Below are 72,089 nucleotides of genomic sequence, written 5' to 3' on the forward strand. Positions count from 1 at the left end.
TGGCTTAGCCCACCATTGTCTGTAGTCTCCAGGTAGCCTCCAGCTACTTCCCACCCTCAATCACTCATTGACCTCATTAACTCCTCCTGAAGACCCTCCCCAAACTCCTCCTCTAGACCACCCCTAGATTCCTCCCACAACCTTCTGTATATAAGACCCCATCTTGTCTCCATATGTGTGTGAGAGCACCATAGAATTTTCTAGTACAGGCTTACTTTGTGTCTAATACAAGCAAACTTTTTGGCTGAAAGTAGACTTTGAGTCTAATTCATTTGGCAGGACCTGGCGTGTTGGTATTTTGGGGTCTCCAGAGCAACCCTAACCCTCTTTATGGGTAACTTCTTCAATTTAGACTTAAAGTGTGATACTATAAGCAAATTGGGAGAGCAAGGAATAGTTTGCCTATCAGATTTATGAAGATGAGAAGGATTTATGACCAGAGAAAGAGAATATTGTGATATGCAAAATAGATCATTTTGATTATATTCAATTAAAAAGTTTTTCCATAAACAAAGCCAATCTAACCAAGATTAGAAGGGAAACAAAAAATGGGAAGCAATTTTTGCAGCCAGTATCACTGATAAAGGCCTCATTTCTAAAATATATAGAGAGCCGAGTCAAATTTATAGGAATATAAGTCATTGAGGGGCGGCCAGGTAGCACAGCGAGTAGGAGCACTGGCTCCAGTGTTGAGAAGACCTGGAGATCGAATCCTGGGCTCAGACACTTAGCACCCACCCAGAAACACCTGGCCGTGTAACCTTGAGCAAGTTACTTAACCCTGATTGCTTAAAAAAAAAAAAAAAGAATATAAGTCATTTCCCAATTGATAAATGGTAAAAGGATATGAACAGTTTTCAGATAGAGAAATTAAAGCTATTTCTAGTCATATAAAAAAATTCTCTAAATCACTATTGATTAGAGAAATGCCAATTAAAACAAGGTATCTTGTTTTCTCAGATCTTGTGATCTGAGGTATCACATCACACCTATCAGACTGGCTAACATAGCAAAACAGTAAAATGATAAATGTTGGAAAAGATGTGGAAAATTAGAACACTAATACATTGTTGGTGGAGTTGCAAACTAATCCAAACATTCTACTTTTTTGGAGTGCAATTGGGGTTAAGCGACTTGCCCAAGGTCACACTGCTTAGTTTTTTTGAGTGTGTTAAGTGTTTGAGGCCGGACTTGAACCCAGGTCCTTCTGACTCCAGGGCTGTGCTCTATGCACTGCGCCACTTAGCTGCCCCCTAATCCAACCATTCTAGGGAGCAATTTGGAACTATGCCTAAAGGGCTATAAAACTGCAATATAAAACTGTATCCTTTGATCCAGCAATAGCTAGAAAAGGACCCACATGTACAAAAATATTTATGGTAACTCTTTTTGTGGTTGCAAAGAATTAGAAATTGAAGGGATGCCCATCAACTGGGGAATGGATGAACAAGTTGTTGTATATGAATGTAATGGAATACTATAAATTTATAAATATAAATTCCCATAAGAAATGATGAGCAGGCAGATTTCAGAAAAACCTGGGAAGACTTACATGAATTGATGCTGAGTGAAATGAGCAGAATCAGGAGAACATTGTACACAGTAACAGCAAACAGCAACATTGTGAGATGAATAACTTTAATAGACTTAGCTCTTCTCAGCAATGCAATGATCTAAGACAATTCCAAAAGACTCATGATGGAAAATGCTATTCACAGCCAGAGAAAGAACTATGGAGGCTGGATCCAGATCAAAGCTCTATTTGCTCTCTCTTTTTTAATCTTTCTCATGGTTTTTCATTTTTCTTTTGACTCTTCTTTCACAACATGACTAATGTGGAAATATATTTAATATGATTGTACATGTATAGCCTGTATCAAATTCCATCCTGTCTTGGGGAGGGGGAAGAAATTTAGAACTCAAAATCTTTTAAAAGTGAATGTTGAAAACTAAATCTTAAAAAAGAAAAGAAAGAACAGTCCTCCAGGGAAAAGTTTCAGCTTCTGAACTGGCCCTTCAGAAGAACCCATAGTACATCTTTCATAATTCAGTTTTAAAGGCATGGTGAAACTATAGTAAACAATAGCTAAATTATTAAATAGGAAGAATTCCTCCATTGACTTGATGAGTAATTTTAAGTAAAATACTTCCTTTCTCTGTGCTCCAGTTTCTCACTGCATCCAGGGCTTTCTCCAGTTGTGCTGATTGGAGGTTTTAGGAAGGGATATTAGACAATTGGGGCAGAATTTGAATACCTTTTGGTGAACAAAATTAGCTCATTTCAGTGCCTGACTGTAGTTTAGTGTGGCCTCACAGATAACTGGAGATCTGTTCGGTATTGGGATAAGTAGAGGTTTAGCCAGCATTTGCAAAGGAAATGGCATGATAATTTTCCTGTGTATCAGACCATGTTTTTTTTTTAACACAGTGTTTCCATAAGAGAAATGGGAGGACTATCACTTAAGCCCAGTCTCAGAGCAAATATTAGTTATCTTATTCTGAACAAAATTGTTCCATCTTTTTACTGTGCATGCATTTCAAGGGTGATATGGATGGTGACAATGCTGTTGTATCTGTGAATGTCCCTTATAATTTGTTTCACAAAAGAGGTATCTCTGTCAATACTGAAGACAAAAGGATGCCAAATTTGGTAACAAATACCTCTAAAAATATTTGTGTAGCTGACTTCATTAAAAAGGAAATTCTGAACACAGGCAAATAAATCAGGAAGTATCATGTGACAGCTGAAAGAGCCGTGATTCTAGAGTTGAAAGACCTTAGTTCAAATCCCTCCTTTGATTCTTTCTATCTAAGTGACTTTGGAAAAATTGCTTAGTGTTCCTGGGTCTCAGTTTCCTTATTTCAAAAATGAGGGAGTTGGACGAGATGGCCTCATAGGCCCCTTCCTAAGCTAGATCTTTGAGCCTAAACTTAAATGCATGTTCAAAAGAACAACATTTGCAGTAGGGGGAAAAAAATCAGTTTCCATGTTTAAAAAGGCCCACCTATTTGGGATTGTTATCTTTCAGACTTGGTGGATGACCCAACACCACATAAATCACCACACTCTGCTCTGCTGACCAGATGTGTTTCCTTATGGAGCTGAGGAAGAATTAAAGACTATTGTATACTGTATACTGTTGAATACCTATGCTATGTTAGCGGTAATCAAAAACCTCCTTTGTTAATTGTTAAATAATAATTAGCATTTATATAGCACTTTAAGGTTGGAAAAATCAATCTTTACAAGTATTACCTCATTTGATTCTCACAACTGTGGGTAGATGCTATTATTATCCACATTTTATAGATGAGGAAACCGAGGCATACAGAGGTTAAATGCAGGTTTTCCTCATATAGGCCTAGCTGTCTATCTATTGTACCAACTATCAGCATAATACCCTTGCATTATTTACTTAGTTGAATTCTAAGTAAAAACACGAGTTTTCTCTTTTAAATAAGATTTATGCCTGTGATTGCTTCATTTCATGCCAATATCAAACCTGAACTAACAGGGAGCCTGTGTCCTAACAACTGCACAACATTAAATTTTTCTGTCATCAATCATTTCTGGATCTGAAAATTACAGACTGACCACTCATAGGAATGTAGGGGTAAGCCTTACCTTAGTTATCTTTGACTCTGGGTAAAAATCAGAGATATTTTTCAATTTTGGAGGAATTTACACCTTACAATTCCATTTTATTGAGGCTTTATAGTCATCAGGCCAATAATTTAATAGATGGGAGGCTTTCCTGTTCAAGGGGAGCAGCAAAACAATGGGGAAAAGGGCTAGGGAAATCCGGTCACTGCTTCCACAGAACCATTTTCCCAATCTCCTCAGGTACAATCTCCATCCACTTGAAATTGATTTAACACATGTAGTTGCGAGGCAGCAGATTCTGTAAGCACTGTTGGCATTTTTCCCTACATGGTTGATTGTTGATGTGTCACCATAAACTTATTAGGATCAAAGTGAAATCATAGGCAATAAATAAATCTATAGCCCCAAGAGATTCCACCTCTTAGAATAAATTTCAAAGTTGGCAATTTAGGATGGGATGTTGTTACTGTAAAGATTAGAGTGAGGAGAACCAAAAGATCAATTTACGAAGTAGCAACATCACAAAGACAAGAGACTATGAAAGTCTCTCACTGTGATGACCAATTGTGATAACCAGAGCCGTGGTGTTCATATCCTGAAAGAGAGATGGTGAACTCAATACAGAACGAGACACATTGTGGGGCATGGTTAATGTGGGAATTCATTTTGTGTGACAATGTTTGTTAGTTATAAAGGTTTTGTTTGTTTCTCCAGTGGAAAGGGATGAAGAGAGTTGAGAGTGAGAAAAAATAGCTGCTTGTTAATTGAAAAAGAAATTTTAAATTAAGAGCAGAAAGACATTGGAATTGTTTTGTGACTGTGATATAGACATGGTTGTACAATGAAAACATCTTTTTAAAAAATTCACTGAACTCATAAGGTGATTTAAACAATTTTAACCCCCTTTCCTTTAATGTTAAAACACTACTTAATACTCACCTAGTACATACAACATTCCATTCAAAATATACTTCTGAAGAGGTTACCATAAAAATTATGAGGTATAGGGTTAGGGGTGCTCAAGACCCCAAAATACCAACATGCTGGGTCCTGCCAAATGAATTTGACTCAAGTCTTCTCTTGGCCAAGGAAAAGCAAAGTTAATTAAAAGTTCACCATATTGGGTAGACTCTTAAAGAGCCTCAATATCTGTAAGGCCTGTATTGGACACAGAGCAAGTCTGTGCTAGAAAATTCTATGGCTCTCTCACACACAGAGGCAAGATGCGATCTTCTATACAGAAAGGTTGTGGGCAGAATCTAGGGGTGGTCTAGAGGAGGAGTTTGGGGAGGGTCTGAAGGAGTAAGATGAGGTCAGACTCCAGTAATGAGTTTGGGGAGGGTCTTCAGGAGGAATCAATGAGGTCAGACTCCAGTAAATGAGTGATTAAGGGTGGGAAGTTGCTGGAGGCTACCTGGAGCTGACAGACAATGGGGGTTAGGCCAGTTCAAGGGTGGAACAGATTTGGGTATTGGGAGGATCAAGGGTGAGAGCTAGCTGGATAATGGAGAACTAGGCTAGTAAGACTAAGAGATTTGGGCCTAACTATAATGAAAGGCTTATGGCCTCAGGCAAATCAAGTGGGAAGATTCAATCAGAGTTCAAGGGGGTTCCCAGAGCCAGTACCTCATCACTTCAAAGCATTAGTGTTTTTAAAAAAGGAACTACCATAAAAATGACACAATGATTCTGTGAGATTTTATAAAGAAATATTAGAGGCTCACTCAAAACTAGAAAGTCACTTATCAAAAGTGATTTAGTGTCTCTGAGTTTTTAGGGACTTCATTATTCTTTTTTTTTTTTAAGCAATTGCGGTTAAGTAACTTGCTCAAGGTTACATGGCCAGTTATTTCTGGGTGTGGTGGTGTAATGGGAATGCAAATTTGGAAGATCTTCCCTGCCCCTAGGCTAAAGTGCACCTGAAGCCTGGGGTGGGAGGCTTGTTTTTCAGTAGATGCTTCTTGATTGGCCAGTGAGTCAATAAGGTTGTTACATTCTCTGAGCCAGGAGAAGGCTATATAAGCCCTGATGTGTAGCTTTGTTTTGGGGGCTCACTTTGAGAAGTGTTCTGTGATTTGATCTGTATTCTGGGAAGCTGTTGTCCAGGACCCCCCGGCTTTGAAAAACCCAGATGTGGAAACCCAGATGTTGACTGGGTATGGATGTAATGGTTGGACAATTTGGAAATCTATCTACTTGATCTGTTTCTGTCTTGATAATTCTGCCTGTATACTTTGAAGTTCGGGGTGCTGACCTTTTTCCCCTGAACAAGGTAAACGATAAATGGTTTGACTGATTAAAGTAAGCTTGTTAACCCATTTTGAGTTGCTTTCCTTTATCAAAGCAGATCCAAGAACCTGTATGGGCAGCAAACCCTGAGGACGTGCTTGGGGTGCTTGCTGCTACAGGTGGTAAGCATCTGAGCCTGGATTTGATCCCAGGTCATCTGATTCTGGGGCCTGGGTCCAGTGCTCTTAGGACCCAGAAGCTTAAGACATGGCAACCTTAAAGCCAAGATTCCAGGCTAAATGTTGTTACTAGCTCAGCATGGAAGCCCCAAGAAGCCAGAGTGCAGACAGAAGCTCAAAGTCTTATAAAAAATAAATGCTAAAAAAATTTTCTTGATATGTAATTGGGGAAAAATAAAATACTATTTAATTTTTCTTCAAAAAGGACTTTTCCTTCTAGAGCTTAATAGTGATTTTCCTCATAATTTCTCCTATGCCCAAAAATGGGATTAAGAATAATGAAGTCCAGGGGCATCCAGGTGGCTCAGTGAATAAGAGCACCGGCTCAAGTGTTGGGATGACCTGGGGATCAAATCTGGTCATAGATACTTAGCACCACACCCAGAAATAACTGTCTGTGTAACCTTGAGCAAGTTACTTAACCCCGACTGCTTAAAAAAAAAAAAGAAGAAGAATGAAGTCCTGAGGTGCCAGGTAGCACAGCAAATAAGAGCACAGTGAGTAAGAGCACCGGTCCCAGGACCCAGAGTTGGGATGACCTGGGATCGAATCCGGGCTCAGATACTTTATAATATATAAATGGGTAAGCGTCAAATATGATTTGGTGAGCCATACATCCATAATAGCCTTAAGATGTGCCCTTTTCATATTTTCAGACAAACTCTGGTCCATAGACCTATAAGAGAACATCCACATTAAAAAAAAATCAAGTTTACTATAATTTCTTTCTTTTTTTTATTAATTGATTGATGGATTTTTTTTTTTAAGCAATTGGGGTTAAGTAACTTGATCAAGGTTACACGCCCAGTTATTTCTGATTGATGGATTTTTTTGCTTTTTGGAGGGGGGAAGGCAGTGCAATTGGGATTAAGTGGCTTACCCAAGGTCAAACAGCTAGTAAGTGTTAAGTGTCTGAGGCCGGATTTGAACTCAGGTCCTCCTGACTCCAGGGCCCATGCTCTATTCACTGTGCCACCTAGCCACCCCAAGTTTACTATCATTTCAATTTCATTCTAAATAATAATAGTTAACATTGATATAGTGTTTACTATGTGCCAGTCTCTGTGCTTTACAATTATCATCTCATTTGATTCTCAAAACAGTGCTGGGAGGTAGGTGCTATTATTGTCTCCATTTTATAAATGAGGAAATTGAAACAAATAGAGATTAAGTGACTTGCCTGGGCTGAGAATAATGAGAGAATAGTGAATCATATAGACACTGGAGTTTTGAAATTTACTTAAACAGACCCATCCCTTTCATAGATACATGAAGAAAGAAAGGTGGTTTCTACTCAGGCTTTCCAAGCCTGCAATCACAAAGCTGAAGTGTGAGCAGTAATAAAAGAGACTGTGAAAATCAGGGCTCCTTCTTGTAGGAGGAGGAAAACCTAGTTTTAGTTGTTGCCCAGCATTGCCACGGAGACACCACTTAGTGCCTGTCAGTCAGCAGCATGTTTAAACAAGGATTCCTGGGAAAAATTTTCCCAGAGAATCCTGGAAAAAAGGTGTTGAAAAGAGGAGGAGTAAGGAAGCATAATTCAAATCCATGTGATAGCCTTCATTTGGCAGGTTAGGTAGATAGATGGACAGACAGAAAGATGAATGGATAGAGAAACAGATAGATTGAATAGATAGATAGACAGATAAAAGTATTAGTTGTTTTCTTTGTGTCAAGTTCTGTGTAAGCACTGAAAATACAAATATAAACAACCAAGACAGACCTTGCTTTAAAGGATCTTACATTCTAATGGTAGACAACACATAAACGGGAGCTGAAAATAGGGACAGGGAGGTGGGAGGTAACATGTACAGAAGTGTAATGGCAAGCAAAGTAGTACTTTGCCATTTGTTTCAGCTATTCAAGTGCCTTTGAGCAATCAAAGGCGGCAAAATTTTGTTGGAAACAGTGTACATTGTGCTGCCCTTACTAGACCTAAGGGAATTTGGAGACCTTCTCTGCCCTTAATAGGCTTAATATCATCACATAGAGCCCATGGTGGGAAGAGCTGACTGAAAAAGCAGAACAGGAAGCATGGAATAAGAAGGAGCAAAGCAGAGAAAAGAGCCCAAACTGGGACCAAACAAAACTGAGAGGGAGAATGTTTGTGATTTTAGTACTCTGTCTTTCTGTTCTGTCTGTGTTGAGGTTACTTTGTCAGAATGAAGCATTCTGTCTGTTGAAAGAGGACTTTAGGGATAGCTAGGTGGTACAGTGAATAGAGCACCAGCCCTGGAGTCAGGAAGACTTGAGTTCAAATCCGACCTCAGATACTTGACACACTTAGCAGTGTGACCTTGGGCAAGTCACTTAACCCCAAGGGCCTTGCCTTCCCCCCTCCAAAAAGAAAAAGGGAAAAAAAAAGAAAGAGAATTTTACTGCTAATAAGAAGCCTTGAAAGAGGACTTTACTGCTGTTTACAGAAGACCTGGGCCTTTACTGTTGATTTGTGTCAGACAGAAAGTGAATTGAGATGATAGTGCCAGCAATGCATGTACATATTGTTGTAGCTCTGTTAAACTTTGTCTTCCTAGAAACAGAAACTTTGAAGAGCTTGGAGTGGAGCAGTAAACTGAGATATAGAACTGGAGCAGAGAGCTATCTATGTGTGATTGAGTCCAGGCAAGAGCTGTGGAAGAGGAGACATGGGGTTTGGAAGTCAGTCTTGAGTTAAGATGAAAGAGGACTTTACTTGGGCACTCTGCACTGATTGATGAGATTGTGACCTAGGGGTGGATGGTGTTTGCACTTTCTGCTACCCCTTAAGCATGACTGACTTGAGGATGATTGGAAGCCAGCCTCTAGTTAAGATCAAAGGAGACTTTATTTGGGTACTCAGTATTGACAGATGATATTGTAACTTACTGCATAATATGTTTTGTTTAAGACTATGTGGCTACCTTAGTAATAAGTTATTATGTTATATTGTTGTGAACGTTGTGCTTTAGTTTCTTGAATGTTTTGCTTTAGTTTATTGCTTAATAAATAGAGAGCTCATTGTACTATGTGACTAGATCCTTAAATTATTCACAGCGGCAGTCCTTAGGAGAGCTGCTCATGATTGATTTTACAAGTAGCATGGCTGAAAATTGCCTAGAAGTGCTGTGGAAGTCTGGGACCAAGCAAGGCAAGGCTAAAGCTGACACACTGAAACCCCCAGTAGAAGGATAAGAATCCATTTACCCCAGTGGAGAAAAGGAGATCCAAATAGATATGGCATAGCTGTAGAGAGCCATGTGGGGAGATGCTGGGTTTCTGGGCATTTTATTCCTCTAGCTTTTGCAATCCAAGAGACTATGATGAATCTTTAAATGAAATTGGAGCCATGAGACTGGAGAATGAGAGTGGAAATGAAGAAGAGATGTGGGAACTCTGACCATTGATTAGAAAGATCAGGGATTATCCTATTACAGTTTCTGGAAAGAGGGTAATTTCCTTATCCTAGGGAATAGGGAGTGGGCGGTCTTTCACCACCAAGGAACTTGGAAAGGTTGCAAAAGAAGTTCAAACAGCATCCTAATGAGTCACTAGGGCAATGGTTCCTGGGGGTGTGATCTAATGGAGCCATTTTGTATTCTATCTCCATTATCTAAACCTAACTCTCACCCAGAGGGAGCTTTGGGTGTGGCTCCTCAAAACCTAGAGTAGATAAGAAAGTAATCAATTCCCAGCCTATGTGGGTGCTAATAAAAAACTATATAGAGAAATCTAACACCAGGTCAGTAGGGGTCCTTTAGCTTCACCATAGCCTAAGGCATCCTCTGAAGTTCTTGTCCCATTTGTACCATACAGGAGAGACTATAGAGAGCAGACAATGGACATAAAGGATATTATGAGCTCTTGGGAGTCAATATCTGTGCAAGCTCTTTCAGCAACCTCTATTGTAGGTTGTGGTGAGTATGGTCAAATGGAAATCCTTATAGTTGCCTATTTCATCCTGTATAGTTAATACCAAAAATATCAGGTTGCTATGGAGATGAAGGATGCTATAGTGCTTTGTTATATAAGATCCCTTTAAAATAACCCTCTGTTGCTCATGAAGAAGGCAGATAGTACCTGGCAGCTTATGGTCATCTATAAGGAGTTAGACAAAATTGTCAGGTCCATCACTACAATTGTTCCTGACCTTGTCAATGTCATTGACTGGGTAGCCTGGGTCCGGGGCAAATGAATGGTATGGGGCTGCTAACTTTTTTGTTGTTTCTTTTCTTTCTCCTTATGGTTGAGACTGGTTAAGAATAGTTTGCTTTTATCTGGGAAGGAGGCCAGTGTACTTTTCACTATCTCTCTTCAGGGTTTTCTGAACTTTCCTTCTTAACTGACATATAGTAGGCAGAGACATGAATTAGGTTTCTCTCCTGGTCTATATTGCTGACATAATGCTGACAAGGCTAAATGAGGTCACTGGAATAGAGGCCCTATATTTCTATGGTGGACCATATGAGGGTGAGAAATCAATCTTAAAGAAAATTCAGTCAAGTTTTGGAGAATATGATGGGTGGAAAAAACCCAGAGGATTCTAGGTACAGTACAGATTTCTCAGAACAAATCCTTTTATTAAGCATTCTGTGTTGTTTGGATTGTTCTTTGAAGTTTGGATTCAGTCACAGGACTGCACTTGAGGATCTAGAAGGCCTCATGTGACCTTGAGGCTTCAGGTTCACTAACCCTGTTCCAGAATAAGGTACTGACCTTGACTTCTACACAATCTAAGTATGAAGACTAGAGACTAATTGGAATTTTCAAATTTTGGAGAACCCATATTCCCCACCTGGGTATTATGATGAACCCAATTTACTAAGTCATCTAGAAGCTGGCCTCTTTCAGCTGGGGTCCAGAATATGCTGTAGTCCTGGAAGCAGGATGTTCAGCAGTCTTCCCTTGGACCTTTATGACTGTGGAAGGCTCATTTCTGAAAGGGAGACATCTGTCCATGAAGACTAAGCTGAGTGGAGCCTTTGAAGGCACCAAGAGGTGGCCAAATAAGTGACTGTTGCTCTCTTTTAAGTTCTCCAAAGTGGCCAACCCACCATATCTGTTTTGAAAAGCAGTTGCTTACTTGTTCCTGGGCTCTATTTACTACTAAACAGACGATACAAGGCACACAATAACCCTTAGTTTAGAGTGATCTATTATGGGTTGTGAGGCAAAACTGCTTCTCTTATGACAAAACAGGAAAATGATAAATGTTGGAGAGGATGTGGAAAAATTGGAACATGCATTGTTGGTGGAGTTGTGAACTGATCCAGTCATTCTGGAGAGCAATCTGGAACTGATGAGGTATAGGCTCTGGGAGCCCCCTTTAGCTCTCCTTGAGGTACAGGCTCTGGGAACCCCCCTTGATCTCTGATTAAATCGTCTCATTTGATGAGACATTTGCAGAAGCAATAAGCCTTACATTGTGGGCTCAAACCTCTGTTTGGCATTCCTCTGTTACTTCCCACCCTTGAGCCTATCAAGATATCAATCCATCCTTGAACTGGCCTAGCCCACCATTGTCTGTAGTCTCCAGGTGGCCTCCAGCAACTTCCCACCCTTATTCACTCATTGACCTCATTAACTCCTCCTGAAGACCCTCCCCAAGCTCCTCCTCTAGATCACTCCTAGATTCCTCCCACAACCTTCTGTATATAAGACCCCATCTTGTCTCGATGTCTTTGAGAGTGCCATAGAATAGTGAGATCGTCATAGAATGACCTAGCACAGACTTACTCTGTGTGTAATACAAGTGAACTTTTAATACTTTGGCTGAGAAGACTTGAGTCGAATTCACTTGGCATTTTTATGGTTCCCAGTGAGGGAACCATAAAAATGAAGAGGTTACCCATAAAGAGGGTTAGGGTTGCTCTGAGGCCCCAAAATACCAACATGCCTCCTGCTGAATATGACTCAAGTCTTCTCTCAGCCAAAGAAAAGTAAAGTTTATTAAAAGTTCACTTGCATTAGACACAGAGTAAGTCTGTGCTAGGTCATTCTATGGCACTCTCACAAACATGAAGACAGGATGGGGTCTTATATACAGAAGGTTGTTGGAGGAATCTAGGGGAGGAGTTTGGGGAGGGTCTTCAGGAGGAGTTAATGAGGTCAATGAGTGATTCCCTTGTGGGAAGTCAGCTGGAGGCCACCTGGAGACCACAAACAATGGTGGGCTAGGCCAGTTTGGGTGGGAAGTAGATGAAGAATGGAGGGCTAGGCTAGTAACTAGGCTAGAACCTAGTTACTAATGTAAGGCTTATTGCCTCATGCAAATGCCTTATCAAATGAGATGATTTAATCAAAGTCCAAGGGAGTTTCCCAGAGCCTGTACCTCAAGCACTCAAGGAGAGCTTGAGGGGGCTCCCAGAATCCCTATCTCATCAAATGGAATGGAATGCTATTGTGCTATAAGATATGGGGAGAAAATTACTTCATAAACTGGAGAGATTTATATAAACTGATGCTGAATGAGAACAGAACTAGGAGAACTTTGTACACAACTACAGACACATTATATCTGTGATGACTAACTTCCTCTCAGCAATACAAAGTTAGAAGACAACTACAAAAGACTCACCATGGAAAGAGATATCCACATCCACAGAAAGAACTACAGAGTCTGAATGCAGATGGAAGCTAACTATTTGTTCTCTCTCTCTTTTTTTTTTTTTTAAAGCAATCAGGGTTAAGCAGCTTGCTCAAGGTTACATGGCCAGTTATTTTGTGTGGGTGTTAAGTATCTGAGCCCAGAAGCTATCCCAGGTGTCCTGACTCTGGGGCCTCTCACTACTCTGGAGCCTGTGCTCTTAACTCGATGCACCACTTGGCCGCCCCTGTTCTCTCTCTTTTGTGTTTTGTTTTGTCCCTTCTTTCTCATTGCTCACTCCATTTGTTATAATCCTTCTTTACAACTTGACTACTGTTTAATGTGAAGGTATTGGGAGAACCTATATTTGATTGCATGCCATTATGGGGGTAAGGGGGCAGGAGAGGGAGGAGGGGAAAACTGGAAACTCAAGAAATTGTGGAACTGAATGTTGTAAACTAAAAGTAAATAAATACATTTTTAAAAATTATAAGTACAAATTTAAAAACTGCTTCTCTTAGAAGATGGATACGACATAGGATGTTTCTTTTGTTAAATGGAAATATATTAAAAATCATACCTTCCAGTGTTGTTCCAGTGTTTGTGCTCTTCACAAACAGGTTGCAGTTTTTCTAGAGATGGAGGTCTCCAGTTAAGACCTCGGAAGCCTACCCTCTCTACTAACACAATGGGCCCCCACCTATAAGGACTTGGCTTCTGAGGAAAGTGTTTTGCCTGGTTTATTAATTGTTCGATCTGCTCTGAAACAGCAATACACAACTGGACTTTAGCTTTCACTAATTGGCTAGCAAGGAATACTCTAGGGAATAGGGGTTCTAGCAAGTTCTCCCAGTGTGCTAAGCTCCGGGCTAGAATGTGAAAGAATATAGATTTGGCATCTGCTGTAGCTCTCAAAGAGGGAGACATTCTGCTGAGTGAACCAGGGAATCCTGAGAAGGTAGCAGTATTGAGAAAGCCTAGGTATCAGCTTAGATCTTACAACAGTTTGAATGTAAAGAGGTCTATGACCCCTTAACTACTTTACTATATGTTAACTGCTTAACTACTCAATATATATCATCTGATGTATGATGAAGAATTGTTGACTAAACTGGAGGTATCATCATACATGCTGTTATTAATAATCCTTTTGCTGTTCTTGCTCATAATTACCATCAGGAGACCCACTGTGGACTAAAAAGATGACTTGGCTTTGCCTCCTCCCTACCCCCAAGGACTAGATTATTTAGAATTTGAAACTCCATCCTCCTAAAGCAGGGGTGGGGAACCTGCAGCCTTCAGGCTACATGTGGCCCTTTAGGTCCTCAAGTGCAGCCCTTTGACTGAATCCAAATTTCATAGAAGAAATCCCCTTAATAAAAGAATTTCTTCTGTAAATCTTGGATTCAGTCAAAAGGCTGCATGGAAGGACCTAAAGCCTAGCCTTTTTGGTATTTGTTCTCTTCTACCTTTTTAAAAATCTTGTGTGTGTGTGTGTATGTGTGTGTGACTATTTTAGAGTACCTGTTAAATTTTTTTATGTTGTTCTTTGTTTTCTTTTTAGCTAATTTTTCCTTAATACTGACTATACCAGGAAAATTATCCAGTAAAGGCCCTAAAGGCATTTAAATGGTGGAAAGTCCTTTTGGAAATCCTTAAGATGTTATTAAGATGGTGTCATAGGTGATAGGACCAACATTTATCAGAGTTAGACATGGGTTGGGCTATTTTTTTTACCTTGAAAGGCAACAAGCTAGTTTTAGGATTTGACTGGATTAGGGACCCAAGGCTCAAACTATGTCTCCCTTGACACAACTTTCTGGTAACCTCTGGCCATGTTGGTTTCTTGGTCACCTAAGAGCACAAAAGTCCCACTCATGGAGACAGAGCCCTGTTCTAATTGTCACACCATGCTTTGCTGACCAGAAACCTTTACATATAGAGATACGGGTCCATCTCCAGTCATCCTGATCTATATTTTGTCACTGGATCCAGATAGCTCCAGAGGAGAAAGTGAGGTTGGTGACTTTGCACAGCCTTCCTTCACTTAAATCCAATTTACTTCTGAGTCATAGCATCACCTTCCTAATGTAATGATCCTTTTCAAGAAGAAAAGATAGACAACAACCATAGAGAGATGGGGAAGGGGAAGGGTCATGTCTATCTACCCCAAGTGCTAGAGTGTCCATGTAGAATATTCTTTCAATGCTATGGCTAACTTGACCACCTTTCATTAACTGTTGAATGACCTACAAATGACTCCATTTCATTCCAACATTTAATCTGAACTGGTTTGAAGAGAGTACTGACTTGAATCAAGCTTGCTTCTAATGCCAAGGTTCTGTTCTAGACTTTCCTTCTCTTTCTAAACTGTTTTAATGACATCAGTTTTCATAGGTTCAATTATCATCTCTATACAGATCCATATTTATATATCCTTCCTTTGTCTTTCTCCTTTGCTCCAGTCCTGCATTAACAACTGCCTATTGGAACATTATTATTATTATTATCATTATTATTATTGCTTTTTGGAGGGCAACTGGGGTTAAGTAACTTGCCCAAAGTCACGGTGCTAGTTTTTGTGTTAAGTGTCTGAGGCTGGATTTGAACTCAGGTCCTCCTGACTCCAGGGATAGTGCTCTCCTCAGTATTGGAACATTTTTACCTGACTCTTCTGTAGTAATCTGAAAGTCACTATGTCCAAAACTGAGTTAATTTCATTTTTCTCCCAAATCCACCCCTCTTCCTAACTTCCTTTATCCTGTCCTGTGAACCATCACTCTTTAAGTCATGTAGGTTTGCAACCTTGGAGATATCCTTGATTCCTCCTCCCCAATCCTCCATATCCATTGCCAAGTCCTGTTGGTTCTACCTATATAACCTTTCTTTCTTTGCTCCTCTTCTCTCCACTCATTCAATCACCACCATAATTTAAGCCATCATTACCTCTTATGAACTACTATAATAGTATTCTAATTGATTTTCCTACCTAAAGTGTCCCCTCATCAAACCATCTTCCACACAGCTATCAAAGTGATGTTTGTAAAATACTCCAGTGGCTCCCTATCAGCTGTAGGATCATATATAAATGTCTCTGGCATTTATGCTGCTTTACAATCTGCCCCTAACCTGCTTTTCCATACATTATTTTCTTCTTGTACTTTATGGTCCAGCCAAATTGGCCTTCTGTGTATTCTTCATACAGACATTCCATCTCTCATTTCCATGCCTTTGCATAGATGATCTACCATTTCTAGAATGCACTCCCCTTCACCTCCCCCTTTTAGAACCCCTAATTTACTTCATTGTTCAGATCTAATATTACCTCCAACACAAAGCCTTTCCTGATCCTCCCATCTACTAATGCCCCCTTACCCCAATTACCATTATATTTTGTATATTTTTTGTATGTTGTCTCCCCCAGTAGAATGTAAGCTCTTTAAGGGCAGGGACTGTCTTTTGTCATTATGTTCTCAATGGCTTTTGATTGACTGATTAAAGTAAAAAAATCTTGGATTTGAATCATTATTCCCTTATTATCTGTGTGACCACAGACAAGTCAGTATCTGTCTTCTTCTTCTTTTTTTTTTAAAGCAATTAGGGTTAAATTAGGTTAACTTGCTCAAGGTTACACGGCCAGTTATTTCTGGGTGTGGTGCCCAGGATTTGATCCCCAGGTCATCCCAACACTGGAGCTGGTGCTCTTACTCCCTGTGCTACCTGGCTGCCCCATCTGTCTTCTTTGCAATAAAATGAGGATAATAATGCTTATATACCTAAAGGTTGTTATAAGTATCAAATGAGAAAATTTATATAATAATAATACTAATAAGTAACATATATGGCATGTTAAGGTTGACAAATCAATTTGCACATATTTTTGAAGTATTTTGTAAATCTTAAAGCAATATTTAAAATAACCTGGGCCTTCACTCCTATGGATAATGGGCTGTTGGGGAGCCTGGTAACAGGTGGGAAGGCTGGTATTGTTCTAAAAACCCACAGGCAAAAGCTGAGGGAGTAAAATGCCTGGGCTCTAACAGCAGCACCCAGCCACTTTCCACCCAGACACTGGGAGTGCATGGGAAGAAGACTGCTTGCAACTCAGTGGGAATAAAGACTGACTCTCTATCATACTGCTCAGACCACCACCCTGACCCTTCCTGCTGATTACTACTAGTGTGTGTGTGTGTGTGTGTGTGTGTGTGTGTGTGTGAAACTGTTATAGTGATCAGCATCCCAGGTATCTCTCCTTCCTTGGGGAATCAGAACCCACTGATTAGTTCAGTCAGCCCAAATAACTCTTTTTTAAGCAATTGGGGTTAAGTAACTTGCTCAAGGTTACATGGCCAGTTATTTCTGGGTGTGGTGCTGAGTATCTGAGCCCGGATTTGATCCAGGTCATCCCGACACCAGAGCCGGTGCTCTTACTCACTATGCTACCTGGCCACTCCCCAAATAACTCTTATTATAATTGGTATCAGGGGTGATCTGGGTTCAAATTTTGTCTAATGCTATCACAAGTTGTGTGTGAGCAGGTCAAGTAATTTAACCACTCTGACCTTCTCCTTTCTCACATGTAAAATGAAGGCAATACTTACTTTACAGGGTTGTTACAGGAAAAGCCCTTCACATGTTTTAAAGCAGCTATATTGTAAATCACTCTCATCAAGGGAAGCAACCAGCCCTAAATCAAATTTAACTTTGTGCTGTACTAGTTCCCAACAATGAGGGGAAGCCAAACCTGCTAGTAAAGATAGCCAAGTAGTCACCCTCTGCTAGAGAAGGGAGAAGCCCTTGTAAATCTAAGGCTGTTTAGATTTACAGAAAAGCTTCTTAGTCCAGCTTCCTTAGAATTGTAGATTTAGAGCTGGAAGAGATCTCAGAGTTTACGTAGTCCAGTCTGTCATTTTATAAGTGAGGAAACTATCCTTAGCTTGCTTAAAAAAAAAAAAAGGTTTGACTCTATGAAGAAAGTAATACTAATTAGTTAATTATGCATACCCCTTATCACTTATGCCTAATGTCATATCACTAAATATTTATCAGATTACTTTGTGTTGTAAATTTTATGTGATTGGAATACCACAATACCAAATTTTATTCTTATATGTAGTACTTGTTAGACTCTGAGGACCCTAGTGGAACAGCACAAGAGTTTCTGGAAGAGGGCACAGAATTGCTTTGTAGTCTATTGTTAGTTTTGCCTGGGGCGTGGTGGGGTGGGAGTGGAGGTTGGGATCGTAGGCTGTCTTGGTGTGGTGCTGAACTCAGGGCTCTGCACATGTTTGTGATGGAATATGAAGCAGTTACTTGAATGTGTTCTTTTGCCTGAGGTATGGAAAGAAAGTAATCAGTTACTCATTAAGCCTAAAGGAGAGTGAGTCAGTACAGGTGTGTGTGAGCAAGAGTATCTGGATGTGACTGGGGTGTGGCCACTTAGAGTAGAGAGATTGCATGATTCTGTGTTTGCACTTGGGTTTGTGACCTTGGGAAGTGTGACTGTCTTCTTGGACTCTAACCAGGAACATGTACTCCCTGGGTATAAACCCTAGATCCTAGTGAGCTGTAATTAATGATGATTAGTCAGAGTTCATATTGCACCACTTAACTGAATTAGTATTTCTGCAGAGAAAACTGAGCCAGCAACGTCAGGGGAGAAACCAAGTAGAAGCTGGTGAGTGAACTAATGAGTGTTTGTGAGGATTCATAGTAATACCTAGTTTTTTCAATGTTGTTACATCTTCATTTCCAACTCAAACAAGTCAAGGAAATACTTCACCTAAATTGAGTCAGAGTTTGTAAGATCTGCCTTAAAAAGGCAAGTCCACAATGGTCACACTTATTAAGTATAAGGCATTGATGTTATGATGAAAGAGGTCCTGCCCTTAAGGAACTTTGGAGATAAATACACTGAGAAGTAATTTGAAGAAGAAAGCATTAACAATTGGAGAGATAGGATCAACTTCTGGGAGAAGGTGGCAGCTAAACTGAATCTTCAAGGAAGATTAAGATTTTGAGACCCCGGTTGAGAGGAAATACTGCATTTCAGGTGCCAGGGAAAGATTGAGAAGACAGAGAGAAGGGAATTCAGGGAATAGCTATGCGTGTGTGTCCAATTGAGTGGAAATATCTGAAGTACATTGGGGCCAGATTGTGGAGGGTTTTGAGTCCCAAGCTGAAGAGATTATATTTTATCTTTTTTTTTTTTTTTTGCTTTTTGAGGGCAATTGGGGTTAAGTAACTTGCACAAGGTTACAAGGCTAGGTTTTTTTGTGTGGGTGTTAAGTGTCTGAGGCCATAACAAACTCTGGTCCTCCTGACTCCAAGGCCAGCGCTGTACTCACTGGGCCACCTAGCCACCCCGAGATTATACTTTATCCTAGAGGCAATAGGGAGCCACTGAAACTTTTCAAAAACTTTTTAATTTTTATTGATATTTTTTAATCTTTATATTACCTTTATTTCTGAATATATTCCTCCCCCAAATCCTATCCAGTGAGTTATTCTTTGTAACAAAGATAAAATGGAGGACCAGTGTATGACTGAAAATGGAAGATCTTAGGGCTAGAGTTAGGGTTAGATATCTGCTCAAATCCCACATTCTGCAAAGGGCATTTCCCAGTTTCCCCCTCCCCAACTCTACCCTTGAGAAGAGGGGCTTTGTGATTGACTAAGTGAATGTACTGCCTAGGGGTGGAGTAATACTTAGAAGAGGGACTTTGTGATTGACTAAATGAATGTAATGTCCATGGGTGGAGTAGTACTTGGAAATAACTAAATTATACTTGGTAAATGCAGTATTTTGAATTATGCTATATTTTTATTTTCTCTGTTCTTAATTTGTCACTGAATAAAATGGAGAGCAGCTATGCTGGTATTTTGAACCTTGGGAAGTTGCCTTTTGCTTGGCATTACAGGGAGGTGTTACCCAGTTCCATGATATTGGTCACATAGCCAAGTGACCTTTGTGCCCCTACCTGCAGATTGTCTCATTCCTGCTAGCTTGAGGAGATACTGAGATGCGAGGGCCCAGCCTCTTTGGCTGAGGTGGACCTATCTGCACTGTCTTAAAGTTACCTATTAAAGCTGGCCCCACCTTAAAGCTGTTACTGATCCCCACTGATCAGCCAGTTAATGTGTTGCTAATTTGATGTATTTGTAATAAACTAATAATCTTTGTCCTGAGTTTTGCCTCATTAATCTGGGTGAAATGAAGAATTTTCCTTTCAATAGCCATGCATAGTACAGTCTGGCATATGCAGACACTATGTATCTGTAAGAGGGAATCTTGGGTACATTACAGGATTACCATTTAACATTACTCAATTAGTTGGGCATAGAGTTGAAATATTAATTCATCTTTTTAGGGCAAACTATTTCATTCCTCTTTATCCGCATGGTTATTGTCATTGTCCATACCCAGGTTCAGTTACACTTGTGCTCTGATTTCCTTGAAGAAGGGTCTTCAGATTTAAATGAAACCTTACTGTTAGAAGCCTCCTGAGTCTGAATTCATTTGAAATCCCACAGAAATTCCTCAATTAATCTTTCCTCTGTTTGGGACACAGGATACTTGTATTGAACCTCCAATCTTGAATTGTGTTTTATTAGCTCTCTTCTAATCTCTCTTTTCCCTACTGAGGCTGCAGTTACTTAGGACTGAGGAAGATGACTCAGGTTCTGCTCAATGACACCTTCCTTTGGGAGACTAGTTACCACTACTAGCCCCACCCTCCCCTCAGGTCCTTTACCCTAGGCTCTAGTAAGGGGGACAGGGATGGGGTGGGAGGATGATAGAAGGGAGGGGGTAGTCAGAAGCAAACAATTTTTTTTTTTGCTTTTCGGAGGGCAGTTGGGGTTAAGTGACTTGCCCAAGGTCACATGGCTAGTTTTTGTGTTAAGTGTCTGAGACTGCATTTGAATTCAGGTCCTCCTGACTCTAGGTGCTCTATTCACTGTGCCACCTAGCCACCCCAGAAGCAAACACTTTTGAAAAGGGACAGGGTCAAAGGAGAAAATAGAACAAGTAAGGGGTGGGATAGGATGGAGGAAAATATAGTTAGTCTTTAACAACATGACTATTATGAAAATGTTTTGCATAACTACACAAGTATAACCTATATTTAATTGCTTGCCTTTTTAATGAGGGTGCGTGAGGGGGAAAAGAAAAGGGAGAGAATTTGTAACTCAAAGTTTTAAAAACAAATGTTAAAAATTGTTTTTACATGCAACTGGGAAATAAGATAAACAGGCAATGGGGTATAGAAATCTATCTTGCCCTACAAGAAAATAGGGGGGAAGGAAAAAAGAGAGGGGGCATGATAGAAGGGAGGGAAGACTGGAAATGCACACCATCGTGGGTTGGGGGGAGGGGAGAGATGGGGAGAAAATTTGGAACTCAAACTCTTGTGGAAATGAATGTTGAAAACTAAAAATAAATAAATAAAGTTAATAATAATAAAAGAAAATTAGAGGGCATAGAGCTTGGGTGTTGATATGCTAATTGGGGAACACTAAGATGACAGGGAAGGATCCTGATAGTGAAGAAGCTGGGCCAAATTTTTCCTATTTTTGTCAAAGGTACTACCATTGACCAGATTCTCAGGTTCATAATCTTGGCATTACCCTTGTTACCTTACTGTTCGAATAAAAACCCCTGTGAACTGCTAAAATGCAAGAAACCCCAGGTCCAAAAGGGAGGGGGAGGTGTGGAATGAGAGTCCAATCACAGTTTACAAAGATTATAATTTCCTGAGGAAAAAAAAAAACGTGTATGCTAGAGCAGTTAAACAATGTTCCCATCTGCTCAGAGGGAAGTGGGCAAAGATGAGGTATTTATACATAAATACAAGGTATTTAGGACTTTTTGAAGTATTTATGGCTGTCAGGATTAAGGAAGAAACACAACAAATTGGGAAGTCAGGCAGGAAGTAGAAGTCCAGGGAGAGGATATTTGTAAATACAATAAATCAGAAAGCAGGGTGTCCGCTGCTTTTTAGCTAAATCAGGAGCCAAAGATGTCTGCTTCCCCTTAGATAAGTTAGAAACCACGATGTTTGCTTTTCTCTCTGAGTTGGTCAAGGCTGGTTTCAGCCATTGCAGGCATCTCCGAGTTCAGCTACAATTTACTTTGCAAAGTACCACTGTAATGTCAAACAGTCCAGGACATCAGAAGTCCTCCTTACTGGCTACTTGTTGGGCTACTTCATTGTCTGGTTCCCCTGGGAAAAAGGGAAGCTCTAGGATATTTAATGGGTTAGTACAAGTATCAAACTGTCCACGTTCACAATTCTCACCTCACTCTACATATCCAATCATTTGTCAGATCTTGCCATTTTTACCTCCATAGCATCTCATTACTCAGACAGTTACCATCTCAGCTTGGACCCTTATCATCAGTCACCTAAACTTCAGCAATGACTTCTGTTGCCCTAAATCCAACTTAACACGTCTTCTTGAGTTGCCATATTTTCCAGAAATACTGGAAACGGGATATGCAGGCGGCCCTCAGGGTGTGAAGGATGAAGACCCGCCCACCCCAAGAGAAAAGAATGCTGCTTTTGCCATCGCTTTGCTCTTCCCCTTTGGGAGGGATTTTGTCTTTTTCCCACCTTCACTGTACCTGTCTGCTTCCCATGCCATGCCCCTTTAGGAGGAGGGTCCTGTTTTCTTCTCCTTCGTTCTACTGTCAGAAATATGCAAACTTCTGTATGGATTATGAACTCTGCTCTGGCTTGGGGTTCCACAGGCATATTCATTTCTCTTGTAATGAAGTTCGTTTTCACATAAGTTTTGTGATGTTGTGATTGCTTGTTGACACTTCCAAAGTGATTTCTCTGCTTCAAGTCTCTCTTCACTCCAATCCATTTCTTCACACAGATGCCAGTGATTTTTCCTTAAGTGCAAATGTGACCATGCCACTCTCTTACTCAAGTAATTCTAGTGGTTCCCTATTACCTCCATAATAAAATGGAAATTCTTCTGTTTTGTCTTTAAAGCCCTTTATAACTTTCCCCCAAACTATCTTTATAGCTTTATTGTACATCACTCCCTTTCCTACACTTTTTTCTCCCTTCCTCCCTCCTCATCCCCCTCCTCAAGACAGCAAACAATCTGATATAGGTTATACATAAACAATCACATTAAACATACATGCCTTAAGGTTTCCACAGTCAGCTGGAATCAGGAATGACAAGTTGGGTGTGTTCTATCTGATGGCCCCCTGCTACATCTGAATTGTCCTTACGCCTCACCTCCATCTCATAGAGTCTCTCTTTTCTTTCAAGATCCCATTCAAACTCTGCCTTCTTCATTAAGCCCTTCCTGATACCCCAAAACACTAGGGCCTTCTTCTGACTACCTTGTATTTAATCTTTGAATTTATTTGTTGTTTATTCTCTTTATATTTATTCTATATACATACTTAGTGTCTCTCCCATTAGAAAGTAAACTCCTTGAGAGTGGGTTATTTCCTTCTTTTTGTTTATATATCTAGCACTTAGAACAATGCCCGATACACAGCAGGTACATAATAAAAGCCTGTTGATTAATTGACTGGTTAAAAGTTTCAGTTTTTTTCACGATTCTGTAGCCCACCGAGTGGCTAGGTGCTCCTTTCTTCCTTTCTGCTAGGTACATTAATATGTATTGGAAACCTTCATTAATTTCACTTGTCCCACTTTAAGATTTCTCTCTCTCTTTCCTCTTCCTCCTTGTCATTTTTCTCCTTCTCCTCTTCTTTTCTCTGTATTGCTCTTTCTCCCCCCACCTCTTCCCTCACACTCTGAAATTTAGTAAGGTGTGGATGGGTTTAGTAAGGTACCCAGGATGGCTGCTAGCACAGGTTCCTAGATCTGCTTTTCTAAAGGAAAGCAACTCAAAAAGGATTAACAATCTTACTTTAATCAAACATATATCATTTACCTAGTTCAGGGGAAAGAGTCAGCACCCTGAACTTCAGAGAAAATACAAACAGAAGTTACAAGCAGACAAAAAGTACAGAGAGAAAAAATAACACAATCATCAGAAAGGGCTTCTAGCTGTCTGACCATCACACACATACATAGCTAGTTACCAGAAAGAGAAGCACCAACATCTGGAGTTTCAAAGCTGGGGGACTGAACAGAATCTCACCTGGCCAGATCACACAACTCTCCCCATAAGTGAGCCCCAAAGTAAAACCTCACCTCCGAGGTGAGCCTTCTCCAGGGTCACAGAACATCACAACCCTCCTGACTCACTGCCTAATTACAAAGTAACAAGCTTTGTGCATTCCTGAAAAATAAGCCTCCCCTAAGCAAGCTTCTCTTCTGGGCTCTGCTCTACCCTTCAGCAAACTCCTCCCACCACAGGCTCCAGGTGACCACATCAACCTATTAGGGGGCAGAGTATATTTTCAAATCAAGAAAGGTCTCAGTCAGGGCGGCCAGGTGGCTCAGCGAGTAAGAGCACCAGCTCCAGTGTTGGGATGACCTGGGGATCAAATCCAGGCTCAGATACTTAGCACCACACCCAGAAATAACTGGCCGGGTAATCTTGAGCAAGTTACTTAACCCTGATTGCTTTAAAAAAAAAAAAAAAAGAAAAGAAAAAAGAAAAAAAAAGAAAGGTCTCAGTCTATTAGGGGGGCAGAGTATATTTTCAAAACAGGGAAGTTCTTCAAATTCCCATTACCATTAGATAAGGATCTTATATAAAATCTTATATTTGGGTACAGAAATAAGCTTCACAAGATCCAGATGAGTAGAACATGTAGCTTAGGGAGCGCTGTAAAAAGGACCTGAAGATTTTAATAGATAATAAGTCCAATATGAATCAACTGTGCAGTACAGCAAAAAAGCTCATGTGATATTAGGTGGAATCAAGGGTAGCACTGAAAATGGAACAGGAACCCCACTGCTCTCTGCTCTAGACTATTGGTGGAGTGTTGCTCTGGAACCACGTTTCAGGAAGGACATTGATAAGACTGTTCAAAGGAGGATGTTCAGGAAGATGAAGAGCTTTTGACATTGTGCTGGTCAGCTGAAGGATAAGTTAGCATACAGAAGAGAAGTCTTAGAAGGGGACAGAATAGCCATCTTTATGTCTCTGAAGGGCTAGTATGGCAATGAGAGATTAGATTTGTTCTACTTGACTCCAAAGGACAGAACTAGGATCAATGGTTAGAAATTGAAAAGAAGAAGACTTAGAGTTGATATAAAGATAGAAATTCTAACAATTCATACTGTCTCAAAGTAGAATAGGTTGCTTTGGGAAATAATGTGTTCCCTTTCACTAGAGGTGAAGCAAAGACTGAATGACTGCTTGTCTGTGATATTATAGAGGGAATTCTAGTTTAGATACTATATGGATTTTGTTTGATGGTCTCCAAAATCCCACCTTTGAGTTTGGTGAATGTGAAACGTGTGTTATAATTGTAACAGAGTTGATCACAACAGGAATTATCCTAGCATATGCCTGTGATTTTTACGGTTTTGCAAAAAACAAAACAAAACCAAAAAAACCCATCCCACTTCTTGTTGATCATTGCAAATACTTTGTATTTCTATTTTTGTAACTGTATTTTATAGACTTAGCTTGGTTGGTTTTAATGTACATCCTTTACTACAAGGATCCTGAGCAAGTCTATGTGCCCATATGAAAGCAGAGGTGCAATTGTGTGCATCTTGTGGTATGTGCAGGGACACAAATGTATAGAGATGTTTTAATGTGTCTGTATCTAGAGGCCTTAAATGTCAGAAGCAGATAACTGTGTTTAAGGGTGTGAGTGCATGAAGAGGTTCATTTGGGTGGAGATATTTGAGCCTGCAATTGTGGGAGGGTTTTCTAGAGTAAAGATCCACGTGGTATCAGGAAGGCTCTATGAATATCTTTTTATATATTGGTGTGTGTACATGGTTAGAGCATGCAAGCTGTGAGGAGGACAGTTAGCTTGTGAATTAGCTTGTTTCCGTTTCCTTTGAATTCAAGATCACAGAATCACATAATTAGAGAACTGGAAGGGGCCTCAGAGGTTTTTAAGTCAGACTCATACACAGACTCATAAGGCAGGCTCACAACAGGGGTGTAGTTCATCAGCTCAAGGATCAGAACAAGGCCAGAATATGAAACAAGAGACAGGATCTCGAAAAAGGGAATAAATAAACCCCTGCCAGAAACATTCAAGTTTCAAAGAAAACATAGGAGGGTACAGTCAGCCGCCCTTTGTTCCCCTCCCCTTCTCTACCATCTCCCCACTCTACTCGCTTTCCTCTTTCTCTTCCCCTCTCCTTTGAGGGGAAATGGAAACAAATATCTGCAGACAAGCCAAGAGGAAAATAAAATTGTCTGGGGGGATGGGGGGGGGGGGCCTCTTATCAGGAAGAGGGAAAGAGGAAAAAGTGAGAGCTGTGGATTTTGTTAGGGGAAGTAGGGGATTGGATGTGAGCCAGGAAATCTACCAACTGAAACTAGAGTAGGGGGAATTGACTTTCTGCTGTCAACTATTCAAATCTACTATCTTACAAGGTCTCTCCTGTTATTCAATAATTCTGAGGAAGATACAATGCTTAGGTAAGATAGTCCCTATCCTCATGGAACTTCAACTTGACCCATATACATATATCTATAATATACGATGTTACAGGATAAGTACATTAGATAGGATCATACAATTTTTTTTTAGAATTGACTTAGATTTGGAAGAGACCTTAAAGATAGCTTGTCCAGTCCTCTCACACTTTACAGAAGAACAGAGCCAGAGTAAAGTGAACTCTCCATCATCACACAGCTAGGAAATAACAGAGGGGGATTTGAACCCAAGGCCTTGGACCCCAAGTTCAGCATTCTTTTTCTGTATTGTACTGCTTTGAGGTGAAAAATAGTGTGAGGTCCAAGGTTATTATTGATGGGGATATTAGGAAAGTCTTCTGGAGTTGTTTTTTTTTTAAAAGGAATGTTATAAACTCAACAAGTGGAGGTGGGGAGGAACATTCCAGGTATAGGGAACAACTTGAACAAAAGACCATGGGTTCCTAGGGCTGGAAGAGACTTCAGAGGCCTTTTACTTCAACTCTCTCATTTTGCAGATGAGAAAAACAAGGGTCAAGGAAGTTAAATAAATTGCCCCACCCCTCCTAGGTGGTTCCAGAACTGTTACAGGTAAGAAGAAAGAAAATTGATGACCACATAGGAAGGGCAGACAGCATGTAATTAATTTTGGTAGTAGCAGAGGTTTCCAGAGTAGGGTCCAGGCCTCCTGGGGGTCCATGGCATGACCTCCAGGGTTGGTGATCAACTAATCAGAAGGCAAGAAGATGGTTACATAATACCCTCCATGGACTAGAGTATTATGGGACTTGTCTCCACCAGTTCTAACAACTAGATTTGGGTACCCAGAGCAGCAGCTGCTCTCCCTTCTCCTCCACCCTTCTCTAGTGTAGCCACTGTGAGTTCCCCATCTCCCTGCCCCCCTCACCTCCTGGATTTGGCAGGTGCCTCTTGGCTCTAGATTGGTGTCAGTAAATATGAGCTGTTGCCCCTTTTTGGTTTTGGTGAAATAGAGGTGGTAAAGCACACACAGAGATGGAGAAGTTGTGATCTGCATTGCAGATGCCATTATATTATCTTTCCCCACAAATCTACCTCTCTTCTTTCTGGTCATCCCAGTTTATACCTTTGGTGTCATCCTAGCCTCTCCATGCTAGACCTCACGTATCCAAGTAGTTGTCAAGTCTTGTTTCTGTGTCCACATCTCTCAGATCCATAGGGTTCTTGCCATTCAAATCACCACCATCATAATTCAGGGCCTCTTCACTTCTTGCTTGGACTATTGTAATGGACTCCTAGTACATCTTTCTGCCTTGCTTTCTTCTCCACTCTAATCTATCCTTCATATACCTGCCAAAGCTGTCTTCCTAAAACATGAGTCTGACCCAGGTCAACCCCTTACTTGATAAATCCCAGTGGCTTCTATTGACTTCAGGATTAAATATAAACTCATTTTGAGATTTAAAAGCCCTTTACAACCTGGGCCATCTTTCCATCCTTACTATATGCTACTCAATCCAGCCAAACTGGCCTTCCCTCCCCCGCCCCATACATACAAAGACACAACTAAAAATACTTATAACAACACTTTGTTGTAGGAGAGACTTGGAAACAAAGTAGGTGCCCATTAGTGGAAGAATGGTTAAACACAGTGTGGTATGTGAATGTTACAGAATATTATTGTGACAAATTCAGAGAAACAGAGAACTCATGAACTTATACAGAGTGAAATGAGAACATAAAGAATAATCAATGCAAAGATTATAATAATGTAAAAGAAAACAACTTTTTTTTAGTTTGTTATACTTTTTGTTTTTGTTAATTCTTTTTTTCTCTTTTTTTGTTTTTTTTAAATTTTATGTTTATTTTTAGTTTACAACATTCATTTCCACAAGATTTTGAGTTACAAATTTTCTCCCCATCTTTTCCCTACCTGCCACCCCAGAACAGTGATCCCACTGAATACCCCCTCCCCTAATCTGCTCTCTCCTATATCCTCCCCCATTCCTCCTCCAATAGGGCAAATTCCTCCTTCCAGTAGGGCAAGATGGATCTCCATACCCAGTGCCTGTAAAAGAAAACAACTTTTGAAAGCTGTGATCAAGGTAGTGATGAATTATGACATCCCTTAGCTACCTGTGTGGCCTTTGACAAGTCATTTAAATTCCTTGGGTCTCAGTTTCCCCATCTGTAAAATGAGATTGAATTAGATGGCTAATGAGATCCCTTCCAGTAATGATCCTATGATGATGTTTGTCTCTTGTAAAGGTGATAGAATAGGTACAAAATGAAATGTACATTTTTGAGACCCAGCCAATGTCTTGATTTGTTTTGCTTGATTATAAAGGAGGGCTTCTTTTGGGGTGGGAATAATTCTGGGCAGAAGAATTAGTGGGTAATTTTTGTTGTTTGTCTTTCATTCTCGAAGAGGATCATGACATCGGGGAGGTGATGCCATGAAATGCAAGGGAACTGGATTTAAGGCAGGGAGGGCTTGCAAAATCTTCATCCTTACTTTCTCCTCTGGAGCCATCTGGGTCCATTGGCAAGATATAGATGAGGACAACTGGAGATATGACAGTAATACCAAAAAAGAAGAAAAGGAAAAAAAAGAGTGTTAATGAAACAGTTGAAAAATATACAGAAAGTGAAGAGGTTACCCACTAAGAGGGCTAGGGTTGCTCTGGAGACACCAAAATACCAACATACCGAGTCCTGCTGAATGAATTCAGTTCAACTCAAGTCTTCTTTCAGCCAAAGAAAAGTTTATTGAAAGTTTGCTTGCATTAGACACAGACTAAGTCTGTGCTAGGTCATTCTATGACACTCTCACAAACATGAAGACAGGATGGGGTCTTATATACAGGAGGTTGTGGGAGGAATGTAGGGGTGGTCTAGGGGAGGAGTTTGGGGGAGGGTCTTCAGGAGGAGTTAATGAGATCAATGAATGATTAAGGGTGGAAAGTCAGCTGGAAGCCACCTGGAGACCACAAGGGTGGGCTAGAATAGTTCTAGGGTGCATCAAAAGGGTGGGAAGTCTAGTAACAGACTTGCCTTATGCAAATGCCTCATCAAATGAAACAATTTAATCAAGAGTCCAAGGGAGTTCCCTGAGCCTGTACCTCAAGGACTCAAGGGGGCTCCCAGAGCCCATACTTCATCAGAAAGGAGTCAACAAGGATTTATCTAGTATCTCCTATATGCCCGACTCGGTCCTTAACATTAGCGATACAAAGAAAGACAAAAGATAATTCCTGCCCTCAGGGAGCTCATAATCTCAAGAGGGAGACAACATGTAAAAATCTAGATACAAACAAGGTATATATGGGATAAGTTGGAGATAGGCAATAGAGACGAGGCCCTAGAATTAAGGGGGATCAGTGATGAGGTATGGGCTCTGGGAGCCCCCTCTAGCTCTCCTTGAGTCCTTGAGATATAGGCTCTGGGAACCCTCCTTGAACTCTGATTAAATCGTCTCATTTGAGGAGGCATTTGCATGAGGCAATAAGCCTTACGTTGTGGGCCTAAACCTCTGTTTGGCATTCTTCTGTTACTAGACTTCCCACCCTTGAGCCTATCAAAATATCAATCCACCCTTGAACTGGCCTAGCCCACCATTGTCTGTAGTCTCCAGGTAGCCTCCAGCTACTTCCCACCCTCAATCACTCATTGACCTCATTAACTCCTCCTGAAGACCCTCTCCAAACTCCTCCTCTAGACCACCCCTACATTCCTCTCACAACCTTCTGTATATAAGATGCCATCCTGTCTTCATGTTTGTGAGAGCGCCATAGAATGACCTAGCACAGACTTACTCTGTGTCTAATGCAAGTGAACTTTTTCTTCGGCTGAGAGAAGAGTTGAATTCACTTGGCAGGATCCGGTGTGTTGGTATTTTGGGGTCTCCAGAGCAAACCTAACCCTCTTTATGGGTAACCTCTTCAATCAGGAAAGATTTCCTGAGAAAGTTGTGTTTTAGTTGTGACTCAAAGGAAGCCTGGGAAGCCAAGAGGCAGAGCCAAGGAGGGAGAGCATGCCAGACATAGGGGACAGCCAGTGAAAATGCAAAAAGCAAAGAGGTCTGTGTCACTTATGGCAGAATACACAGGGGGATGGAGTAGAGAGGTGTGAGGTGTAGGAAGAATGGAAAAGTTGGAGGGAACCATGTTAATGCCAAAAAAAAAAAAAGAGTTAGTATTTGATCCTGGAGGTGACTGGAAGGAAATGGAGTTCATTAAATTAAATAGAGTATCAACATGGTTAGACTTGTGCTTGAAAGAAATTAATATACTATCATATTAATAATTGATAATTAATTTGTGATCTACTCTTTTTTTCTCATTTCTGTTAAGACCTAACACCAGAAAAGGTCAGTTAGCCTCTGAAGGGTGTAACTGACTGATGAAATTCTCCTAGCCCTCAAGCCACATGCAGTTGGTTAGATGGGACCCCACCCAAATGGGAGACCTAATTTCTCTTTAGAGTGTAAACAGAATCCAGTCTGGGCAAGCCTTTACCCAGGGGAAAAAACCCTTGTCCTTGATCCCTTCGATGAGAGAGTAGAGTCACCCAGATCATGAAGGAGAAAACTAGCTGAAGAGGTCTGAATGGAATGGCTTTTCCTGCCCAGATAACTTGAGGTGCTGAGGCTCATGATCCAGCTACTTCTCAGCAGAAGTTGAAGCCTTTTAGCCCACCTCCTCCTTAAATGTCCATCAATCAGCATTGAATTTTACTTGTCAAGGAAAATTTCCCTTCAGAAGGAATTTAAAGCATTTCTAGGTCTCCCTTAGTGTCTTTGGTTACCAAGAGAAGCTACTGAACATCAATTTATTGATGGCTGGCTAGCCTAATTAATAAATTGATTATCAATTGCCCAGAAACTTTGTCTTTTGGGATTTTCATTCATCAAATATTATAGAAAGAGAACAGAGGAGTGTTCTGAATGGATCACAAACAAGGGGGGCAATTTTGTTACCATTTAATACACAATTTTAAAAAATTATACACGTAAAAGACCCCAAAATTATATATGTAAAAGACACACTGACTCAGAGTGGACTGGAACACACTCTTCCACTAAGTGATCCCAACCCTGGACTCACACAGACAGGGTTTAGAGTCTGACCTTTAAAGAGAGGGGTCAGGATTTTTCTCATTATCTCTGGTTCATTACACTACCACCACAGAATACAATTCTGGGAGTGATTGCTTAAACAAAGTTTAGATTTGACTCATATCTAGAGCCTTCCCAAAAAGTGATTAATACCTTCTTAGAAAAGTGTCTAGTGTACAATGTAGATCAGACTGATTGATTTTCTACAAAACAAAAGACTCACAAATAAAGACAGCTCATTGGATTTGAAGTCAGGAAAATCTCAGTTCTAATCCTAGATTCTAGTTCTATATTTAATAGGTGCAATGAAGAAATTCCCTTCTCTTCTTCAATGGAAGTTCAAAGGAGTGCCACAAATCCCAAGTCACAAGTTCAGAAGGAAGAAGAAAATGAGAGTGGAAGTTGTTTTCTCTTTAATGTCTATTGAATTAGTAGATCTTGATGTTCATTCAATAGCCAATTATTCTTGAAGCAATCCCCTAAGGTGGGCAAGAGGTGAAGATAGAGGTTAGGAGCATGGCAGATAGACTAGCCACAAGCCTTAGATTGCACATGCCCTTTGTCAGGAATCCAAAGTACATGTCTCACTGGAAATGTCCAAGGCACTTGCTCAACATTTCATGGGAAATACCCTAGCCAGGACTCATGTGTCACTGAAAGGGACCAGAGGCAACATCGCTCCCTATGCATGCTCTAAGGAACGGCCACTGTTACATACACAGTTTCATACAGCATCCTCCTTTCTGTTCTTTGTATATTGACATGAGAATGTTTATTAAGTTCATAATAACAAAAGAAAATTTGCAAAATTATCTAAATTATTTTCCTATGCTTAGGAAGGATAGATTATCCACTTGCTAGCATGTAATGTTCAAGGAATTATGGTGCAGCGGAAAGAGAATTGGACCAGGAGAAAGAAGAGAGTTTTTTCTCCTTATTCCTGTAATAATTTACCCCTTACCAGGAGATGAGGTTAAAGGCTAGAGGAGGCTAGAGAAGATTCCCTGAATCCCAAGAAGAGAGAAAAGTGAACATATCATTATCAACCCATAGAAACTCCATTAAGGAATTTCAACAATCCATTAGGAGATAAAGTTCTCCTTGGCAATGTTAAGACTGGGAATTTTCTATCCAGGAAGCTTTACTGTGATATTATTGAGGCTGGTTGATACTTTTAGCTTTGTTCCTGGCGCTGGATGGATTTTTAGAAGCAAGTCTAGTTTCTTATTGGACCTCACAGGTGAGGTTATGTACATAATAAGAAATTCTGTAAAGAACTCAATAAAAAACTAAAAGTTGTGACATGTACTTTGATACTCAGTAACTTTAATGAAAAGGTTAGGTTGGCAAAAAGTACATTAGAAAATGTGGATCTGGAAAAAGGAGAGGGACTGAAGACTTGAAATCTCAAATCTATATATCATAAACACTTTCTTGATGTAAAGAACTGGAAGGCACTGGATGTGGTGAGCACTGAATAACATTACAAAAAAAATGAAATTAATTGCATTTTAGCAGACAGGAAATGACTTATATCTTATATGGGAGTCATTCCTGAATCATGTTTCTGAGTAAAGTCAGATAATCAGTTTCCCTACAGAAAAGATCAAAATTAGTGTAAAGGTAATAGAAAGAATAAAAAATGAAATAAAGATATGGGATATCATTTAAACGGTTCATTTTGACCTATTTAAATAAATTATTGGTGTTGAAAAATGAGATATGGTTAGAAAAAAAAGGAGATAGACACTGATTATGATAATTCCGCATAGTTTAACTGACGTAATTTGATTGTCACAATGAGTAGACAAAAAATGACTATCACTCTAGGATCATTTGCAAATGTACCACTATCTTGGAGGTACCCTCATGTGTTGACAGTTCAGGATTTGGGTACCAGTCATCAAGAAGGAAGAGTTCTGAGAGGAGAGAAATGGCCACCATTAGGATTGCATTGTAGCTGAAAGACTAAAGAAAGTCATACTGACATACATGCTGACCAGGAGATCTGGAACTTGTGAGTGACTCAGAAAGCATGGGTTTGAGTAGAATGTGAAATACAGGGTATTCCTAAAGTCTCAGTGCAGTTTTAAGCCATTAAAGCTTATAATTTCACTAAGACTCAGACTTCCCTGTTTTTGTCCATCAGTCCCACAAAAGATACTCCCTATCGGAAGAAATACGAGTAAAATGTTTTAATTGAGATGTTTTTCTGTATTTGTCCATATGTGCCTATTTGTTCTTTTGTATCTCACTCACTTTCTGCAGTGGAGAAAATAGATAGCTGTTCTATTTCTGATAGCCATATTGTACACTAAATAGCTTTAAAAAAAACCCTACCCTGTTATATTTCCCTTTTGGGGATACCCTAGGGATGAAGCATGCCTAACTTTTGTCACAGAGGTATCCCTAGAGTTTCAGAGAGAAAAGCTACATTTTCCTTCATTGAAGAGAGGGGCACCTTGGTATACATCTGAGTCTGTTTGAACCCAGATCTCCTTACCTTTTTAGGATCTCCTGAGCTATGGGCTACATTAGAGATAGTGCATCTATGTATCCCTGAATTGTCCCTAGCACTATCAGTGAAAGTCCACAGAGAGCTGATCAGCCCCCTCTTCTGAGAGAAGCACACAGAATATTTTCACTTTGTTGTGTCTGAGATTAGTTCGGAATTGAAGAGGGGTGATAGTGATGAAACCTATCCAAATACACTCAGAGACAAACCAATCAACCATATTAAAGGGGAGAGGGCTTAGCTCAGTGCCTGGCAAATATAGGCACGTAATAAATGCCTTTTTCCTCTCCCTTCCCCAGAATTAAATATGGTTAAGTTATGTAAAGTTTGAATGTCAGAATAAGTATTCCCAGACCTGGAGTTTTCCAGATAAAAAACCTCTATGACTATACAATTCCCTCTCTCACCCAAAGAGCAAAATTGGCTTTTTTTGTGTCCTATGACAGACACTGAAGATGAGAGCCTCCAATCATAGCAGAACTGAATTTGCCCCATGAACCTGGACTGAAGTCTAATCTTGGAGTTCCTCACACACTGAGCTTTTTCTAACTCTAGCTGTGTTCTCCCCCAGTACCATCCATGTCTAATGGAAACAAGCTAGTGGAGCCAAGTTCTCTGCCTTGTACCCTCAGCATCCTGTGCCTGGTAATCTGTGCACAGGGAGGAGATAGTCTGGGCTCCATTTCAAAGTGGATGTTCCACCCTCTTCCTCTGAGACTGGCATTTCTGTGTTGTACTGCCAGGTGATGTGAGACTAGTGAAAGCTCAGTTTATGCTTTGTTTTAAAACCCAACTCCACCTCTGCTCTCTTCACCCCAACCATTTTTGCTTTTAATAGGAAAAAAAATAGTTGCTTTTAAGACCATTGGCTCCCATCTCTGTATTGAAGAGTTCAGGTTTTACTCCATCTTACTGAAGATGGTAAAGTATGCAGGTCTCCTACCCTACTTGAAAAAAAGGGCCTAAAGGCAGGTAACTCATTTCCTTCTCTCAAAAGGGCTTTCTTTTCCTGACCTTGACCCAGTAGTCAAAGAACTTGCCTAGCTTTAGAAAGAAGATAAACTCTGGAGTTGTGTTTGCCACTCCCCCCAGTGTGGAAGCTGACCTCACTATCTTGACTAATAATATGAGGTGGCTGGATGTGTCTGTGCTTGTGAACCAGTGTCTGATAGAAAGCTTCCAAGAGACTTTCTATGTTGATGATAATAGCTTTCGCAACACTTTAAAGTTTGCCAACCCTTTAATACAGATGAGGATCTCATGTCCTCAAAACAACCCAGTGGAGTACTTAGCATAGATATTATCTCCATCTTACAGAAGATGAAACTACAGTTGAGAGATTAAGTAATTTGGCTAATAATAGGTAAGGCCATGATTCACACTCCAGTCTTCTGACTCGGAGAAAACAATGTGATATAGTGGAAAGAGGATTGGATTTTGGAGTTAGAGGGCCTAGGTTTGCTTCCCAGATCTGCTTTCTATTGGTTACTGGCAGTGTAATGTAACAGAGAGAATCTGGATCAGAAATCAGGAGACGTGAATTCAAATCTTTGCTCTGATACCTAGCCTGTTACATAGTAAAACAACTAATAAACGCTCTGTCCATCTATCCATCATCTATCTGATGTAAGTCATTTGTAAGTCGCTTAACTTCTAGTCTCAGTTTATCCATCTGCAGCACAAGAAGAGAATAGCATAGTGGACAGAAAGGTGTCCTCAGAAGTAAGAGAAGCTGGTTTCAAGACCTGTCTCTAATATATACTGACTGTATGATCCTGGGCACTCCCTTGGTGCCCCCATGGAACGTGCTCTAGGACTACAAGTTGCAGAATAGTTGCTGATCTGCTTTGGTAGGAGGTACTTCCTCACCAAGAATTCCCTATACTGATGAAATCACAGATATATATTTTTTGAAAGTATAGGAATAATAATACTTGCAATATTAACTTTGAAGGGCTGTATTTTGTAAACTTTAAAATTATATATAATGTGTCTTGCCTTCAGGTGATCTTGGGTAGTATATTTCATTTCTTGGGCCTCAATTTCTTGAAAGGTAAAATGAAGAAGTTAGGTGAGATGATTTCTAAGGTCCTTTCCAGATTTAGAATTTATACCCTTTGACTCCAAGTCCAAGGCTCTTTCTGTGATGCTATGTTGCTTCCTTCTCACTAAATAAACACAGTGAAGGAGGCAAGAGTTTTGTAAGACAAGTGGATCTCAGACTAGGGGATGGACTGGCAGGAAATGGTGGAAGAACTGGTAAACCAGGAGATTATAGGATTTGATTACTGTCATGTAAATTTGGTCTTTAAAGTGATAGATCACCCTCTAGGTTAAATGTTCTTAGGACAGATATAGCAAAGTCTTGCCCTAGAAACAACTTCTCAGAGTCAAAAGGAAGGAAAATGGAGGGGCCCAGGGAGAGTACTGTATCCTTTCTGGGGCATTTGCTCAGTCTTTAGCAATTTTGGCATTATCAAGTTTCAACATCTCTAATCCACCTTCTTCTTCTTTGCAGGAATAGAGTGAGATATATCCTGTTGTCTTCACAGGCAGCTTGGTATGGCAGAAAAGGGCTGATTTGGAGACAGGTAATCTGGTTTTAAAACCTGACTTGATGTTTATTAGCTGTGTGATTATGGTCAATCTCTTCACATCTCTGGGCTTCAGTTTTCTCATCTATAAAAAAGGGATAATAATGCTTACACTACATTCTCCACAGAATTGTTGTTAGGAAAGTGCTTTGTAAACTTAAAAGTATTATACAAATACATACAAGCCATTAGTATAAGACGTTCTTAGTATAAGAAATCACAGAAATGTGGCTTTCCTTATCTCCCAGAAACATAAAATCAGAATTCTTTTTTCCCTAAGAGAGTTGGGAAAGGGAGTGGAGAATGACTCCATATCTTGAGATGATGAGGAAAGATTGGCAAGCCTGCAGGGAAGAGTAATATACCCCTATAAGCTTCCTATCTTCCTAAAGAAGGCAGAAGAGCTGATGAATAGGAGACAGGTGCAGAAGAAGCTGAGGGATTTAGGAGGTATGAGAGTAGTGGGACAGCTCAAAGTCTAGAGAGTAGAAGGTACACTGTAGCCATGGTGGGGTTAGGGCAGTGAGGATGGGTGATAAAAGAAGGGTGGGTGAAAATTTATCAATTAAAACATGGGCAACTGGTTAGCACTTAATTGACTTAATAGAAATTTATAAAATGGAAGTCTAATCAGTAACCCAAGCTTCTTACACAATTGTCTACCATCTCCAAGGGGGAGAATCTCAGAGAAAAAGCTGAAGTCATGTTTTTTTTTTAGTTTTTACTCAACAATTTTAACATCTTTTTAAAAAATAATTTTTGAGTTCCAAATTCCCTCCCTTCCTTCCCTCCCCACTCCTTGAGAAGGGAAGCACATGGATATAGATTACACATGTGCAGTTAGGCAAAACATATTTCCATATAAGCCATGTTGCAAAAGAGAACACAGATGACACCCCCCACAAAAACAAACAAACAGACAGACAGGAAATATATAGAAAAACAGACTGAAGTCTTAATGGCCTAAGGGAGCAAATTACTGAGAGGGAAAAGAAATCACAGAAATGTGGCTCCTAAGAAGTATGTATGAAAGAGAAGGGGCTCCCCAAAGTTTTACCTTATGTTGGTTGTAGGGGTTGTGGTGCCCCAGAATTTTGCCCAAAACATTTGCTGAAATAGGGGATTCTCCCAAAGAACTAAGTCATGAATCCTTGACAGGTCATTATTTTAATCACTAAAGCCCTTTAAGTCAGTTTCTTCCTAGGTTCCTCCCTCTCAGTAAATACTTGGGTTTTGGATGCTTTTCTAAAATATACTGGCATCCATGGTTATAAAAATCTACTCCCTAAGTGCCATTTCAGAATGACTAGATTCCTCAAATAGACTTCTAGAGAACAATCTGTATGTTAGATTACTCACAATCTTGCCTTTCTGGTGAACTAAAATCCCTGCTTTAAAAAAAAAAAAAGAATACCAACCACAGCCACAGCATACAAGATTCTGAGGGTAATAAAGGATGGAAGAGAAGATATAGGTACACTATGATCTGCTAATCCCACTCCCATTTTATTTCATTGACTGATCAGCTCATAGAAAAGGACACAAGGGAGGATTCCTTACATAGCTGCAGTTATGCCCCTACCAGGCTGTCAGGTTTTTTTGAGTTTCTCTCCCCCAGGAAAAGACAATTCTGCTCCCAAAGGAAGATTGGTCTCGATAGTATGTTCAATAGTAGATATTCTTCCTTCTCCTTAAATAGTGAAAGGGAAAGAGATAGGACATGTGATTTTGTTGCTATAGGGAACTCCCACATGAGGAAATTCCCTCTGCTGATGAAGGTTGGCACCTTCTTTGCAATTTAAGAGAGTTGCCTAGAGCACTGAAGTTAAGTGATTTGCCCTAGATCACACAGGCAATGTATTTCAGAAATAGGATTTGAACCTAGCTCTCCCTTGTTCTCAAGGTCAGCTCTCTATTCACAACTCAATGCTACTTTTCTCCTTTTAACTACCCCAGCTAAAGTCTGTGAGCCATGTTTAACCAGCAGGGGTTGCTAGTAGCATTGTTAGTCACTTACCTGATCCTATTTTATCAAGCTCTGAGAAGTCCCAGGCCCCCAGACAGTTATGTACTGGGGAGGGCCGAAGAAGTGCCAAGTTCTCTATGGTTCCCAAACAGTGGGAAGCCTATCTCCTAGCTCTGCCTCTCCCTGGAGGACCATAAATCTTACTAATCTAAGTAGGTATGATTGTTATCATATCTTCCTGAGTTCAAATCTGGCCTCAGACTTTATTAGTTGTGTGACCCTGAGCAAGTCACTTAACTTTGTTTGCCTCAGTTTCCTCATCTGTAAAATTAGCTAGAGAAAGAAATGACAAATAACTCCTGTATCTTTGCCAAGAATACGAAGAGTCGGACATGACTGAACAACACCTACCTCATAGAAACTACCTCCTCCCAAATTGCAAAATTTAATTGATTCTTGTTCATGTGATCTTGGCATAATGGAGTCAGGCTTTCATGGGAAAAGGCATACATGTTTGGATAGTATATGGTATTTTGCTGTATAACAGTCCTGGATGTCTTTTAGGGGGTTTAGAAACACTAAGTTTCTAAAGACCCTGGGAATTCTATTTTGTTCTAACATGGGAAGAATGGAAGGTAATGGGAAATGAGCACTAGAGGGTGGGGCTTTCCCCTATAACCGGAAGTTTTAAGAATCTCTTGAGAGAAGAAAGAGAACAAGAGGAAAGGAAAGAGGGAATGGGATTTCTCCAACACATGAAGCAAGCATGGCAGCAGCCATGGGAACATCTGCACCTCCTGTAGGGGGACCAGGACGCCAAAAGCTAAAGTGGCAAGGTCTAAGACTTGAAGAAGGTCTAAGACTAAGAATTGGGTGGATATCCTTATTCCTTTCCTTGGCCTTACTTAAGATGGGTACAATTGGCACCCATTTCTAGGGTTTGTTTTTAAATTCTGTCAGACTACATCTGAGGTTGTGGTCTTACGCCTGAAACACCTATGGTTGGCCTTTCCTTTGAATTTCCTTTTGTCCACAGTACTAGAGGACAGTAAGGAACTACACAGGGGAGAGTGGTCTTTCATATTTCTGGGATCTCCCCCCAGCCTAGCCCATTGTTAGGAAGATTTTTCTTTCTAACTGGCAGTATCATCCTGAGCTATTCAAATGTTTCACAATTATACTTCCAAGGGCCGAATTTTTGTGAGCCTATGCACTTATTTCTACCTCATCAGGCAGCAAACCTAACCTATTGGAACCCTTAGTGCAGGGTTCTTCACCTGGAATCCATGGCCCCACGAGGATGGATTTCAGAGGGTTCATGAACTTGGATTGAAAAAAAAAACAATTATATCTTTATTTTCACTAGCTGTTAACGGAAATTAAAGGAAATTAAATTTCCTTTAATACTGAATCATCATCATCATTCTGAGAAGATTACCAAATGGGTCCATGATATAAAAAAGGTTCTTAACTCTGATGTAGTGGTTACAATTTTGAAAAAACAGAATCAGCAAAATGAAAAAATAATATATGATAAAATATCTAGCAGGCAGATGGGTGCCCACAGTTTCTTTTAGATCCAGGGTGTCCCATAAAGGACACTCTGAATGAAGTATTCCAGTAAAGTTAAAGTTCAGCTGTTTTATCCCCCAACAGCTGTTCCTATTAGAAGCAAGTCAAGGAGTGGAGTAAATACAATACAGTCTCCTTCTGATGTTTGACTCACAGAAGGCTGGATATTAGATGAAAAACCCTGAACTTTGTATATTCCTAGACAGAACTATAAGGGGTCTTAAAGGTCACCCATTCCAACTCCCTCATTTGAAAGCTAAGGAAACTAAGACCCAGATAGGTCAACTTGCCCAAAGTCATTCAGATAGTGGAAGAGATAGGATTCAAACCAATGCATACAAATCCAACCCATATAGAAAATATGGTGCATTTGAAAGAGCACTGGCTCTGGTGTCAAAAGATGTGAGTTCAAAACCTGCCTCTGAAGTGTGACCTTGGCCAAATCATTTAACCTTCCTAGATTTCAGTTTCTTTATATGTATAATGAGGGGATTGGACTAGATGGCATCTAAGGTCTCTTTCAGTTCCAGATTTATGATCCTCCTATAGTATCCCCCCAAAATGGTCACCCTGTCTCTACTTAAAGATCTCCAGAGAAGGGGAATGTGTCACTCTCTAAGAGCCCATCTCACTTCAGGACGGCTCTAATTACTAGGAAGTATTTTCCCCCTGAACTCAAGTTTAAATTTACCATTTGCAACTTCCACCAATTGTTTCTTATGGTCTCTGGAGCCAAACAGTACAATATTAATCATTTTCACACATGACAAGCCCTTCAAACACTTGAAGACAATTGCCATCACTCTCCTTAAGTTTTCTCTCCTTTGAACTAAATAACGCTAATTCTTCCAACACATTTTATGGAATAGATTCAAGACCCTCTGGTTACCCTCCTCTAGTTGCTTTCTAGACTATCAATGTCCTTTTCAAACTGTAATGCCTAGAACTGAGTGCAATCCTCTGGGTGTGGTTTGACAAGGGCAGGACTGTCACCTCCTTATTCCTGGAAGCTATGTTTCTTTTAAGGATGTCCAAGATTGAATTGGCCTTTGTTGTTACCATATTACCCTGTTTATTCAATTTGAGCTTGAATTCTACTAAAACTCTCAAATCTTTTGCAAATTGTCTTTTCTTGTGTGACTGGTCTTTTTGTGTTGTGTCATCAGATGATGTGGAACTGGGCAGGACTCAGTCCTGGGTGAGGGGGAGAGAGAGGATACAAAAATAAATATGACAGGTTTGAAGCTTGTGAGCCCTGGGGAAAGGGGTCATGCCAGGGAAGACAATACAAACTCTACTAAATGTGCATGAAACCAGCAGGACCTCTGAAGCAAAGACATTCTTGGGAGAGGGTGATGTTGCCTCAAACCACCGTAAGTATTGTGCTATATCCTGTACCTAGATACTATTTCTGGCCTATAAGAATAAAAGCAATAGACAGAGTCCAAGGAGAAAGGGCCTGGGATATGTACTCTTTAGAGCAAGATATATAGGATCATCCCAATGGCTGTGCATACTGCTCTGGGAACTATACATAACTCTTGGCACATAGTAGTTATTTAATAAATCATTTCTAATGGTTGCTTATTTTACCTCCATCTCTGTAGTGCCAACACCATATTTATAGCATCCATGATCACGATAAAGAAAATGACTATAAATATCACATGACATTCAATCACAAAATATACCAAACTTTCCATATAGAGGACAGAATTGAAACATTTAGACACCAGAAAACCGAATCCCAAAACCAGTAAGCTGATACCATCATAGTACCAAAGATGTTCAGAAGCCATAATGACACTGACAGCCATAGAGCATCCTTTAGCCTTCCCACAAAGCAACATTAGATCAACATTTACTCACAAACCTCTCTATCTCCTTGCCTCAACCTCTTCTCTCTCCCACTGTCTCTCTGGCTCTGATTCCCAGCTTCCTGTGGGCTCTGCTTTCCTTCAGCAAACTCCTTCCACCACCCCACAGGGGGGAAGAGTTTACTTTTAATGCAGGGTAGGTCTTCAAACTCCCCTGAGTCTATTAAGGGGCAGGGAAGATCTTCAAATTCCCATTCCCATTGCAATCTCTTCCTTCAAGGCATACATATTTCAGGGACTATCCCTTTTATGATCTGGTCCCCCTCTCCCAACTTATAAATAATATCTTCCTTCTCTTATAAACTTTCTTGCCTTTCATATTTCCTTTGCATATAATTTTAATAAGGATGTGTGGATGCTTCTATTTAGTATAAATATGAGTAGCCCATATGTAGCATGGATAGACAGATGTCTGGTCTGGTATCTGGCCTACCCCATCTCCAAGGGACACTATAATTTTCATCTTTGTAGGGAGCAAGAGAAATTATCACCTAGCATTTATCAAGCACTTACTATGTCTAGGCTCTGTACTAAGCACTAGGAAAATAATACAGTAAAAAAGAAATCTGCCCTTGGAGCTTAAATTCTAATGGAGAATGACAATACATAAAAAGGAGCTGAGAGTTGGAGTTGAGGGGGTAGGGAGGAAAGAAGGGAACATGATAGAAAAGTCTAGAGTAAGTGAAGCCAGGGAAGGAATGTTGTGAGCGTGGCTGGCTTGGGAATTTCCTCAAAATGGAGGTTGAACAATTAGGTAAACAAGCTCCATGCCCAGCCCAGTGCTGTAGCAGGCATAGTGGAAGTGCTATATTAAGCTGTCTCTACAAAGAATCCCTTTCATGGCCAACTTCATACAACTTCACTCCCCTGGGTCATACAAGGAGAGCAGTGGCTGGGCAGCAGCCACTCCTTCCCTTATCTATCTTGAAGAAGGGGGTTTGGGCTAGATTTATATCTAGCCACCTCATATTAGATATTTGTAGTCTAGTGGTATGATAAGGGTTTAGACTAAAAGGAACTTCTCATCCTTCTTAAGGGGAGGTAACACTTCACTTAATTTCACCAATTTAGCTCCCTCCCAATAAATACTGGTCATACAAATGACAATTGTGAGTAACTAATAAAATTTGTTATCAAAGTGAACAACAGTAAACAGAAATTGAGGAAGTTATATAGGTTAGAGTAGATGACAGAATATTCAAGAGTAAATGAGCTCTTTGGAATCTAGGTAAGATCTTGGGTCAGCCGAGGAAAGAGATTAACCTTTTCTGGTAGGGGAAGAGAGAGCATCTACTCTTACTAGTCTTATTACTAGTTACTTGCAGTAACTGGGAATCAAGGGAGATGTTGAGGGTTAATCTCTCCACATGTCTGCAGCTTAGGGGAGATCTTTAGTCTTCCTTTCAAAGGTTCACACTTGCCTCTTTTGATCACTTTTCTGCTTATCCCAGTGGGCTCTCCAAATTTAAAGAAGTCCCTTCTCCTTTTGTGTTCACAATATGCAGTATCACAGTTCTGTCCTTTAGGGAACTGACCTGATTCCACCTAGGCAGGGATGGGGTGACATTCCTCCTTTGAACTGAAACTTTTTGCAATCTCTTGCAAAAATCATCTAGGGTAAGCTTGAAACCTATAAATACATAACATTAACACGTTAATGTTTTAAATAAGGGTGATTTTCCTGACATCTCAGGTAACTCATTTAGAGTACTGTCTAAAACAAACAAAAAACCCCCAAACCAAATGTATATTAGTAAAAATGACATGGCACTATACAAAGCATCAGCTGACAAGATACTTCAGTGACATATCTAAATTACATGTAGGGCAAAGTACAGTCATATCTCGAGTACCTGCATATCCATCATGCACAGCAAGTAATCAGAAACAACAAAGCAAAACATGCCTAACAAAAGGAAATTAGCTAGTTATCACAATAACATCAACAATCCTATTGTAGTGGGGTCTGGCACATGTCTAGATTTCCTGAGATAATATCTCTCTACATGGAAAGGCTAGGAACTGCTTCTGGGAGTATGGAAACTGGAGAATTTGTGGGCATTTCTATCTTGCTCTACCACATGGTTGGGAGGAATCTTTATTCATTGGCTATGTAGCTGGAGCTATCAGCTTCATCCAAGGGCCTGAGTCAGCTTTTACTAAGGAATAAAGAAGATTCCTTCAGGGGAGGGACTTAGGACCTTATTCTTAGGAAACTGCACCTAAAAGGGAAAAGATCGAATGAAAAGACCATGTTGCTGACAAACAAACAAAAAAAAGACAGGAAATTCCAACCCTGATATGATTAGCCAAAATTTTTTGGAGTTGCTTGTTTCGTTCAGTGTGGCCATCCCTCATCTCATCAATTGTGGTAGACAAGTAAGAGGCAGAAACCCTTAAACAAAAATACTAATGCCAAACACGCTTTGTATGGGCAGTCTCTAGTAGTACTGCCTAAGTATACATGTAATTGTTTTTTCAAGTTCACCAGTAATATCATGTTAGTCTAGTGTACCTGGCCTCAGCAGAGGGGCAGAGTCAGGCCCTAACAGTGGCAGTACAATAGTGCTCAGACAACATTCTGTCCCTGCATGACAGAAGAGCTTAGGCCCTGGTAAAGGCAGTGCTTCTGTCCTGGCAAAAGAGGTAGCAGTAGACCCTGGCAGAGGAGGCAGCAGAGATATGGGCTCCAGTGGCAGCTGCACAGGGGCTATGGGCAGAGATGTAGGTCCTGGAGGCAGCGGCTGGGCCGTGGCAGGCACAGATATGGAACCCAGCAGAACTCGCCTCAGGCGGGTGTGCATCTCAGCAGCAGTCAGCTAGTTAAGACATGGGCCTCATTGACCTTGGAGAGGCTCCCTGTAGACTGTGTAGTGGCAGAAGAATGCACATTAGTGTGTGCAGTGGGAAAAAGCAAGCTCACTGAGGGCCACTACTTACTATAATGTAGAACTGTCCCTTCATATTGCTCTCAGTACAGCATCCAGGGATCATTGCACAACTCCCCCAGAGGGAGGGCTTAGAGGATAAAGGGGAGAGGGCTTGCTTTCTGGCAACGAGGAGTTGAAAGTATCTAACCAGCTTACACAGAAGACCTCTCATGGGGTGAAGATTTTGTATCCTCCTTCCCTTCATGAAGTTTCTGGGGGAGGAGGTCCTGTGTGATGGGCCAGGGAACACTAAGTAGGTACGCACATAGGACAACTTTCTTTCACTTGTGGTGAGGCTTGGTGATTGCTGGAAGTGTTGTCATCTTTGCTATAGCCCTATGATGCTTGTGCTTGAGGTAGTCTTTTTACATTGAGAGACCTACTATACGCTGCAAAGATCTGAGATGGCTCGCCATATGGACCTGATTGTTTAGATCTGCAATTTGGTAATTTCTGAGATTCTCCCAGATTTAGCCGCTTCTTCAGGGACTTATGACCTTGCTTGATTGGCTTTCTTTTTGCTATGTTTCTATTTTAGTTTTTCTCTTTCTCTTTTAGAGATACCTGTCTCAGGCTTCTTGAATTTAGGAGGTCAGGGTTGACCAGTAACATCCCTAAGGTAATTTAAGAGGTTGAAGAGACCTTAAGGACCTTACCACCAAGCTTGGAGCATGGTAGGAGAAATATCTTAATCCCTGATCCCACGCAAATTGGACTATACATCTTTAAGATTTGGTTGGCTTAGAAGACTAATGGCTCAAGCTGTTGACATGACTTTCTCATCTCCTGAGTATAAAACAGCCATGAGATGCTACAGGAACCATTTCTAATGCTTGACTGGTAGATCATAATGGACAACTCAGGTGAGGGAGCTTTTCTTCAGGTGAATCTATTGATTGAGGTATCCTCAATGCCTAGTTTAGTTTAATAGCCTTTTCCTGCTACTGCTAAGTAAATTTCTTTTCATTAACTGCTGAATGACCTATGAGTATCTCATTTTGTTCTAATATCAAATCTAAACTACCATGGGACTGGGATAAGTCAAGCCCAGATCAGAATTCATTCCCTCCCTCGCTCTACTCCTCCCTCCCTTCCTCACTTCCCATGAGCTTGTATTATGATACTGCTTTATAAAAAATGCTCAGGTTTGTGAGCAAGAATAAGTGTGTCTTTGGAAGTCCAGCAGGCAATGAGAATGGAGAAGTGGGATGCATACAGGATATGCTTCTAAACACTGGTTCTTTTTTTTTTTTTAAAGATTCTCCTGATTGATGGAGAGAATGATTACTTGACACTACATACCTGCATGAGGGTCAGAGTTGGTGGGAGCACTGGAGAAAAAGTTTCTTCATGCTTTTGGCTTCAGGAAAGGGCACCTTTTGAGGGAGGGAGAGAGAGACAGAGATAGAGAGAGAGAGAGCACTGCACAGGAGCTAATGTACTGACATGTCCCTAATTTCTAGCTTTCCTTTTTAAAGAATTTCCACTGGGTGAAATCAGGTACTCTCTCCAATAATCAGAAATATCTTATTCACTCAGCCAGTCAAGAAGTATTTATTCTGTTTGTCATGTGCTAGGCACTATGCTAAGTGTACCCAGTGAGAGATTATCTACTCTTTGTATTGTCTCATATATTCTGATCTGTATAACTTCTGAGTTCTGTTTGCTTTCTACTTGGATAAATAGTTGTTTAGTTGTTTTTTAGTTGTGTTCAATCTTCATGACCCCACTTGGGGTTTTCTTGGTAAATATACTGGAGTGATTTGCCATTTCCTTCTCTAGCTCATTTTATAGATGAAGACACTGAGACAGTGACTTGCCCAGGGTTACACAGTAAGTGTCTGAGACCAGATTTGAACTCAGGAAGATGAACCTGATTCCAGGCCCTAGCATTCTATCCATTGTGTCATCTAGCTAGGTAATCACTATTTGTGACAGTCTTTTATGTGACTAGCATTTGGTGGGAAGAGAGTCAAACTTCTGTGTTCCCAAAGTGGGCAATATTGTGGAGGGGGGGGGGGTAGAGGGAGGGATGCTGGAACAATCCAAGGGGTGGTAGTAGCCTCATGTGCAATTATGGGGCATTGAATAAAAATGAGGCGGTGGTGGAAGCATAAGGAAAGAAAATAAGAAAAATTTGAAAACTGTTCATACATGTTGCATCTGTTGTGTACCAGAATTAAAGTAGAAGTGATTACATTATTTTCTAAGCAAACATAAAAATGCAAGCGTTTTTTTTTGGGAAGGGGGAAGGCAAGGCAATTGGGGTTAAGTGACTTGTCCAAGGTCACATGGCTAGTAAGTGTTATGTGTCTGAGGCTGGATTTGAACTCAGGTCCTCCTGACTCCAGGGCCAGTGTTCTACTCACAATACCACCTAGCCGCCCCCAAAATGCAAGTTATAATCAATCAGACAGGTCTTAACAAGTAAGTATTGGTAGCCAAGCATGTTGCACATTGTGGGGAAGTCCAATATGCATTGGCAAGAATGTGTGTGTAATGACTTGTTTACCATATGGTACTATATGGACATGATGCAATACTGTGTCATCAAAATTTCAATACAAGAAAAACCCCACAAATTTATAATAAATTGTTAAATTTAAGATGCATCATTCTTTAAAAATATATTTTTTTAAAATGACACAGATTTTGAAAAGTTAAAAGGTTAAAGAAAGTACATTTCTAAGGTGGTGCTTGATGAGATATGGGCTCTGGGAGCCCCCTCTAGCTCTCCTTGAGTCCTTGAGCTACAGGCTCTGGGAACAGCCCCCCTTGAACTCTGATTAAGTCATCTCACTTGATGAGGCAATAAGCCTTACATTGTGGGCCCAAACCTCTGGCATTCCTCTGTTACTAGACTTCCCACCCTTGAGCCTATCAAAATATCAATCCACCCTTGAACTGGCCTAGCCCACCATTGTCTGTGGTCTCCAGGTGGCCTCCAGCAACTTCCCACCCTTAATCATTCATTGACCTCATTAACTCCTCCTGAAGACCCTCCCCAAACTCCTCTTCTAGACCATCCCTAGATTCCTCCCACAGTCTTCTGTATATATATATAAGACCTCATCTTGTCTCAATGTCTGAGAGTGCCATAGAATGACCTAACAGACTTACTTTGTGTCTTATGCAGGCGAACTTTCAATAAACTTTACTTTTCTTTGGCTGAGAGAAAACTTGAGTCGAATTCTTTTGGGGTCTCCAGAGCAACCCTAACCCTTTTTATGGGTAACCTCTTCAGTGCTGAGCAATTTTTTTTAAAAGGGGCTGTAGGCCAAATAAGTTTGGTAACCTCTAGAATCTAGATATAGCTTGGGGCTGTTCTTCCTCTTAAGAGATAATGACCAGGAAAGTGGCTTATTTGGGAGGAGGGGCAGATAGGATATTTTAGTCCAAAGTCTAAAGTCCAAAAGTTTGCTCTGAGGGGAGCAGACTGACCAGCCAGATGACCCCAAATCTTTTGTTCCCCTCCTGGTAGAATCAGCATCTTTTTTAGAGAGGGATGGTAGAAATTCCAAAGATATCTAATTCATATCTCGCCATGAACTGCATTTATACAACTCGTGGACATACATAAAACCTACATGGGCAACACATATATCCTATGTCTCATGTTGAAGGTTGTATTTCTAAAGTAAAGCATAATAATTTGAAAAATATTTAGTTGTTAAATTTCAATTTTCATTGGTTTACCTGAATAAAAATGATATCCCTTTATTAAGAGTATTCAACAAGTGTTTGCCTTTAAAAAAAATTCTCTGGCTACATATCCTAACAAAATATACTACATTTGCCTAAGGGGGTGAGTACATCTGCCTCTTAACTCCTGTTTTGGAGACTGTGGTCTCATTCTTACTTTAAGAATTCTATTTATTGTCTGGTCTCTTTGTTGCCTTTCAGGGAGAAGGCTGCAGTGGTGTGCCAGAAATCCAGGGCCAACCGACAGCCTGGGAATGAGACGGCATGATAAAAATATTTATTTAATTAGCAGAAATGAGCTAAGCAGTTCTCAGAGTGATTAGGATTTATTTTTACCTGATGGCACAGAGCCATGTCAGATGAATTTTCCATCACTGCTATTTGTGCTGTCCAAACTGAGTAATCAGTGTTCCATTTTGACCAACCTATCTGCCCAATGGGGCAGATAAACTGGTTGTGCAGACGCTGGGCCTTGACTGGGAACGCTCCACCTAATATATTTCATGTAAGGCTCATTGAGAAGGTCTGGTTAGTGTTAACCACAATAAAATGCCATAGAGGCTCTGTGCTTTATTATAATAGTTTCCTGGTCAAGAAAGGGACTGCATTGCTCTGTGAAGGTGTAGTATTATCTTGACAATGTAACACTAAGAACTACTTCAGAACTCAAGGGGGCTTGGGAGTTATCCCACTCCCTCTCCACCAAGAGGCCCCTTTTGGTTCTGGATCCATGAATGCAAACAATATTTAAAACTGGAGGAGCCTGATCTCCAAAGAAAAGGACTAGGATCCTATAGATTCTGGCTCTTTTATGTCATATACCTTGGCGCTCTGGGAGAATATAGCTGATTTGACTCTCTCAAGTCTACAGCCTTCCCAAGATAGGGGGAATAGAAAAGTACTCAATGTACAATGTAAGTAAACACAAAAGATATGAAACACAATGGACTCACAAATGCACATTGACATAAAATGTAAATAAGTAGCAATAATTTGTTACTATTATGCTCTCCCAGGAGGTCAAGACTTAATCACCAGAACATGAAGCAGTTCACAATAATCTTGAATCATTTTCTCTCGTTTCACATTGGCTCTGCCCTGTCTAAACTATTCCCACAAAGTCCTTGCCTTCTGGAAAATCAGACCAGGAGTTGGAGTCATCCTTTCTGATGCAGAAACTCCTTCTTTGGAGAAGCTTGGGCTAAGGGACCCAGAAGTTCCATCCTTTCCAATTTATAAAGATGGATTTGAAGCTGGAAGTGTCTATATCAAAATTACCATTCGGTCCCATCATTTGCTGCCTTCACCCTTACTCATTAGATGAAATCATGAAGTTAGAAGCTAGAGGAAAATCACAAAACCATGCTGCCTGGTTTCACTATAAATTTATGTTATATAACCTTACTGGCAAGGCAATCCTTTTATACCTCCATAAGCAATTCACTGTCCCACTCACCCAAGTGGCTTTTCCAGAATGTTTCATTCCTCCACAAACCTTCCACATTTCCCTCTTCCCTACCCATCTCAACTGAGAACTTTGCCTTATATTTCACTGAAAAAATTGAGACTATTCCTGAAAAGCTCCTTCTTTGGTTTTTCATCTCATACTAATGCAGAAGAGGAGATTTGGATGTAGGAGACAGAAAATGAGGGGTGTTGGGCTAGCGGAAAAGGGTTGGGGTGCAGCAGAAGGGGCTGGGGGAGTTGCCTCAGTGACCTGAGTTGCTGAGGGGGGAGGGGCTGGAGCCAAAACCATAGGAAGGGGGTCATTTAATTGGTCCCTGTTGCCCCTCTGTGGAGGGGCTCTAGCTTCAAGCATCTCAGTCTTTCCTGAGAACCTTGTTCTGAGAAAGTTCAACAAAAGCCATTAAGTAGGCAATTTCTATCCATCTTTCTTCTCTGCAACAGTATGATTCTAACTGCAAGAGTATTCTCTTTTAAAGTCCCCAAAACAGGCCACGATTCATCATCTTTTAGGCTATACCTAGGCCAAACAGTGTTGCAAAAAAAGCCAACTTTTCCTTTTTAAGATCTCCAGAGAAACTAAATTTTTTCCAATGTTGTAAAAGACAACCCAAAGGCATACTTTTGGGAGCTACAGGCATAGGGCCTGGAAGTCCCTTTCTCCATAAAGGAAGGTTTGAGAGGAAGCCTCAAAACAAAAACCCCCCACAAAAAAGTACCTGAAGTTTTCCCAGTTCCCTAGCGCCAAGAGAATTGAAAGAATATGGCTTACACTTCCAGATGGGGCGTCTGTCTTCCATTCTTCAGAAACTGAGCATATGTCCATCCATGTTCCCCAAAATAACCAAACAGGACCAAAAACCTGAGGTCAGGCTGAGCACAAAACAGCCTCCTAGCTGTCTGACCTAACGGGACCTAAGAGGTCAGGCCCCAAAAAATAAACACACACACACACAAACTCAAAACAAAACGGAAAAAAAAAAAACTGCACTCCAAGGTACTAGGGAAAGAGAGGCTTATATCCCTTTCAGTCCTGGCTGAAGAAGAACTTGAGATTAGTAGTGTTTCCTGGTCAGGGAACCATAAAAATGAAGAGGTTATCCACTAAGAGGTTTAGGGTTGCTCTGGAGACCCCAAAATACCAACCTGCTGGGTCCTGCTGAATGAATTCCACTCAAGTTTTCTTAGCCAAAGAAAAGTAAAGTTTATTGAAAGTTCACTTTCATTAGACACAAAGTAAGTTTGTGCTAGGTAGGTCATTAGATGGAGCTCTCACTATTCTATGGCATTCCATAGCATTCTCACTATTCCACACTCACACCACATGGTGTGAGATGGGGTCTTTATATACAGTGGGCTCTGGGAGGAATCTCGGGGTGTTCTAGAGGAGGAGTTTGGGGAGGGTCTTCAGGAGGAGTTAATGAGGTCAATGAGTGATTGAGGGTGGGAAGTAGCTGGAGATTGCAGATAATGGTGGCTAGGCCAGTTCAAGGGTGGACTGATATTTTGATAGGCTCAAGGGTGGGAAGTAGATGAACAATGGAGGGCTAGGCTAGTAACTAGGCTAGTAGTTAGCAGTTAGTAACTAGGCTAGAGGTCTGGGCCCAGCCACAATATGAGGCTTATTGCCTCATGCAAATACCTCCTCATATGAGACAATTTAATCAAGAGTCCAAGGGAGGTTCCCAGAGCCTGTACCTCAAGGACTCAAGGAGAGGTTGAGGGGGCTCCCAGAGCCCATACATCATCACTAAAGTGCTTTCTGCCACTGTCTCCTCCTTTACCCTAGTCTCACATGAAGAGGTAGCCTTTCTCCTTAACAAAGCTAACCCCTCTATAAGCACAAGTGACCCCATTCCATCTCATTTTCTCCAGCAGATTGCTCTCTCTATCATCCCTGCTCTCTTCACTAAATCTTCAATTGCTTCCTGTCTTCTGGCTGCTTCCCTACTATCTACAAACATGCCCTTGTTTCCTCTATCCTCAACTGTCAATGATCCATCTTTCCCTGACAATTTATTGTTCTCTATCTTGCTTCCCTTTTATAGTCAAACTCCTTGAGAAGACCATGTACAATTGGTAACATCTTCCTCCTATTCTCTCACTCTCTTCTTAACTCTCCACAGTCTGTCTTCCAACCTCATCATTCAACCAAAACAACTTTCTCCAAAGCTACTAATGATCTTTTTTTGTTTTTAAAAGCAATCGGGGTTAAGTAACTTGCTCAAGGTTACACGCCAGTTATTAATGGGTGTGGTGCTAAGTATCTGAGCCCGGATTTGATCCCCAGGTCATCCTGACACTGGAGCCGGTGCTCTCACTCGCTGTGCTACCTGGCTGCCCCTACTAATGATCTTTTAATCATCAAATCACTTCCTGATCTTTCCCCAATCCTTACCCTTCTTGACTTCTCTGCAGGGTTTAACACTGTTGGTCACCCTCACTCCCTTCCATGTCTCTGCAATCCAGTGATATTGGCCTCCTTGCTGCTCCTCACATACAACACTCCATCTCCTGAGTTTGAGCATTTTCACTGCTTTCTCCCCATTTGCAGAACTCTCTCCATCCTCACCTCTACTTCCTGACTTCCCTGGTTTCCTTCAGTTCTCAACTCAAGCCTCATCTTCTGCAAGGAGCCTTTCTCAGTCTTCCTTAATCTTCCTTAAGTCTCCCTCTGAGATTTACCCCCAGTTTATACTGGGTGTATCTTGTTTGTAAATAGTTGTTTGTATTTTGTCTCCCCCATTAGGTTGTGGTCTTCTTGAGGGCAAGGACTGTTTTTTGATTTTCTTTGTATTCACAGCACTCAGCACATAGTCGGTATTTAATAAATTATAGTTTACTGACTGTGCTCAGGAAAGAACACAAACTGGACAAGGCAGCCAGGGTCCAAATCCCAGGCTTAGCTAGCCTAACTAACTCTGCTTCAGCTGCCACGTATCCCTACCCAACTCTCTCAGCTAAGAACCTCACCTCGTGCTTCACTGATAAAATTGAGGTCATTTATTCCTCCCTCCTCCTAATCTCATATCATTCAGATATCTTTCCCCATTGTCTCTTTCTTATTGTCTCCTGATGTGTTGATAGTACTGTCTCCAGTACTATAACCTACTATCTCAGATGAACAGGTTGTCCTTCTTGCAAAGGCCAGCCCTTTTACATACACCAATGATGCCATTGCCTCCTGAAGACAACCTCTATTAACATCCTCCTCTCTCTCTAATCTTCAGAATCTATCTCTGCTCCTTCCCTACTACCTATAAACACACCCATGTCTCTACCATGGGAGACAAAGTCTCATTTGGTCCTATTAGTCTTGTTAGCTATCATTTTAGCCCTCCTTCCCTTCAGGGCTAAATTCCTCTCTCACAATCTTCTAAACACTCTGTAATCTGAAGGCCTATGTCCCTTCAAAGTTAGTAAATCTAAGGGTCTTTTCTCAAAGTTCAGTCTCCTTAATCTGTCTGCATTATTTGACATTGCTGATTGCCTCACCTCTTCCCTATACTTCTCTTTTCTGGTTCTACTTGTTGGACCACACCTTCTCAATCTCCTTTGCTGGAACACCTTTCAGCTCATACCCACTAACCCTGGGTTATGATGTCAAAACTCTGTCCTGGGTTCTCTTCTCTTTTCTCTTGATTTCATCAGATCACATGGGCTTAAGTATCACCTTTATGCTTATGATTCCCAGATCTATATATCCAGCCCTGCCTTTTGGATGTCTCACTCACTCACTTCTATAGACATCTTAACATGTCCAAATCAGAACTTCTTATATTTCTCCCCAAACCCTCCTCTTTTTCCAAACTTCCCTATAACTATCTAGGGCATCATCATCCTCTAGTTAACCAGGTCAATAACCTCAGTGTCATCCTCTCTGCATCTTCTTCACCCTAAATATCCAATCATTTGCTTACTCTTTGTTTTTTTCACCAAACTATCTCCTGCATGAGTCCCTCTTCTCCACTAACACAGCCACCACCCTAGTTTAAGCCCTAATCAACTCTTGTTTGGACTATTGCAATAGCTTTCTAATTGATTTATCTGCCTCAAGCCTCAGCCTACGTCCTCCTCTCCAGTTCATCCTCTACTAAGGAGCCAGTGATTTTCTTAAAGTACAGGTCTGCTCATGTTCCTGTTCCCTGCTCAATGAGATGCAGTGATTCTCTATTACCTCTACAACCTCTAATTGGCATCTAAAGCTCTTCACAACCTGACCCCTTCCTACCTTTCTAGTGTTTCTATGTTTACTCCCTTTTTTTTTTTTTTTAAAGCAATAGGGGTTAAGTAACTTGCTCAAGGTTACACGGCCAGGTGTTTCTGGGTGGGTGCTAAGTGTCTGAACTCGGGATTCGATCTCCAGGTCTTCTCAACACTGGAGCCAGTGCTCTTACTCGCTGTGCTACCTGGCCACCCCTGTTTGCTCCCTTTCACACACTATCATCCAGCTATGCTGGCCTCTTTGCTATTGTTTGGAAACAACATTCCATCCATCTACTGGCTATCCCTCACTCCTGGGATGTTGTGCTGCTTATGTCTGCCTCTTATTTCCTTGGCTTCCTTTAAGATTCAGCTCATCTCCCATCTTCTGCAAGAAGTCTTTCCTCACCCCCTGAGCTATTAATGCTGCCTCTCTGAGGTGACCTTCCATCCACCCTGTATGTTTCTTGTATGTTCTAGTTATTCACATGGTATCTCCCCAATTAGAATGTGAATGCATGAGGGCAGAGAATTTTACTGTGCTTTTTCATGTCTCTAGTTGATTGACTGGAATCTGGAGGTAAAAGGATATACCTTATTCAAAAGGAAGAGAACAGATAAAAGTGGGTAGGAGAAGAGTGACATTAAGAAGATAAGCTTGTGTGAAGAACTTTCAGTAACTAGAAAATGTGGAAGGAATTTTGCTAAAAAGAACTTGGGAGGAAGCAAACAAAAGGAATAGTTTTGTGGAATTATATTACAGAACACCTGGATGGGGGAACAATATAGATGATGAATTCAGGAAGTAAATTACAAACTTAACCCTAAGGTATTATATATTTGGAATGTAAATATACATTTTCTAATGAAATCAAATCCCTAGCATTGTGGAAAACAGGGGCCCTTCTTTTTGCCAAGGGACAACTCCTGTACATATATCCTTGACCTCATCCCCACTCACCTCTTCCAGCAGATTGCAACCATAATTATCTTCTCCACTTTAATCTTCAATGTCCAACCTCTCCCTAGCTATTGCTTCCTTGCTTGCTGTCTAAAAACATACCCAGGTATCTTCCATCCTTCCATACCCCAAACCAACTCTCATGTGGTATTATCATCTCTTCAAGCTGTTATCCTATAGCTCTCCTTCCTTTCTTCATTAAACTCCTAGAAAAAAAATTTCTATATTCATTGCTTCTACTCTATCTCCTTGTACTCATTTCTCAACCCTCTCATTTATGAAAGAAGCTCCCTAGGTCTTATATGGCCCAGTTGTGGTTACTTACTATTTGACTTTTTTTTGGATATTTTCTGCATTTTTTTCCATTGATGTGAAAACCATGGGTTTTGCCTTTGACATTACATTCCTTTTTGACTTTTCCTTTTGGATTTCTTTCAGTTAGTAATTGGTGGATTCTTTCTATTTTCACTTCACTCACTGGTTCTAACATGTCTGGGAAATTTTCATTTTATGATTTCTTGAGAGAGTAGCCAGTGTTCTGCCCCACTCCCACCCCCAGTTACACTTTCAGGGAGTCCAAAGATTTTTAAATTAAATCTCTGGCACTAGCTTTGTTGGTGATAATTCCATTCAAAGCACCTGGCTCCTTTTTCTTCTTTGACCTCATATCTCCATCCCTAGTTATCCAAGGGACCTAAGTACACACAGAATTGGATAGTATTTCCTATATGGGAGAGAACTTGTGGTTCAGAACATCCTTATCTTTATGAAAACATGTAAGATTTACCTATAAATTATTCCCATTAAGGCTCTTATCTCTTCTCTCCACTGATTACAATCCTACCAATCTTTTAAGATCTTATTCACAACTCCCTTAGAAGTTCTTCAAATTTGGATGGTATTATTTACAAAGTATCTGTCCCCAGGTTGTGCCCCTGATCAACCCCTCCAATCCTTGTCTGCTCCCCACCCTACTTGGATTCCCATTCATACCCTGGATCTTACCTGAAACTCTCTCTTTAATTTTTTTTTTCGGCTTTTTTTTGGAGGGGGGAAGATAGGGCAATTGGGGTTAAGTGACTTGCCCAAAGTCACATGGCTAATTGTTTTTGTGTTAAGTGTCCGAGGCCAGATTTGAACTCAGGTCCTCTTGACTCCAGGGGCAGTGCTCTATTTACTGGGCTACCTAGCCATCCTCTCTCTTTAATTTTTGATCTTTCCCTGTCCCTCCCACTCCAGATCATTTCTTTTTTTGTCTCTTGCTTCAGTTCAAGTTCTAGAAGCACAGTGCCCACACAGTGATCCTTTTTACCCTGAGCTGTCTAGGCTAAGGTAAAGACCTTAGCTTGGCTTCAGAAAAAAAATTGTAACCTCCAGCCCAAAGCCTATTGGTATGGGACTCTCCTTATTGGTGGAGATCAAATGCCTTGTGCCTGCATGAGGGGTGAGAACTGCAGTCTTCTTTGAGTTGTCCTACAGTTGCTTTGGGCTCTGCAGTTGCTTTGGGTGTCAACTCTACTTCAGGTTTCTAAAGGAAAAGACTGTGAAGAGATGAAAAGAGCTAGAAGTCTCCATCATGCCCCTATTTGTATCTTGCTATACCAGAGACTTTGAGGAACTTCCTTTTGGGAGAGGTCTAGGACTCTCTCTTGGTTGACCTGAATTATCTTACTCTCAGTGAGAGAGTCCTTATACTCTGTATTGCCTGATATATATTTTTCTATGTATATCTTCTTTGATTTCTGTTTTGCTATTGAATTGGATAAATGGGTTTCTTGGCTATGTGCTAAATGTGTTCATTGTGAAATTGGTATTTGGTAGGAAAGGCATCAAGCCTTGGATATAAATCTTGGGTCCTTCTGCTTTCCTCCTAAAAATGAACAGTGATCAGAAGTTAGCTTGAACCTGAAAACCTCATCTCCTAAACAAATAACATTTAAAGAGTGGATAAATATAATTCTATTTTGGTACCCTCTCTCTCAGAGGAAACAGACCTCTGGAAGTAGGTCACCTCCTGCTTCCCTTCTTGACAGGAATTAAAGTCTCTCTTGGAAAAGGGTGGAAGGAAAAGATACAAACAATATCTACTCTGCCTTCCTTTGAACCACATGATGTCCCCATGCTACATGGTGGAATATGGCTCTTTGCTATATGTGGGTCTTACCACACAAAAATTTAAGGTACAACAGTAAATAAAAAAATAGAAAAGTTTTCAAGTTCTCTGATCATTCCAACAGTAAGTGATCTCTCCCTATCCCAAACTACTATAAAATTCAGTGTCTAAGAGTAGGAAGGGATTTTATCATTTGGTAAAATTGATGGTGAAATAGACCCATAGACATTATATGGTCTAAAGAGGAAAACAGAAGAAATAAGTGAAAGAATCAGAATTTGAACCCAGACCTTTTGACTTCAAAGCCTGAATTTGGTTTTCCTTTCACATACATATGTTTCCACTGCCCAACTAAATTGTAAATTCCTTGAGGGCAGAGACTGGATCTGTATAAGAGGTTTTGTACCACCCCCCTCATGGCATACCCCTCCCCCCATGTAGCATAGTGGTTCACACATAATAGATGCTCAACAAATAGGTGTTCACTCGATTTTCAGACTCAGTGACTCATTTTTTTAGAACTTCTTTGTGGCCTAGCTGAAGGAGTTGTCTCAGAGCCTAGTTACTATGGTGACAACCACCCCAGAAGCCAGGCAGAAAGATAAGGGGAACTGAGGACATGGGCCATTTGTATCCTGAGGTCTTTTCCCTCACTGTCTTTCTGTAGAGAGATCCTGCCTCAAACTGCTCAGAGGCCCTTTCTCTCATCTTTAGTAAGGAGGCTTTTATTTTTTAAGTTTCCAGTAGCAACAATGAGGTAATTTTTAGCTGCAAGTCTGTGAGGATAAGTAGGAGCCAGTAGGGCTGGGCTAGGTTTTATTTAAAAAGTAGAGACACAGGAGTCAGGAATTATTCTTTATATAGATCTGTGAGGTCTTGCAGTCCAGAGCTTTGATTTATGGGGAAATTTGATGAAAGCACGAAGGCATGGAAGTGATGTTTATACATTCTTTCCTCCAAAGCTGAGTGGAATGTTCTTCCAAAGTGGAGCTAAAAGCCATTGGAGGAGGGGGAGGCAAGGGGAATGAGTTTTTTTTTTAATCTAGTTTACAGTTACAAAGGAAAAGAAACTGAATCCTAGACTGTGTCAGAGGGCAGCACATGACCAAGAGAATATGAAGGTCTGGGCTCCTCATGTTCACTCTCCATTTCAATTTTGTTCAGTGTAGCAAACATTATGAATATAAGCCCTATCCACACAGTTATGGCCATAGAAATAATGTATCTACATTCAAGCTGATCAGACTCAAAGTTCCCAATGTTCTTGCAAGGGCTTACATTTGACCCCCTAAAGAAGTTATGGGGAGAAGACAAGAGGATTGCCATAGTGGCTATACCATTCAGGGCTGGCAGAAGGACAAAAAAACTTTGCGACTCCATTCCTGATCTTTGGAGCAGGTAACAAAATAATGGCCATGAGAAGAGTCTGGGAGAGGCAGAACTGAGTCAGACTCAGCTTTAAACTAGGTCTCAATCATCAAATTTTCATTGTGCACATGTAAACCTTAGAAATCATCAAATGCTACAAATCAAGACGAGTTAATATTTTGTTGATTGTTCAGACTTAAGGAAAGGATAGAGAAAATGTTAATAATGCAAATGTAAATATGCTTTGCATGACTTTACATGTATAATGACAGTATTGCTTACTTTCTCAATGGGTAGGGAAAGGACTGGAGGGAGGGAGAGATTTGGAACTCAAAATTTTAAAAAAAGAATGTTAAATAAAGCATATTTTTAAAAATAATGCAGATTAAACTTAAAATCTGTTTGTGTACTTTTTTTTGACACATTGGGTGTTAAACATTTAACACATGACTGGAGAGGAGCTGAAATGGGGTTCCTAACTAGACCTCAGCCGAGAGGAGTGAGATATTAGGTTCTGTGGCTAGTGAGAAGCATCAGACCAGTAAACAGCTCCTTACTGTCTTTGCTAGCCAATCCCTTCACTTCCCACTTTGCCTTTTGTTCCTCCTTTTCTGTCTAGAAAACAACTTCACTGGGCAATTTCATCTTCTCTACTTGCTTTCATGCCTATGCTATTTAAACTCATAAGGAAAAATCCAGAGTCATAAACCCTAAGACTTGGGTTAGTCTTAGATTAGTAAACGCTTGGTTAGTAAATGTATTGGGGGTGAGGAGGATGGAGAGAGAGACAGAGAGACAGAGAGACAAAGAAAGAGAGACAGAGAGAGAAACAGAGATCTCTTAAAGGGATAGGAGACATCATTTTTCCCTTTTATCCCAAAGAGAGTTCCTATGCAATTAATTTGTGATACATTAAAAGTTACTTAAACTCTAGGCTTATTCCTTTTCTTTATGAACCTAAAGTGAGAAGATATGTCTAACTTGAGAAAAGGCCCCACCAAGTGTTATGGGAATGGGAATTTAAGATCTTCCCTGCCCCTAGGCTCTTTGATAGACTTAAGTGACTCTGAGAACCTTCCCAGATTTGAAAATATACTCTGCCCCCTAATAGGCTGAATGTGGTCACCTGGAGCCTGTGGCAGGAGGCTTGTTTTTCAGGAATGCCCACACCTTTACTTTGTGACTGGGCAGTGGGTTAAGAGGGCTGTGACATTCTCTGAGCCAGGAGAAGGCTATATATGACCTGATGTGAGATTTTGTTTTGGGGCTCACTTTGAGAAGAGTTGTGTGATTTGACCAGATGAGACTCTGGGCAGCTGTTGAGCCCCCCAGCTTTGAAAACCCAGATGTTGGTGCTTCCCTCTCTGGTAACTGACTAGGTATGGATGTAATGGTCAGAGAGCTGGAAGCCGGTCTGCTGTTCTGTTTCTCTATCTGCTTATAACTTCTGCTTGTAACTTGTTTGGATTCTCTGAAGTTCGTGGTGTTGACCATTTTCCCCTGAACTATGTAAATGACATATGTTTGATTAAAGCAAGATTGTTAACCCATTTTGAGTTGCTTTCCTTTAGAAAAGCAGATCTAAGAATCTGTGTTGGCAGCCATCCTGGGTATGCTAGAGTGCTTGCTGCTACACCAAGCTAACTGCTTTTTTACCTTTTTCATGACTGCCCGAAAAAATCCCAAAGGGAAGGAAGGAAGAAGGAAGAAAGGAGGAAAAAGGCATTTATTAAGCACTTACAATTTGCCAGGCATTATACAAAGTGCTAGGGATGCAAATACAAATATGACCTGGACTTGACTGGGTGCTCTGAGGGGAGGCCCCTGTGGTCCCACCACTTGGTTGTGGTAGCCTTCTTTGCCTGTATCTTTAAAACTGGTGAGCCTGAGATAGTTACTCTGTCTTTTCTGCCACTCTTTCCTGCTTTGTCCTGAAGGTCGAGGTCCCTGCTTACCTGCAGCATGGACTAAGCCAGTGAGAGGGGAAGGGCTTCCTTCCCTTGCTCCTTTTACCCTGACTCTGAGAAATTGGCTTGGAGAGTCTTTGTTTCTGTTTGGCATTGTTGGTCCCCAGTTTTAGGTGCTGGAGGTAATCCTTATGGGACCTAGGACTTTGAGTAACAGTGACAAAGCAGGATTGCAGATGCAATGGTGCAACCAGTCAACCTAGCATGGAAACCATTAGAAGCCAGGGTGCCTGAGATTGGAACCCAAGGGGGATTTTTGACTTGGAATTGGAAAAATTGAGCTAAACTATGAACCTAATTCTCTTCCCTTCCTCAGAAACTGAGGAAGGAGGAGGGGGAATGATACCCATGTGGTTCAAGAGTAAGTTTACAAATTTGTCATCATATATATCTTTTGAAGTAAATATCTGTGTAAAAGCCAATCTGACTGTTAGTGCCTAGAATAAAGGAGATCATCCCCACACTTTGGGGAACATCAGAGGTGGGGAACCGGGACCATCTGCAGAGCCCAGACCCACTTCAAACCCCCTTAAGAGTATTGGAGAACTCTTGGGGGAGGGGAGGGAAGGGTGAAATCTAACACACATGACTGTCAGGCAGTTGGGGTCAGGGTGGTAAGTGTCACGTGTGTCTGGCGGGAGGATAGTACTATGACACAAGTAAAGAAAAAGACGGTGTTTGCCCTCAAGGAGTGTAGATTTTGATGGTGATGACAACACACCAAACTTTGCTTTCACCAAAATGAGAGGTTCCCAATGACATTGTTATGATGTTCAGAGGAAAAGGGGAAAAGCTCTGGGAGGGGAATGAAGAAAGGCTAGCCTGGGTGCCTGCACAGAATGGAGTCTCCAGGAGCAGCTCACCAAAGGGATTGGGATGGTAGCCTACTCCAGAGGGGGAGGCCCCAGGAAATGACTTCATGCATGCATTACTGCTCAGAGTTATAGGGCTTTGACTGTAACATGCTGGTATGAGTGGCTTTATCCTTGTGGATAAAGAAGAAATGGTTTCTAAGATCATTCATAATGGATTTACTCTTTTTTTTTTTTTTTGCTTTTTGGAGGGGGAGTTGGGGTTAAGGGACTTGCCCAAGGTAACATGGCTAGTAAGTGTGTCAAGTGTCAGAGGCCGTATTTGAACTCAGGTCCTCCTGCCTCCAGGACCGGTGCTCTATTCACTGAGCCACCTAACTGATCTGCAATGGACTTATTCTTGCAACACAGATAAAACCAACTTTCCTTTAAACTCCCATCAAGGGATCAGGGTATAGCATGTACCCTGGTCTTATTCTCTTGAGAACAGTTACATCTTCCCCTCAGGAATCTAGAGTAACGCTGAGGAACTGGGATGTTTCTTCCCTAATGCTATTGGCTCAAGCACCCATTTTGTGTGTTTCTCCTTACTGTTAGCTAACCACTCGTGACTCGTACCCCAGTTTCATCGAGCTAATTAACATCAAACATCTTTTATAATGACATATTTGTTCAAAGATACAGCAAGAACAAAAGTACTAACATTCCCTTCTCCAACACTTCCCCTATACCAGCACTTCTTAAACTGTGGGTTCCAACCCCATATGGAGTTGTGAAAAATTTGACAACAGTAAAGGTTTTGGAACACACAACGACCAAAAATTAATAAAAAATCAAATGCATAATGAATTGGAGGTGTTTCTGGCAGCTCCTTCCCATGTTGCATTGCAAGATTTCACAGCCCTCTTGGTATGCATGGTACATGCCCTCAGGACACACAACACCAATAAATGCTGAAAAGTAAAGAGGGGTCATGAGTGGGAAAAAGTTTAGGAAACCAGTCCTACCCTATACAACCTTGGTTTTTGGAGAAAGTGGGCTCCATCTTAAGACAGCTTCTGCATAGCTTGGTTCCATGTCCTAATTTGGCCACATGGAGTCCTAGTCTTATCTACTGTTGAGCTGGGTGCTAAAGGTCCAAGTCATTTATCACTCCTTGGAGCTTCAATACTGGACTGGCTGGCTACAAAAACTGGCAGGGACTTGACTCCCAGACCTTCCAACATTCATAAGATTGCAGCTTTCAGTATCCTTCACCTAAAGTGAAAGAATAAATACCAACACGGAGAAACAAAACCTATGGTCTTGGGCCACAAGTTGGCCTATGTGGGGAGGACCCAAGGCCTTTCCCGTTATAGTATTGATTCTCTCCTCTCGAAAGACACAGGCAGGATGGAAGAAGTCACCTGAAGAAAGAAGGAGGCTGAGACCCTGGTTAGCTGGAGCCTTTCAGATGCATCCCCAGTTCCAGCAATGTAGCCATGGCCAATCCAAGAGGCTCCCCCATTGCATAGTTAGCAGACCAGAGCCAGTTATGTCTATGCAAGCTCTAAATCTCTTCATTACATGTGGTTATGACTCCTCCCATACTCTTCTACATGGAGAATTGCATCAGTGGCACTTGTTCATAAAGTTTAGGCCCAATGACCTTTACAAGTCTCCTGTTATAAGGAGATTTATCCCCCCCTACCTTCCCCCCTTCAAATTCACCCTTCCCTTTCTATAATAACAACGAAATGCACTGAAGCAGGGAAAGCATGCATGTCTGTGTCTGCTTAGGCCTCAACTCTTTGGCTACCTCTTTTGTGTTTCTTCCGCTGAGCCCAGGCCCCAAACAGTGACTGTGAGAAATGTTCAGTTCCAGTCTCATGAGCTACCTTGTCAGGTCAATAATTCCTTAGTTGGGCCCTGGTTGCTGAGCAGGAAGTGAAGGCCCTGAGACTAAGAGGATTTTGCAACTGAAAGGCTAACGTCATGCCCTGGCTTGCCAGGAAATTGATGCTTGAGAGTTGCTGGGATAGCTCAGATCCAAAGTGAGTGTGGAATATCTGTTCAGAAATACTACAAAGCTGTCTTTACCTCCTGGGAGACTATAATGGGTAGGATGGGTTATTGTTTCATGTTTTAAGTATTTGTTAATACACACTTAGGAATCTTTGTGCTTCAAGCATTTTTTCTGTGGTGTAGGAATGAAGAACTTCCCCATATCCAGGGGTGTGTTGAAGTCTACTCTAACAGCTCTAAGAGCTGATTGTTACATTTTCAAGTGAGCATATGCATCTCAGAAATCAGTAATTTCACTGCAAATTAAGGCTTGATTTATTGATTGTCTAGACTTAAGAAAGTGTTAGAAAGTGCAGAATAAACTTAAAAGTATATGCGCATACATTTTGCCCCCAGGAGAGCCCAGTTGTTAAACATTTACCAGCATACCCCATAAATATTGCTTGTACACAGTGGAATGCAGGAGAACATTCAAGGAATGAAATCATCACTGTCTTGTAGGCCTAGTAAAGGTATGCTAACAACAACATAACAGCTGGCATTTATATAACCTCACAATACCCATACCTATACTTGATATCTATTTTGTATAGTAAGCATATTTTCTAGAAGGGAACCTGTCAACTCACTTTTGGGAATACCCCCAGACATGAGCTTTGCCTGTAGAAATTTTCTCTGGAATTTGGGGTAGAAAGGATATTAGCTAGAGAGTTCAAGGGGAAAACAAACACACAAATAAACCTAAATGCCTCTCTTTGAAGTCAAGCTCTCCTAGAACTAGTTAAGCCCAGACCCATAGCTCCTCCTGGGAGGGAGCTCCCTCTTAGGCCATGGGTAACATTTATAAAAGAGCTACTATGTGCAGAAGACCATGTTGTGTGCTGGTGATTCAAAGATGAAAAATGGCATGGTATCTGCCTTCAAGCAACTCTCAGTTTAACAGGAGGCAATATGATGCCTACACAAATAATTGTGACTTGTGGCCTAGATCTCAAGGTTCTTGGTTTATATGGACTGAATTCAATGGGGGTGGTGGTGGTGGTATCTTTCACTAATCTTATTCTCTTTGGATTATATCCCACCCAAGATTTCCCAAGAGAATATTAGAATGTAGACATTTCTTTACAAGGCATTATGCTTAATATACAACAGGGTCTTTAGGGAAAGTGTCCTCAGCATTCATTCTAACACAACATCAAGTTTAGGACACTTTATTTAACCTGGTGGAAAAAACAAAACAAAGCAAAAGAGTTTATGCCTGAGCTCATCAACACTCAAAGTAATTTCCTTCCCTCTTAGATGAATCTTACTGATGTGGTATGGGCTCTGGGAGCCCCCTTGACTTCTCCTTGAGTCCTTGAGGTACAGGCTCTGGGAACCCCCCTTGGACTTTGATTAAATTGTCCCATTTGATGAGGCATTGCATGAGGCCATAAGCCTTACATTGTGGTTGGGCCCGAACCTCTATTACTAGACTTCCCACCCTTGAGCCTATCAAAATATCAATCCACCCTTGAACTGGCCTAGCCCACCATTTTCTGTAGTCTCCAGGTTGCCTCCAGCAACTTCCCACCCTTAATCACTCATTGACCTCATCTGACTCCTGAAGACCCTCCCCAAACTCCTCTCCTAGACCACCCCTAGATTCCTCCCACAGCCTTCTGTATATAAGACCCCATCTTGTCTCCATGTGTGTGAGAGCGCTATAGAATGACCTAGCACAGATTTACTCTCTGTCCAATGCAAGCGGAAACGTTTACTTTTCTTTGACTGAGAGAAGACTTGAGTCGAATTCATTTGGCAGGACCTTGCATGTTATTTTGGGGTCTCAGAGCAACCCTAACCCTTTTCATGGGTTACCTCTTCATTACCTCTCCAGTGACATAGATGACTCTCTCCTGACTCTCCTGGGTTTGAAGGCCTCCCCACTATGGCAAGAGGAAAGTATTTGGGATTTCTGTGTAGTCAAGGAATCCACTCCTCTAGGGAGTCTCACCTCCTCTAGGGAGCTATAAAGTTCAACAGTACAATAAATGCTACCTTGAGGTTGAGTCCCAAGGCTCAGTAGGAAAAAGCTTGCCCCCCCCATCCCCAGACCTGCTCAGGCTACATGACTCAGTACCAGTGAAGAAGTTCATTGGCTTGGTTGCTTCCTCTGTCTACTGCCATCCCCAGGTCTGTGTGGCTCTGTATCTCCTAGGAGCTATGTGGTTACCCTTGTACACAGGGTTCTGTCTACTCTGGGAGACTTAAGTCCAATTCGCTATCTTATCGCTCAAAGATTTGGTCTATCCCTGTCCTGTCCCCTACTTGGGCATACTCCAAGACTCTATTTTGGGCCCTCTTCTTTGCTCTTTATGCTTTTTTCTTGATAATCTAGTCAGCTTTCATGGGTTCATATATCATCTCTATGTTGATGATTCCTAAATCACAAATAGAATAAAACATAAATAGCACTGGCTTTTCTCTTAGTGCTATATTTACAACTACTTACTAGACATTTTCCTGCTTGTCCTCTACAATGACATTCCAAACTTAACACGTCCAATTATCTCCTACCTTAAACCCACCCCTCCTAATATCCCTCTTTCTTTCAAGGGAACGACCATTCCCAGTCACTCAGGTTAGCAGCCTAGGCATTGCCCTTGAACCTTTACTCTTATTCACACCCTGTATCCAATCAATTGGCAAATTTGGTCATTTTTAATCTTCTTAATATCTTTTTTGAATTTGCTCCCTTCTTTTTCTTAGGTCAGGCTCTCCTCACCTCTCACCAAGACTTTTGTAATAACCGCCTAATTGTCTCTTTTGTCTCCGGTCTGTCCTGTAAGTAGCTGCCAAAATGAGATTCCCAAGACACTGGTCTGACCATGTTGCTCCCATGCTTCCGTAGAAATAACTCCCCATTTCCGTTCTAAAGGAGAAAATCTAAACTGCTTGGTTTGACATTTCATATCCTTATTTAACATTCTAGCTCCAGGCCCATCATTGTTGGGTGATTAATATCATTCACCTTCATTCTTGGAACCTAAGGACCCTTCCAGGCTCAATTCAAATGCTGCCTCCTTCAAGAAATCTTTCCCCTAATTGTTAGCTATCAACCCCAAGCGCTTTGTATTCATTTATGTATTCCTTTTTTTAGCCTATATTTACTTTACTGTGTAATCCCTCAGTAGAACATTAGCTCGTTGAAGGCAGAGATTGATTCACTTTGTGAATTCACTTGTATTTGTATACATGGCATCTAACACAATGACTGGCACGCATCCCTTGTTGATTGATGTCTTCTTTCCCTTTTAAAGGCCAAGTCCAGGTGTATAAACTAATCACACGTCAATCCTTAATATGATATTTAAGGGACAAAAGAATACCCAGAGTTCCCAAACATCATTAAGAGATTAATATTAAGCACACATTAGAAGAATCCAGGAGGGCCTTGCCAGGCTCCTCCTGGGTACAGCCTCTATGTAAGTGTTTGGGGAAGGGGTCTTAGCAGGCAAAAAGCTCTGAAAATGTTGCAGAGGGAGGGATCACTGTCCTCTGTTAATCTCTGCAGACTTCATGGAGGAGATCGCATTTGAATTGGGTCAAAGGGAAAGTGTTCAACAGTTTGTTGAGTGACACATGCTGCCCTTGGCAGACCTTCGTTGGTATATAACAAGTTGTTTATTTTTGAGATTTAGATACTCATGCAGAAACTTTCAGGCTAGCTCCAGCACACCCCTGCCCCTGTGTCTCCTCCCTTGTCAAAAGAAGCATTAAGTTAAGCCTTTGTTCCCCAGATGGTGGTCTTTAGTGAGCCACCTAGGATGGACAATACCTGAAGCCATTATAACCTCTTTGTGACACTTTATGAAGCCCTGAGGTAATGAGAAGTAGGGCTGGAAGGTTTTGATTGGGAGAGTAAAGGGGCTCAGGAAAGGCTTTGGTGCTTCAGGCAAAGGCAAGCCTTTGTACCCAACAACAACACAAAGTGCCTGTTGGATGAAATTATGGTGGGAAGGTTTAGCAGAGGTATCAAGCTCAAAGTACCCTGCAAAAGTACAGACTATGGCATGAACCATATTAAAATGTAATTGGGAAATGTTTAACAAAATAAATAAAAATACAACATAAATTATGTTAATTTATGGTTTTCTGAGTCAATATTCAGTAGCCAGTTTCTATTTGAGGTTTTTTCCTTTTTCTTTTTTTGGAGGTAACAGGGGTTAAGTGACTTGCCCAGGGTCACACAGCTAGTAAGTATCTGAGGACAGATTTGAGCTCAGTTAAGAGGGACTGGGAAAAGCTGCCTGTGGAAAGGATGATTTTGACTGGGGTTTAAAGAAGCCTGGGAAGCCAGGAGGCAGAGCATTCCAGGTATGGAAGATAGCCAGTGAAAATGCTTGGGAGTCAAGGAGCTAGAGAGTCTTATTTTGGGAACAGCAAGGAGTGTCACTAACTCAGAACATACATGGGAGGGCTGGGGTGTAAGAAGACTTGAAAGAGTGGGGAAAATGGGATGGGTTATAAAGAATGCCAAACAGAGGATTTTATATTTGATTCTGGAGGTGATGAGTAGCTGCTGGAGTTTATTGGGTAGGTTGTGACATGGTTGGACCTGTGCTTTAGAAAAATCACCTTGGAAGCTGAATGGAGGATGGAAGGGAATGGGAAGAGATTTTTGGCAAGCAGACTAACAAGTAGGCTATTGCAATAGTTCAGGCATGAGGAGATGAAGACTTGCACCAGAATGGTGACTGATACAGTATCAGAGGAGAGACAAGGTATATCCAAGAGATATTATAGAAGTAAAATGAAATCTTTGGAACAGATGGGCAGGGGGAGGAGGGTGAGAGATTGTGAGGAGTCAAAGATGACACTTAGATTGTGAGTCTGGGGGGCTGTTAGGATGGAGTTATCCTCAACAGTAATAGGGAAATTCGGAAAGGGAGAAAGTTTTGGGTGAAAGATAATGAGTTAGTTCAGATTTGGAAATGTTGAGTTTAAGATGTCTACAGGACATCCAGTTTGAGCTTACTAATAGGCTGTTGGAAATGCAAGACTAGATGTTGACAGTAAGGTTAGGGTCAGATAAATAGATTTGAGAATCATTGGATGATAATTGAATCCATGGGAACTGATGAGATCACCAAGTGAAAAAGTATGGAGGGAGGAGTGAAGGGGGCTGAGTATGAAGCTCTGGGATAAGCCACAGTCAGTAGTCATGATCTGGGTGAGGATCCAGCAAAGGAGACTGAGATAAGCTGGTCAGACAGGAAGAAGGAGAACCAGGTGAGAGTAGTGTCCTGAAAACCTGGAGGGAAGGGAGAATCAAAGAGAAGAGAGTGATTGACAACATTGAAGGCTGCAGAGAGGTCAGAAAGAATGAGAACTGAAAAAAGGTCATTAAAAAAATCTGGCAACTAAGGGATCACTGATAACTTTAGAGGCAACAGTTTTGGTTGAGTAAATGAGGTTGGACATCAAAATGTAGTGGGTTAAGGAGAAAGGCAAGTGAGTAAGCAGAGGCACCTATTATAGATGCCCTTCTCAAGGAATTTAACTGCAAAAGGCAAGAGAGATGTGACATGATAGTTAATGCAAGGACCAAGTGAAGAATTTTTGAGGATGGGGGCGATATGGACATATTTGTAAAGAGTAGAGAAGCAACCAGTAGATATGGAGAGAGTGATCATCCGATAAAGGAGGCAACCTTTTATCTGAAAGAGATGGGGTGGAATGGAATTACTTGTCCATGTAGGATTGGCCTTAACAAGGAAAAGGGCTACCTCATCATGTGAGATGGAAGGCATCTGGGAGACAAGGAGGAGAGAAGAGGGAGTTCTCAGAGAATGGCCTCATTTTTTTCCTGTTTTGTGCCTCAGTTTACCTTTATTTCTTACAGCACATGAGGTCTGAGTTTATTAGTTTTTACAGAGATAAAACTTAAGAAATGTGATCAAATACTGTGAATCATGCTGCAAGCATTTTGTCTTCTCAGTGTTCTAAGACTAGATGTGTTTCCACAGAGAGTAAGGCTGTGGTAATAGGAATGTCCTCAAAGAGTGTATGTCACAAGTATCTTGTCCTCTGAACGCTCTGAGATGAGATGTGTTTCCACAGAGAGCAGGGCTATGGTAACTGAAATGTTCTCAGAGCATGTGTCCAATCACAAATAGCTTGCTCTCTGAGTGTTGCACTGACACTTTTTTTCCCCTTCCCTCTTCCTGGAGGTGAGAGGTCTCCAGGTGTTACACATTGCACATATATTCTGAACAGGGCAATCAATTGGGCTGACTTTTTTTCCCTTCCTCATACTCCTTCATGCATAGAGAGGATCATCAGGGATTGCTCAGGTGAAAGGACAGGGTAAAGGATAGGAGGGGGGCAGTAGGGAGAATGGTAAAGGAAGGAAAAGTTGCAGTTGAGGAGGGGAAAGGAAGAGGGTGAAGGGCACGTGGACTTCAAACTGCTCGTGGCCCCCTTTCCTGATTCTGGAGGATGGGGAATTCATCCCTCTTTTTCTGCCTTCTCTAGAGATAAAGAGGCCTGATCCTGGAGGGGCTCAATTTTTTCTAAAATATGAGGCAAGGTTCTCAGCTGAGAGGGGACGGTTAAGGAGGCCAAGAGAGTATTGAAATGGGACAAAAAGGTTTAGAAGAACCACTGTGGTGAGTGGAATAGTGAATTTATCAGGGAGTTGTAAAAGGATTGCCAGGCAGCAGTGAGGGCCCCTATTGAAGCTAAGTTACATAAATTTGTAGTGGACACAAACAAGACTGTTGCCTGATTTTCTCTACCTTCATCCAGCACCATGCAGGTAGGGGCAAAGACAGGGGATGGGCGTGGTGATCTGAATCTGAAGCTCCTCAGGATGTAATTGGTAGCCAGAGACTCATGAGAAGACAGTATAGAGTTGAGCTGGGTAAGGGAAGAAAGGACAATTATCTTATGTGGAGATTGTGTTTAGGTGTAAAGTTATGGTATGACTTGCCCTTAACGCAGCAGCTTACATCCGGGAGGCCAAGGAAGTGACAGCAGGGGCCTGTTTTAGAGGTATTAGGTAGCCATGGATACTGGCAAACACTTTTACATGAAAATGTTGCCAGCTTACCGAAAGTGGCAAATTGTGTCATGCTCTTTGAACAAGCACAGACAAAGACCTTTGATCCGCCTCTTGCCGGTTTTTCAGGCCCTTACTTTAATTCAAATCACATTGCTTCCCTGAGGATTCTTTGGGGCTGACTTCTTTGATACCTATATGAGCACACCTTTCTGTCTCTGGTCCGCTGCCAATTCTGCTGAAATCCTAGCATTGATCTCCTTTAGCAAACTCTTTTTACAAACTGTTGTGCTATTGCCACTTTACTTGGCCTTAGTCCCAAAATATTACTCCCTTACAGACCTAAGGTAACACCCTGAAAGACTGACTTACCAGCTGCCTGCCTGTCCCTCAGGTCCTGCTCCTAGGCCCAATCCTGGACTGAGGCATAGCTAGCTGCATGCAGAAAGTTTGTGATTTTGTCACTAACAGGGCCTAAACAGAATTATGAGCCATACAAATGTCACTGGTTGACTGGGCTGTCATTCAGCATCACAACACTAAAAAATGATTCCAATTGGTTGGTCTGATGCTGGCAATGTAGCTGGACGGTTATAGAGGACATAGAAACACTGTCCAGTTTATCTCATACTCCTTCTAACAATTCAATAAAGACTGTCCCTTGCAACAGAGTGAAGACACAGATTGTCCTTGGTTACCCTGCAAATATTGGAGAAGCAGCAAATGTTACTGACTCAGTAGTGCTCACTGCTAAATTCAGTCGCTTCTGAATAGTATAGCAGGAACTTGATAACTTTACAATACTGCTTAGTGTTTCCCTTGTCATTTTTTTTTCTTTTTTGGAGAGGGTAAGGTAGGGTAATTGGGGTTAAGTGACTTGCCCAAGGTCACATGGCTAGTTTTGTGTTAAGTGTCTGAGGTCGGATTTGAACTCAGGTCCTCCTGACTCCAGGGCCAGCGCTCTCTTCATTGCGCCACCTAGTCTCCCCCTTGTCATGTTGCAAATAACTGGGGAGGTAGAAGGAAGGTAGTTTTGGCCTCAGTAACAGAGGATGCCCCCAAATACCCCATCGATATCATAGCCTTGCCATGGGGCAGTTGAAGTAAACACCCATCATTGAGGAATACTATAAAATTTATGTCAACTTCTTCATCCAGTGCCACCTGCAAAGAGGTCCAGGGGCTAAGCAATTTTATCTTTTGGGTTGCAAAAGTTGACAGGGCCAAAGGCAAAAAGGAGGGAAGAGGCTCCTAAAATGAACAGCATGGTCCCTGTCCCTGGTGAGCAGAATCATTGGTGTGGAATTAGAAAGCTGCTTATAGTACAGAGATAGATGGGACTAACGGGGTCCATGGGTGTGGAGCTATTTATTTTGTTTGGTTTGGTTTTTGTCATGCCCCTTGTTATTCTTTGGGAGTCTGGTGGAAAACAACATATACACAGAGAAAAATTCCCCCTTTTCAACTGAGGTATTTGGTCCTTGGGCTAATGAGCGCTTCTCTTGGGGCTATACCTGGAAATAGAGGGATTAAATGTCTCATTTCAAGGTTATTTCTCCTGCCTCTGGGAGACCACACACACCAAATGAATGTGTTGCTGGCTATGATTCCCAGTGTGTGTACAGAGTCCTCAGAATCCTCACAAAGTGTAGTCCCTCTGTTTACCCCCCTACATTTCCTCCTGTGTAAAATATTTGGAAAATGGAAACACCGAGT

The 72,089-nt window shown here is 41.1% G+C and overlaps 1 long non-coding RNA gene across 1 annotated transcript; it reads left to right on the forward strand.

Moving 5' to 3' along the window:
- The first annotated feature begins 18,087 nt into the window (after positions 1-18,087).
- Positions 18,088-49,009, forward strand: LOC138165834 (uncharacterized). Its single transcript, XR_011169467.1, has 3 exons — positions 18,088-18,311; positions 36,314-36,386; positions 48,638-49,009. It is a non-coding gene; the product is annotated as an uncharacterized lncRNA (long non-coding RNA).
- Positions 49,010-72,089: the final 23,080 nt, after the last annotated feature.

The sequence above is a fragment of the Petaurus breviceps genome, unplaced genomic scaffold (assembly GCF_028583685.1).
Source record: "Petaurus breviceps papuanus isolate PSGF00001 unplaced genomic scaffold, PetGlider_PUasm1.0 216, whole genome shotgun sequence".
Classification (NCBI taxonomy): domain Eukaryota; kingdom Metazoa; phylum Chordata; class Mammalia; order Diprotodontia; family Petauridae; genus Petaurus; species Petaurus breviceps.